The following is a 58,264-nucleotide window of genomic DNA, read 5'->3' as shown; positions in this document are numbered from 1 at the left end:
TTTCATTTCTTTCATCAGTGTCTTATAGTTTTCTGCATACAGGTCTTTTATCTCCTTAGGCAGGGTTTATTCCTAGGTATTTTATTCTTTTTGTTGCAGTGGTAAATAGGAGTGTTTCCCTAATTTCTCTTTCAGATTTTTCATCATGAGTGTATAGGAATGCAAGAGATTTCTCTGCATTAATTTTGTATCCTGCTACTTTACCAATTCATTGATTAGCTCTAGTAGTTTTCTGGTAGCATTTTTAGGATTCTCTATGTATAGTACCATGTCATCCGCAAACAGTGACAGTTTTACTTCTTCTTTTCCGATTTGGATTCCTTTTACTTCTTTTTCTTCTCTGATTGCTGTGGCTAAAACTTCCAAAACTATGTTGAATAATAGTGGTGAGAGTGGGCGACCTTGTCTTGTTCCTGATCTTAGTGGAAGTGGTTTCAGTTTTTCACCATTGAGAACAATGTTGGCTGTGGGTTTGCCATATATGGCCTTTATTATGTTGAGGTACGTTCCCTCTATGCCTACTTTCTGGACGGTTTTTATCATCAATGGGTGTTGAACTTTGTCAAAAGCTTTTCTGCATCTATTGAGATGATCATATTGTTTTTATCCTTCAATTTGTTAATACAGTGTTTCACATTGATTGATTTGCATATATTGAAGAATCCTTGCATTCCTGGGATAAACCCCACTTGATCATGGTGTGTGATCCTTTTAATCAACATATGAATTTTGAGGGGACATAAACATTCAGTCCATTGCAGGCAAGATCTATACATTAAATAAAATAGTTGATGCTAAAGGTAGAGGTGAAAGTTCACCTGATTCTTATGAACTGGTAGGTACACTTAGAAATAATCTAAGTGGAAAAATCTCTAAGCCTTTGAACAACCTCAATCTCTATTTTCAACCAGAAGATAAAAGTGTATTATTTCTTGACAATCTAAACTATAATGATTTTAGTGCAAAATTGTATTTGTCATTTCTATATTTTATAGCAATTACAGTAAATATAGCTATAAATTTCAATTGCAAATTTGAGCTGTGTTGAGGAGGTATCTATGTACCTATCATGTCCTCAGCGCCCTCCTGTGAGGAAAACAACTGTAGAGAATGTCTTCTATTAAAGCTGTTTTGTCATGTGACCTCTCTGTATGGGTCACAGCTGGTTGAACTAGAATGCCCAGAGAAAGAATTCACAGACGCCTACTCCTGAGTGGATGATAAAATAGCCAGGTCACAGGAATTGCTATTTGGTCTTGGACCTATTGTGGTTTTTGTTTGTTTGTTTGTTTTGTTTGTTGTTGTTGTTGTTGTTTGCAGTAAATGGGCCTCTCACTGTTGTGGCCTCTCCTGTTGTGGAGAACAGGCTCTGGATGCACAGGCTCAGCAGCCATGGCCCACGGGCCCAGCCGCTCCGCGGCATGTGGGATCTTCCCGGACCGGGGCATGAACCCGTGTCCCCTGCATCTGCAAGCAGACTCTCAACCACTGCACCACCAGGGAAGCCCGGTCCTATTGTTGAATCTTGAAAAATGTTCCAATTTTCCATAGACCTGATTTCATTGTGAAATTTGGAAAACAGTTTTCTATGCCTCCTCATTTCTCCATGCATACTTAAAGAAAATCCCTACTACTTGAAGGAGACAATTCACCAGAGCCTAACTAGCAATGTGTTCATCACTATTACCATAATTTTTAACCACTAATAGGAAGAACTTTTAAAATCTGCATTTAAAGCCGTGGTACACATGATCCAGCAATCCCACTCCTGGGCATATATCCAGAGAAAACTCTAATTCGAAAAGATACATGCACCCCAATATTCACTGCAGCACTGTTTACAATAGCCAGGACATGGAAGCAACCTAAATGCCCACTGACAGATGAAAGGATAAAGAAGATGTGGTATGTACATATACAATGTAATACTACTCAGCCATAAAAAAGAATGAAATACTACCATTTGCAGCAACATGGATGGACCTAGAGATTATCATACTAACTGAAGTAAGTCAGAAAGAGAAAGACAAATACCATATATCACTTATATGTGGAATCTAAAATATGACACAAATGAACTTATTTACAAAACAGAAACAGACCCACAGACATAGAGAACAGACTTGTGGTTGTCAAGGGAAATGGTGGTGGGAGAGGGATGGATTGGGAGTTTGGTATTAGCAGATACAAACTATTATATATAGAATGGGGGTAAACAACAAGGGCCTACTGTATGGCACAGGGACCTATATTCAATATCCTGTAATAGAACATAGTGGAAAAGAAAATAATAAATAAATAAAGCCATGGCAACAACAATAAAAAAATACTCCTAAAAATAGCTTAGCAATTTTATATGGTCTGTAAGTCTACCATAAATAATCAGTAAAAACTTTCCATACTATAGGAAAGTCCTGAGAACAACTAGGTTATCACTTCTCTCTCTGTGTGATCTGAAACAAACAGAATGGGTTTAAGTCTGGTTCTGCTCTTACTAAACAGGTACCTTGAACAAGTTACTTTGCCTGTCTGATCCCAAATGTTCTCACCTTTAAAATGGGCAAAAATTAGTTCTTATCTCATAGGATTATTATAGGGTGAAAGAGATAAGATCTGTAAAGCAGTGAAAACAACTCTTAGAACATAGTTAATACATTTTTTTTCTTTTCTTTTGAACTTCTTAGTCTCTAGGACTGGCTACTAAGCAACTACAACCACCACGAACAACAAATGTGTTCTCTGACATATCTCACTGGAGTCTTCATTCTGAAGCACATTAAAAAATGGTCCCCTTTCCCTGAATTCTCCAATTCTTCACCACCTCCCCTCCCCGCCACGTCTCCACATTCCTAAAGTGAGCTGCAGGACCAGTGTATGGAGAAGAGTGCGAATGTAAAAGGTACCGTCTGATAGAAAGGCTCTTCCTCCCTCCCCTGGATAGTGGCAGGGATTTATGTACTCAAAAGTTGAGGCAACAGGAAGTTAGATTAGGATATGCCCATTTCATCACAGGATCATTCAGTCAGTTTCTGAAATTTCCTGGTCTCTGCATGTACCCTATTTCTAGATCCACAACCATGGTTCCTTTCAAATGTGTACAAAATGTCATAGCAATAAATAAAAACCCAACTGCCCCTGGCTGCCATTTCTACCTAAGGGACATGGTTAGATATAGGAAATGAAACTCTGGCTGACAGGCGGTCAAAGGATCATTTATTTTCATTCTCTGCACATAAAAGAAAGAGCTTATGAACCTATGAAACATGCCAATATGTACATTAAAATAAAATCTTCCCCATTAGAAGTTTGACTTTCAAAGCAATGGAAAGGTCATGTATCAAAATTAAGCAGGTGCAAAGAATCTCAAGACATCAACAATTCAACTCTAGAAACCTGAAATGGTTCAATAAAATGAAATATCCATATTTCATTCACCAAGTGAAAAATATTTTTGACTCACCACAGACAATGGATGATTGACAAGCCAGCTAACAAGTGAAGCCTGAGACTTGAAGAAGCAAGTCAAATTACCTTGAGTTATAAGTGATATGGAATGAAAAACCACAAGTTAGTCTTAGGAAACAGATGCGGGGGTGGAATTTAGCCAGTTTCTTAATGTAGTAGAAACACCTTCTTGGTGGGGCATAAGTAAGGGGCAGAGTGAGGAAATCTGTACAGACTTCAGAGTTAGAAACCGGGTACATTTTCTTTGGCCTGGTAAAATGTGATAGGGTGATTTTTTAAAAATTACTAATCTCATATCAAAGGAATGAAAGATGATTCTTCACACACCTCTGCCCCCCTAAAAAGAAGTCCATTAGACCTTGCTGCTCGCTGCTAAGGAGCTAGTTAAACATTTTTTTGTTGTTAAAGACAAAAAACGTTGGTAAGACATGATTGAAAGTAGAACTACTTTGGAGAAAACTCCCACTAAGACCTCTATGTGGAAAGATCTGGTCCATGGATCTCATCAAATATTTATACAAGTCAAGTCAGTAATAATAAAGAAATAATAAAGAAATAAAGCAATAATAATATAAAATAAAAACACCTACAAAGCACTTACTATGTGCTAGATATGGTTCTAAGTGTCACACATACACTAATTCAGTTAATCCTTACAACACCTTTATGAGGTAGGTGTCTCTTATGTATTCGCAATGTAAAGGTGGGGAAACTGAAATACAGAAAGGCTAAACAACTTGACCAAGCCGTACAGCTAGTAAGTGGTGGAGCTTGGATTTAAACTTGGACAATCTGATTTTTGGAGTTGGGAGGTGAACCACAAATGTAGGAAAAGCAACAGTGAAAGAATGATGACACAGATGCTCAGTTGTATTGTTGGGAAACAGTAGGGAGTAGTGGAGACTAGCAATTGGAGAAGAATCCCATCTGTGAATCAAATTCAATCCTTAGAGCACTGGTTTGCAGCCTCAGGCCTTACGAAGACAAGGACTGCCTTGCCGAAACAGGACATGGTAGAAGCTGTAGCCTTGAGAATTGAGCAGGGTAGTAGTTCAAAGCCTCGTGGTAGCTTGATTCCCAAAGACTGAGGAGCTGGATAAAAGTGGGTTTTGTGGAGTGGCATTCACTGGCCTATTTATTCATGGCATCATGAAAAGGACAGGATCTAGGACATCGACAGCTACACGAATTCCTGTGGAAATGGAGACAAATAGAGCCTTGGCAAAAGTTCCTAGAACAGCACTTGGTTCTTGAGAAAGGATGCTACCTGCAGAGCCAGACACTTTCAAAAATATCTTACGATCAGACAAAAATCAATGCCCGTGGTGATGTCCAGAAACGGAGAGCCAGGGATTGCTCTTATTTTTCCTGGATTGTGTAAATCACAGGTTTGGACTAACCCAAGACATAGGGAAGGACTTGTGAAAAATGAGTGATATTAGACTTCATCCTTGGACAGTGAAAAATAGAAAAAAAAACTCCAGTAGGGCAAGACCTTGTCTGCCTGCTTTTCCAACAATATCCCCATAATTGAACACGTCTGGCATATAATGGCCGTTAAATGATTATTTGTTGAATAAATAAACCAGATTTAATTTCACCTAAAAAAAGGCTCTGTGATATTTCTTACATCTCAAGTTTTAGAGCAATTCTTCCTCTACTTATTGCCGATTTATAAATTATTTTTAAGCTGAAAGGGACTTCTGGAATTAACCCTATATTTTATGGATGAGGAAACTGAATGACCCAAGAACTCAGCCAGTTAGTAGGGGAGCTAAGACTAAAGACTCACCCAATCCTTCCTCACTCTCACAATATCACTATATACTTTCCTTCTCAGAAGATCTCATGGGATCAAAATAAAACTGCTGGTTGAGTCACAAAACTTCAGACAATTACTGTCCTTTTGCATTACATACTTTCCACTCACCCACACTATTGGGGTCATATAAAAGTAATTTCCACTTTCTATACATGTCCTTTGTGGCCTCACCTTCAACTTTCACACATGCCATTTACTTCTACCCAGAATGCTTTCCCACACTACTTCCTTTATAGGAAAAAGTCCCTCTTGGAGCTCAAACTTTTCTCACCATGGAGTCTTCCTTAACTACATAATTCTTTCATTGAAAGTTTACCCAATTACAACCGAGAGCCACCATCTGGCCAAAGGGCCCTCCCCACGTTCTAAGAGGCAATTAGGGTCACTCACTCAAAACTACGTTAAGTGAAACAACTTTTCTGTATAGATAATTCATTCAGTTGTTTTTTTGCTTGTAATTCAGTAAGCAGACATTTCAGAGCACAAGTCTCTTACCAATAAATTCTAGTGAATCCATGTTTTGTTTATTTTTAACTCACTTGGGTGGGGCTAATCATTTTTTTTTTCCTTGATTGAAGTTTTAGTGTTTTAGCCTTTTCTTACTCAGAGGTATGAGAACTCTTCCTCCCCAGTTGGTTTTAAAGGAAACTTCTGGAGACAAGAAGAAAGCCACAGAAGTGGAGGTGCTAAAATATAAAATCGCAGTTAGAAGTCACATCACCATCATGGTAGCGTAAGATGGCCCGCATTGTTTGGTCCCCACCTCAAAGGAGCAGTGTGACTCCAGCTGTGACACCATCTCCCAAGGTGGTACAGCTTGGAGCCAAGAAAGATATTCCTCAGCCTGTGATTTATCCTGTAAAGGAAAAGGAGGGCATGTGAGTAAGCACCCAACTTCCCCAGCTGTGTGGGAAGCTACCAAAGGAGGCCATCTCTCTCTTGCCCTGTCTAGAGTGCTAAATCCAGAGCTCCATTAGGGGGGCGGGGGGGGGCAGAAAGAGTCTGGGAGAGCAGCACAGAGGAATCTCAGAGACTTCAGCTGTCAGGTAGAGGGAAAATGGGAAGCTAGCGGCAAGTTTTGAGCGTAGAAATGACACGACTGCTAAGAAGAAACTCACAGTGGGCAAGAGAACAGAAGAGAGAACAGTTAGGAAGCTACTGCAATAATCCTCAAGCAATAGCTGTTTGTTGCCTGGTTTATAATGACAGCAGTGGTGACAATGAGAAATGGTCAGATTCTGGATATTCTCTGAAGGCAAGGCTAAGAGGCAATGCTAAATGATTACATACAGCATGTCAGAGAAAACAGCTTCAAGAATGACTCCAAGGCTTTGGGCTGGAGCGAGTGGTATGATGGAGATGTCACAAGTAGCCTGTGGAAGAAGTCCTGGGGCAAAAGTCAAGTGCTCGGCTTTGGACATATCACATTTAAAATGATTATCAGATCTTTAAGTTGAAACGTCAAATAGGCGGTTAGATACGCGTCTGGATTCAGGGGAAGTATCCAGGTTATAGCTACAAACTGTTTAGTCATCAGTGTACAGATTGTTTTTAAGTCCATCAGAGTTGTTAAGACCTTGAGCACAGAGAGAAAAGAAAGTTCAAGTGTAAGTTCTAGAGCACTACTACGCTAAGTTTGGTAAGATGAGGCAGAACCAGCAAAAGAAACGGAAAATGAAGGGTCACTGAGATGAGAGAAAAACCAGAAGTGTGCAGTGTCCTAGAGGTCGAGAGAAAAAAGGAGTAATCAATGGTACCAGTGCTGAAGATACATTAATAAGCTGAGTACTGAAAAGTGACCATTGGATTTAGAAACCTAGAAATCATTGGCAGAGGTTGGGTGGAATGACGGAGGCAAAAACCTATTGCAGTGGATTCAAGAGAGACTGGGAGGAGAGACACAAAATATAGAATGATATTTCAGAGGACTTTTCTCCAAAGGGAAGTGGAGGAATGGGGCAGTAATTTGAGAGTGAATGGGGTCAGGACAAAGTTTTTCGTAATCTAAAGAATTAACTGCATGAATATTGGTGAAAGGTGTTGCTTTGAATTTATATAGAAATTAAAATTTCCCTTGATAATTAGGAGTTAATTTTTATCTGATTCATCTTGAATAGCTATGTTTAAAATTGGCCTACACTTTCTTAACAAGAAGACAAAGTTGTGGAATCAGTTCAGTTTAGGGATGCAGAGTAGTGTTAACATAATTCTAATTGGATAAAGTCCTCAATTAAATATTTCCTTTAATATTTTAACTTGAATGTAAAGAAATTATTATTGTTTCCTTTGATCATTACAGATTATTCGATTTTTTTTAAACTTAGTGTAGAGTCTAGAGTAGATATAAACACCACAGAACATAAAACTGGGACAATAAGCAGAGGATAAAAGGTTAATACCTCTAACAATATGAACACATGTACTGAAAGTGCTATAGAATTTACTGAGACATATTAATCAGTAACTTCTATATTTTTCATGTTAACTTTTATGAGGAAATGATTCTTGGCTTATATCAAAAATGACTATGAATTAATTTTAATTATATTGAGTTATATATTAAGGTGTGAGAATAGAAACATTCAAAATTGCTGTGGTGTGCAGGCTGCTCTAGCATATGAATGGTATGCAACTGAATTTATGAATTATCTTAGTAGAATAAATGGAATTCTCAGTTCTGAATTTGACTGACTTCTGTGATGTGTTTCTTAAGAATGTACATGTCGGTATGGTATGTGGCAGACACCAATGGGCTGTTTGCCAAAATCATTCTTCCTTTAATTTTAGTGCCAGAATCCCCCAAATTTAGCTAAGCACACAGCAGTTCAAAATGTAGACATTTTCCCTCTCTTCGTGCAGCTAGGTGTGGCCATGTGACTGAGAGCTGGTCTGTGTGAAAGTGATAAGAGGCATCTTCTAGGAAGCGTTCTTGAAGAGAGGGTGCTTGCCTTGATTTATCCGTTTCTACTTTCTGACTGGACTGTAGCCCTACTGGACCATCCAGTAAACTTGAGAATGCTAACTATGCATAAGAAAGGTAGCAAGGAGATAGAAGCCCAGATTTTTCCCTAACCCTACAGAATGCCATTCAGTCCTATGCTGTCTCTTCCAAATTTCTCAAATGCAAGAGAGAAATATACTGTTCAAGTCACTATTAGTTGATGCTTCTCTCTTGACCATGTTACATGGGATAATATAGGCAGGCCCAGAAATTAATAGCTTTGAATGGTGTGAAGTAAAAATAGGGGACAGCAGTCCCAGGAATAATGACTGAGAAACTTTTTAGAAAGAGAAATGATGACTACACAGATTCATATGTGGGATAATTGTCTGAAAGAATCTCTTTCTCTCTGGTTTTATCTAAGATGTTTATTTATTAAAGCAATGACTAGAAAGGCATCTGTGCTGTCTTAAGGCCCGTTCATGACCACCCATCTCCAAATAAGAACAAATGCTCAAGCTTCCCTAGTGGCGCAGTGATTAAGAATCCACCTGCCAATGCAGGGGACACGGGTTCGAGCCCTGGTCCGGGAAAATCCCACATGCTGCAGAGCAACTAAGCCTGTGCGCCATAACTACTGAGCCTGTGCTCCTAGAGCCTGTGCTCTGCAACAAGAGAAGACATTGCAATGAGAAGCCTGTGCACCGCAAGGAAGAGTAGCCCCCTCTCGTCACAACTAGAGAAAGCCGGTGCGGAGCAACGAAGACCCAAGGCAGCCGATAAATAAATTAATTAATTAAATAAATCTATTATTTAAAAAAAAAGAACAAATGCTTTATGAATATCCTTGTACCCTGCATGCAAAACATAACTTTGTCCCTTACTAACGGAGTTCAAGCGCCCAAACAAAAGTGAAACCATGAATATTGGTTGAGCAAGAGGATAGATCGTTAGCTGTAGTGATAATTGTCTTGAAAGAAATTTATTCACAGTATATTAGAGAATACTATCAGGCTACTATAAGAAGAAGAAAGAATTTAATAACTCTTACTAAGAGAAATATCTTTGATAAAAGAGACAAAAGATAGGAAATATGATCCAAGAAGGAAACTGATGATAAGTTTCCACAAAGAAAAACTACTTGTCATATAATGCTTTTTGAACCACATAAATAAAAAGGGACGCCAAATCAAGATTTTTCTATAACTTCCAAAGCCAATATTTTTTTGTCTTTTCTTCTTTTATTGTTTTTATTCAAAAGTAAAGATGTTCCTCTTATGGTAGTGAGCACTGTGGGTGGAACAGTGTTAATTCTGGCAACTTTGTGTGAACTTGAGAACATGAAAGGAAATAGAATAATTGTCCACATTTGACTCTATTTCACTCCCACTTGAGTGGTGAAAGAGGCAAGGGGTGGGGAGGGGGGCATGGATGTGAGGGTATATAGCCAAATTTCTGCTTCTGCATTTCAGGCATAGATCACAAGAACCCGGTTTTACTTCCATCAGTTGGAAGCGTAAAATACAAGTATATACTAAGAGAGGTGACTACCACAGGCACAGACCTAATACAATTAAACATAATCTATAAGTATTATTGGATCCAGTAGAATGAGCAGCTATGCTACTGGAAGATGAGGCTGGTAGGAAGACCCTGTAACAGGAATATGCAAAGGCACTAAGGAAGATGCACAGACGGTAACTCTAATAACAACAAAACACAAACCCAGTTCAGTTTCTGACGAGATGAACTCAATCCCCATGCAAAAGGCTTAGCAAAGTAAGAGGTATAACAATTTCCAGGCTTTTATTCCCAGATTCCACTTACCTCAGTCTCTACATTCCTACACAAGATTAATACAATGCATGTAAAACCTAAAAGGTACATGAAGAAGCAATTAAAAAAAAAAATACTGTCAAGAGACAAAGTAATCAACAAAACCAAACTCAGATATGACTGAGATGTCTTAGACAGGGAATTAAAAACAACTATGCTTAAAATACAAACATGGGAAAGTTGGACTGCGTGCATGAACACATGGTAATTTCAGCAGAGATACAGAAACTATAAGAAAAAATTAAAAGGAAATGCTATAAGTAAAAAATACAGTAGCAGATGAGGATTCTGTCAACAGGTTCACTGGTAGATTTAACACAACTAAGGAAAGAAGAAGTGAACTCTAAAAGAGGTCAACAGAAATCAGCCGAAGTGAAACATAAAGAGAAAAGGTGAATTTGTTTTTAAAAACAGAATCACAAAGGAAATTAAAGAAGATTTTAAATTGAACGAAAATGAAAACACAGCCTATCAAATTTTGGGATGACTGGAAAGTAGTGCTTAAGGGAAATTCATAGCACTAAACACTCATATTAGAAAAGAAGGAAAATTTCAAATCATTGATCCAAGTTTCCAATCTAAGAAAACTAGAAAAAGGAGAGTTCAAATAATCACAAACCAAGCATAAGGAAGGAAATAATAAAAAGAGCAGAAATCAAAGGAATTGAGGACAACAACAAAAGTAATAAATGAAACCAAGTGCAGTCAGCAGGATTCAACAGCCAGCAGCTTCCCCGGCACCTCCCTTGGGTGGTTGTGTCATGAAGTACCTCCAGTGAGACACCTCCTCATGAACAGCTTTCCCTGGAATCCTAGATTCAGATTTCCAGCAAGTTCCACCTGTGCAGTACCCCAGTGAGTTCTCAGCCATATACTGACCCATAACTGTGTCTTCAACAAAGTGCACCTCAGCCCTACAGGTAGTGGCTGCTCCTTATATATGCTATTCTTATCGTTTTTAGAGCTTTACTTTATACTATCTAATCTCTCCTTACTCGAATCCCCTGTTAATAGTCGACAATTCTTTATATTTAACTTTCCCTGTTCAAATAACTAATTACTGTGTGGTTTCTCTCTCCTGACTGGACACAGACTGATAAAATCACAAGTCATTCTTCCTTCCACCTGGTGGCTTGACTCTCACACAAAAGGCTTTATACTACCCTCCCTCTAAGGATCTTCAGACTACTTCACTGCAATGCCTACACTCAACCCCACTCGAAAAAAGGAGGGGGGATCTATTTTTTTCTTGTCATACAGGAAATTATCAATATGGCACCTGCATATAACATGTGAGTCAGACACCCAAAGAAGCTTGCAATTTTCTTTTTGCCTCTTGAATGGAAAGCAGAATAGAAAGAGCACTTGTGCCTCCCACAAATTCTTCATTTAATCTATCCTTTGGGACCACCCAGGCTGGGGAAAAGAATTGTTCACTATATGAATAAAGCTTCCCGTTGATGGGAAAGCACAGCAGGAGAGTCAAATTCCTGATTTCTCATTTCGCATGACACCTAAGACTTCATTACAAGACTGCATCTCTTTCCAAGCTTTAAAAAAGTGAAATTCTGTGCATGGTCTTCCAAAATTTCATGTGATTTTTTTATATACCTACTATTTTAACACCATATAATTTTCTACTTGGAGATTATTCCTTCTATTTCCCTAGCTGGTAGAAGTTAGAAGACAAGACCAGAATCTACAATAATAATGAGAATAGGTAAGAGAGAGAGGAAAGATAATTTGCTTTTTGTACGTTGATTCATTTGAATTTGACATGTTCGAAAAATTCTGACTGGCTAATCAACAGATCTGGAAAAAAAAAGGCAAAATCACAAAACTACAGACTATGGATAAAAAGGAGAGTTAGAATTCATTTATTCAGATCATTCCCTAATATTTGAACACCTTGTAGAAGTCCCACTTACGTGACTGTCTCTCATCATGGAAAACTCAGTATCAACACTACAGTCCATTCTATATATGGACAACTGACTGTTAGAAAGTTCTGCTATTTATTTTAAACTGAAGTCTATTACCATTGTTCCTGGTTTTATTCCTTGGTTTTACAGAGAGTAAGTCTCAGTTCATTTTCATCCAGCAGTCTTTCAAATAGCTAAAGACATTTGTTATTTTCTCCCTTACCACACTGCCTATGTACCTTTGGTAATGACGAACTTTGGTTCGCTCCCAGAACTAGGCTCCTGAAACAACAAAGATAGAAATTCTAATCAATGATGAGACGAGACAGAGTTCTCCTCACCTTACTCCCACAAACAAAGAGAGACTGAAGGCTAAGGTCCAACCTCACTAGAGTCTGAGAGGAATGAAACCAAAGCACATTTCCAAAATTCCTCCTAAGCAGGAGCCGCCTCAGCCCAGAAATGCTTCCTTCTATCGAGAGCACCTCTTAGAGCCCCAGAACCTCTGAGATCCCTGTACTTCTGGAGACTGAGTCTCTGATCCCAGGATCTGGCTGAGTTTTTCACAAAGAACCTCACTGTGTACAGCTAACTTGGGATGTGAAGAAATATATTTTACTCTGACATTCTACATTTTCTCTAATGGTCTTCTCAATTCATTTTAAGTAGTCTGTTAGCTGATGTGTCCTCCTAAAAATGTATTTCTCTATTGGAATACCAAAGTAAGCATTGACAGTATACTGTTTGCAGAAGCTGGTTAGAATATACATGCAAGGTTAAGCATTGAGTTCAAAGACCCAGTATTTTTCATGCAATCAATAATGGGGGTGGACGTCACATGCTAACACTTGCATCATATTTTGCACCAGCAAAGCAGAGATGAAAGGGTTCCAGATACCACAAAAAAATGACTGAAAAATAACATCTATGGAATCTGGGTTCAGAGCTCATACCTGGGGCCTTCCACACTAATCTTGGTTCTAAGACATAGACCCCAATCACTTGCCCCCAAACCCAAAATATAGTCATATTTCTTCTTTCTTAAATGTCCAATGTTGATAGATATTACATTATATACACTATTTAAGGTAACATATACATGTCTCAAAGGAAGTTCAAAATAAGAGATATCCACCATTTATGTTTATTCTGTGAAATAGGATACCAGGAACTCTAATCACAGTTGTGAGCACCAAGTGTACAGATGACATCAAAACCTAAAGCTGGCCTAGATTATGGAAAAAAAACAGTTCCATGAATGAGTTCCTCCTTTACACTGGAAGGGAGGGGCAATATATTTCAATACACGACAGCAGGTGCTAAATGCCGAGATAGAAATAGCTACATACACAAGAAGGGAGAGATCTTTAGGAATCCAGCAGATGGGGAAGGCTTCCCAGAAAACATACCCCTTATCCTGAGGCCATGAAGGAAAAGTAAGATCTAGATAAAGGAAAGGGAGAGAACAAGGCATTTCAGATGGTGGAAACTGTATGATCAAAAATGCAGAGGCAGGAATGTGCAGAGTATCTCCATTAAACGGTTAATCCAATTGGACTGGAGAAAAGGATCAGTGAGAGATAAGTATGGAAGACAGACAGGTTAGAAGCCAGAGGGTAAAATGCCTAATTGATAAAGGAAACCTCAATTTTGTTAGGAACAGAGGAGTTTCCAAGAAGAAGAGTACTTTATCAATAGCATGATTTAGAATTGCTGGTGCAGAGTGATTTTAGTTGGTATTATTACTGTTTTTAAACTCTCTACAGATAATGCATCTCCTTTCTGCCTGCACCTGGGAGTTACCTGCTCCCATCTTCCCCGTGGTACCCCAGTGGTTTAGAATAAGTTATAGAAATTTCTTGTGAGAGATCATGCTCATATTTGATATGGGTCATTCCCTCCCCTACCCCGAGCCCTCTCTCTCTCTCTCTCTAAGTACTTACAATTTTCTAGGCATGGGTTAAACCTTTTACCTACATTATCTTTCTTAATCTCCAAACGACCATGTAGCTATTATTATTCCCACTTTACAAACTGAGGAAACAACACTTAAAGAAATTAAGTGTCTTGCCTGAGTTCACACTGCCACTGAGTCAAATTCAGGTGACTAGCACTGATGTATATGTCCTTAACCAGTTTCCTTATTTTAATTGCCATCCAATTAAAATCCAACTTTTTGAAAAAAAAGTTGTTTTTTTTTATTTGGTTGTGCCGGGTCTTAGTTGTGGCAGGCAGGCTCCTTATTTGTGGCATGCAAATTCTTGTTTGTGGCATGCATGTGGGACCTAGTTCCCTGACAGGGGATCAAACCCTGATCCCCTGAATTGGAAGCACAGAGTCTTAACCACTGCACCACCAGGAAAGTCCCCATAATTAGTAGTTTTGCAACTATTTGCAACATATTCATATCATGTTTTTAAACCATTATTTTTCATAAGAGTTTTTTCTTTCACATTCTCTGCTGCCACCATCTGGTCTCTTGAAAAATTTTCAAGCTTTTCTTCTCAAGTCATTTTCAGCCTTATAAGAGTTTTTCATTCCCTTGAAAAAGAACTGAAATGTGTGTGGACTGGATTTATTTAACTGAAAAATCCCTAAACTTATCAATAGACTCTACTTGTCTACAATGTGTTAGGGTCATAAATTAATTGGCTAATAAATTGTACTGGAAAAGAAATTGACAGCAAATCAGCCACTGCGCCAAATGCTGCTGAGGGGCTCTGTCAGTTCTGGATTCAGAGAACAAAGTGAGTTTGATGCATTTTTCCCTTGGTTGACTATGGGAGCCCTGAATTAACAAGGGAAGGTAGGCAAATACCAGAAAATCAATAAGGCTATGAAAAAAAGGTTCAGAGGGCAGGGAAGAAACCAGCAGAGATTTAGCACGTAAGTCATGGACCTCTAAAAGGTTGATAGCTGTAATCCTATGAAAGATCAAACAGGTTCACATTTCATAGAATGAGAAAAACAATAAAACGTTTGCCAAGTCCTTACCATTATCCTGTTTCTTCTGCCTATCTCTACCTTCTACAAACTACTGATTGTATTGAATTTGATTCTCCCTCATGTGGGAGGGAAGGGAGAGAAACAAAAGAGTGTATGATAAAAGGAGAGCTAGTCAATGTGGAAGATGGAGAGATAGGGAGTTTGCAGTCCTCTCTGATCTGGCCTCACAGACCTGTCCACGAGCAGTTCAGCTGGTTGATTTCTGAGTGCTTTCCCAATTCTCACACTTCGAGCCCTTCTTTGAGCATGTAACCTTAGTATCCTATTGAGATTTTGGGAATATTGAGGATGGAAGAGGAGGCAAATGATGTTCGGTGCCTTCTACTTTCCAGGCACCATGTAAGGTTCTTCAAACCCATTGCTTCATTTTGTTAATCCTCACAATAACCCTATGAAGTAGAGATCATTAACCTTATTTTACAGTTGAGGAAACTAAAGTTTATGAGCTCAGAGGTAAAATAAGCTGCCCCAAATCATGCAAGCTGGTGGCTAAAGGAACCAGGATTTAAATCAAGGATTTTTATAACTTTATTCACATGACCTTTCACATCTGCAAGCATACAGGACTAATTTCTGATACTGAAATTATTTATTTGTAAGTTTGATTAATATTGCAAATTACCTTGCATAGAAGATGTTCAGTTTACTCTCTGTGAGGATTAAGTGATATTTGATATACAGCCAAGGTGGCATTGGCAATCAGTGGAAAAAGGAAAATAATTATCCACATAGGACAAAAAAGAAAGAAGATGAATTTCTACCTCACATAATATACAAAAATATATTTACAGACAGATTAAGGATTTAAATTTGAAAGCAAAACTTCGGCACCTAAAATAATATAGTATTTCTGGTTTTGGTTAAATGAAAGATTTCCCAAATATGAAAACGTTTCCCCAAAAGAAATAAAATTAAAGTTGTTCAATTGGACTACACTAAAGTTAAGAAGGCTGCTTAACAAAATACACCATAGTGTTACAGAAAGCAAGAAAATATAAGAAATGTAACACATTATCAATTATAACAAATCAAGATTTACTTAAATGTATTAATGAATGAATGAAGTCTGAAAAGGAATGTATTCTCTTTTTTAACAAAATAGATAATTAACTTGCTGTGTTTCATTTCCCACCAATCACTGGGACTTTTGTTCCACTTGAAGCCACTTGTCAGTCAAAGGCAAAAAGGCATATAATAGTATTTAACACTCACCCAACACTTACCATGTGTCAGGCACCATTCTAATTAATCCACACAATGCCCCTATGAAGTAGGGACTATTACCGAACTGTTTAACAGATAAGGGATGTGAAGATAGGAGAGGGTAAATAACTTGCCCAAGATCACAGTTAGTAAATGTGGGGCAGAGAGTTAGACTCCATCTGGTTCCAGAGTCTGTACTCTTAACCAGTACGCTATAACACCTAACACCTCTTCAATACACACACACACACACCTTCACATACACGCACGTGTGAACACACAGTCTGACTTACTTCTTACACAAAAAAATGGACCTATAGAGCAAATAGATTTGGTGTTCAGATGTTTTGGGACACATCAAACTCTCATCATCCATTGTAACACCCCCTCTCTATTTACCTAACAAGAAGTCAGAGGAAACAGAGAAGCTCATAAAAGTTGTTTACAGATATCAGGGCTGGAATTCATAAAACCTCCCAGAAGAGTGAAGACTTGTCTTGGAATTTCCATAGCTATGGCTCTACTGTATTGGTTTGCTAAGGCTACCATAACAAAGTACCACAGACTGAATGGTTTATAAAACAGAAATGTATTTTCTCACAGTTCTGGAAGCTACAAGTCCAAGATCAAGGTGCCAGCAGGGCTGGTTTCTTCTGAGGCCTATCCCCTTGGCTTGTAGGTGGCAGTCTTCTCCCTGTGTCTTCATTTGGTCTTTTCTCTGTATGTTTGTGCCCTAATCTCCTCCTCTTATAAGAACACCAGTCACATTGGATTAGGGCTCACCCTGAAGACCTCATTTTAATTTAATTATCTTTTTAAAGACCTTATCTCTAAATATACTCACATTCTGAGGTACTAGGGGTTAGGACTTCACATATGAATTTGGAAGGGGTAGAGTGGGGAGAGACACAATTCAGCCCACAACAATTCCTAAAACTATAACAACATTCTAACAGTTCAAAAACTAATTATGTTCAGAGGTAGGTGCTTCTTAGTGATGCTAACATAAATTGTCTACTTCAAGTGAATATTGCTATTACATTAATCATGTTTAAAATTGCCCTTTTATCTGTTATCTCTATAACAAAGTAAAGGACAAACAATTTTAATACATGAACAAAATAAGATACAGAAATTCTTAAATAGTAATTATGAGAAATTAATTTTTATTGAGAAATTAAATATTAATTTTTAGAATGTTTACTCTGCTGCCTCACCAAAAACAAGTACAATGTCTGATTTTTCTAGAAATAAAGTTCTGCTTCCTTCTATAACAATTCTCAGCATAATTTAAAATCTGTAGTTTAAACTTTGCAGTAGAAAACGTACTTGGACTTAGTGACTTACAATTTAATATTAGTTAGTATTACAAGAAAATTTATTTCAATACAAACTGATTCTAAATATTTTTTTTTCTTCTGGTAAATGTGTGTTTGATTGCTTCCATAGCAAAAACAAGATTTTTCAAGGAAGTAACAGTATTATTATGTCTGGAATATCCTAGCAACAGAAGATCAAGTTTCAATGTATTTAAATACTTAGAATGAACTTCTGTTTTTCAAAACAAATAGGAAAGCCTCAGTAATCAATTTTTTAATTAATTAAATATTCATGCATATAATTGTCAATTTCACACATTTAGTACAAATGAAACTGTCTCAATATAAGAGAAATTGCTAGTAGGTAGTAATTATGTCTATTATACTTACATTTTAATTTTTCATGACTAACACTGAAAAGGATAATAAATAGATCCTCATGACTAACACTAAAAAGAATAATAAACAGATCCTCAGAAAGTAAATTTTACCCTAAGAATTGAAATAAAATAACAGAACTACTTTCTTATTCTAACGGTATACATAGGCCTGGCTGAGTTTTAAAGTTTGTTTGACTTCATTTCTTCACATGAAACCATAAAAATAATAAGCCCCTGAATAAACTACTAGGTGATTAGCTCACTTGGTCAATTCCAATGTCACCAGGAAAAGCAGGTGAGATATCACACTGATTTGCAGATCTTGAAAAATCCTTGCATCCCTGGGATAAATCCACTTGATTATCATCTATGATCCTTTTAATGATTGCTGGATTCAGTCTGCTAATATTTTGTTGAGGATTTCTACGTCTATGTCCATCAGTGATACTGGCCTGTAATTTGCTTTTTTTGTGGTATCTTTGTCTGGTTTTGGTTATCAGGGAGATGGTGGCCTCGTAGAATAAGTTTGGAAGTGTTTCTTCCTCTGCAATCTTTGGGAATAGTTTCAGAAAGATAGGTGTTAACTCTTCACTAAATGTTTGATAGAATTCCCCTGTGAAGCCATCAGGTCTTGGACTTTTGTTTGCTGAGAGTTTTTAAATCACAGATTCGATTTCAGTACTTGTAATTGGTCTGTTCATATTTTCTATCTCTTACTGGTTCAGGCTTGGGAGATTGTACCTTTCTAAGAAGTTGTCAGTTTCTTCTAGGTTGTCCATTTTGTTGGCATGTAGTTTCTTGTAGTAGTCTCTCATGGTCCTATGTATTTCTGTTTGTCCATTGTAACTTCTTTTTCATTTCTAATTTTACTGATTTGAGTGCTCTCCATTTTTTTCTTGATGAGTCTGGCTAAGGTTTATCAATTGTGTTTATCCTTTCAAAGTACTAGCTTTTAGTTTTGTTGACCTTTTCTAGTGTTTTTTAGTCTCTATATCATTTATTCTTCTCTGATCTTCATGATTTCTTTCCTTCTGCTAACTTTGGGTTTTGTTTGTTCTTCTTTCTCTAGCTGCTTTAGGTGTAATGTTTAGGCTGTTTGAGACTTTTCTTGTTTCCTGAGGTAAACTTCTATGGCTTAAACTTTCCTCTTAGAACAGTTTCACTGCATCCCACGGGTTTTGGATCATAGTGTTTTCATTTTGATTTGTCTCTAGTTATTTTTTGATTTCCTCTTTGACTTCTTCAGTGATCCATTGGCTGTTGAGAAGCGTATTGTTTAGTCTCCAGGTGTTTGTGTTTTTTTGCAGTTTTTTTTCTTGTAGTTGATTTCTAATCACATAGCATTGTGGTCAGAAAAGATACTTGATATGATTTCAATTTTCTTAAATTTACTGAGGCTTGCTTTGCAGCCCAGCATGTGATCTACCCTGGAGAATGTTCCATGTGCACTTGAAAAGAATGTGTATTCTGCTGCTTTCAGATGGAATGCTATATAAATATCAATTAAGTTCATCTTGTCTAATACATCATTTAGGGTCTGTGTTTCCTTATTTTCTCTCTGGATGATCTGCCCATTGATGTAAGTGGGGTCTTAAATTCTCCCACTATTATTGTGTTACTGTCAATTTCTCCTCTTTTGTCTGAAAACATTTGCCTTATATATTGAGGTGCTCATATATTGGGTGCATATATATTTACAATTGTTATCTTCTTGGATTGATCCCTTGGTCATTATGTAGTGCTGATGAAAGAAACTGAAAATGACACAAACAAATGGAAAGGTATACTGTGTTCTTGGACTGGAAGAAACAATATTGTCAAAATGACTATACTACCCAAGGCAATCTACAGATTCAATGCAATTCCTACCAAATTACCAATTGCATTTTTCACAGAACTAGAACAAAAAAATTTTTAATTTGTATGGAAACACAAAAGACCCTGAATAGTCAAAGCAATCTTAAGAAAGAAAAACGGAACTGGAGAAATCAGGCTCCCTGGTTTCAGACTATACTACAAAGCTACAGTAGTCAAAACAGTATGGTACTGGCACAAAAACAGAAATATAGATCAATGGAACAAGATAGAAAGGCCCAAAATAAACCCATGCACATATAGTCAATTACTCTACAACAAAGGAGGCAAGAATATACAATGGAGAAAAGATAGTCCCTTCAATAAATGGTACTGGGAAAACTGGACAGCTACATGTAAAAGAATGAAATCAGGACATTCTCTAATACCACACACAAAAATAAACTCAAAATGGATTAATTACCTAAATGTAAGACTGGATACTAAAAAACTAGAGGAAAACATAGGCAGAACACTCCTTGACATAAATCACAGCAATATCTTTTTTGATCCAATTCCTAGAGAAATGGAAATAAAAATAAACAAATGGGACCTAATGAAACTTAACACTTTTTGCACAGCAAAGGAAACCATAAACAAAACAAAAGACAACCTACAGAATGGGAGAAAATATTTGCAAATGATGCAACTGACAAGGGATTAATCTCCAAAATATGCAAACAGCTTATACAGCTCAATATCAAAAGAACAAACAACCCAATCAAAAAATGGGCAGAAGATCTAAAAAGACACTTCTCTAAAGAAGATATACAGATGGCTAACAGGCACATGAATTGATGCTCAACATCGCTAATTATTAGAGAAATGCAAATCAAAACCACAATGAGATATCACCTCACACAAGTCAGAAAGGCCAGCATCAAAAAATCTACAAAGTGAATGAGAGAGTGTGGAGAAAAAGGAACCCTCCTACACTGTTGGTGGACGTGTAAATTGGTACAGCCACTATGGAGAAGAGTATGGAAGTTTCTTAACAAAAATAAAAATAGAGCTACAAAATAATTCTGCAATTCCACTCCTGGGCATATATCCAGAGAAAAACATAATCCAAAAAGGTACATGTACCCCAGTGTTCATAGCAGCACTATTTACAATAGCCAAGATATGGAAGCAACCTAAGCGTCCACTGACAGATAATGGATAAAGAAGATGTGGTGCATATGTATACAATGGGATAGAACTCAGCCATAAGAAGAATGAAATAATGCCATTTGCAGCAACATGGATGGGCCTAGAGATTATCATACTAAGTGAAGTAAACCAGACAGAGAAACACAAATACCTTATGATATCACTTATATGTGGAATCTAAAAAAAGGATACAAATGAACTAATTTACAAAACAGAAATAGACTCACAGACACAGAAAACAAACTTATGGTTACCAAAGGGGAAAGGCTGGGGGAGGGATAAATTAGGAGTTTGGGATTAAAATATACACACTACTATTTATAAAATAGATAACTAACCAGGACCTACTGTATAGTACAGGGAACTGTACTCAATATCTTGTAATAACCCATAATGGAAGAGCATGTGAAAAAAGAAAAAAAAAAATATATATATATATATATGAATCACTACACTGTACACCTGAAACTAACACAACCTTGTAAATCAACTATATTTCAATAAAAAAAAATTTTTAATTAAAAAAAGGTGAATACTTTTGTGCAACTAATAAGTAGCATAGGAATCTTGGTTTTCTACAAAATTATGTCAGATTTAACTTTAAAAAAAGAAGTTAAAGCCAAAATTAAATGTCTATTTAAAAGAATACAAACACAAAATCATTTTCTAGATGCCTATTATGTGTGTGGTGGGCTCTGTGTCAGGCACTGCCTCCTAAGCCAATGTTTCCGAAAACAGAAGGTCTTCAATCATCAGTCTAAGAAAGACCTATGGAGAAAATCAGGAGAATCTACCCAGACAACATTTGAGTCCATATGATAAATAACTTGGTCTGCATCTCTAAGAGAAGTTAACTATTGGTGCTTAGAGTTAACAGTAGAATTAGGTAAAGATCTTTTGAATTCAAAATTCTTCCATAATGAACTAATTTTGACCTAATACAACATAGTAAAAAAGCTTTTTAATTCCTTTTTAAAGATCAATTAATAGAGAAATAAGTACAAGAAAAATTATAGTAAAGGGCAGATGAAACACATCATCTCTTAAAATACTAGAAACTGCCCATCATCTCCCATGTGTTCACTAACTTACATTACATTATTTTCGCCAAGCCTTAGTTATACAGCTTGGTGAACAAATTATTCAGATCTTTTGCCCCACCTCTTTGCTTCTAGTAACAATTCTTTGAGCAGGTCACAAATCACCATTATCAAAATGGAAAATAAAGTTTTAATACATGGAGTTATATCAGTTTGCAATTTATTAGCCATTCTGAAAAAAATGTTTGCTTTTACTGGAAACTGATCCTTGTATAATGGCTTTAAGGTTTGAGACTGATTATTGGTGGATGCTCATTATACGTGATACCACTAAAGTTAACGCAGATAGTTCATACTTTCCTCTATTTTTAAAGTACTATTTTTAAACATCTACAGATGTCTTTGAAGATTTTTGACCTCCACTCAAGTTTCCATATTGGATTACCCAAGATATTTATGTATTTAATCTTAAGGTATCCTGCATGATAATGCTTCTAAAATACTGAGTTTATTTCTATTGAAGTAAAATTCGTACATAACATTATATAAGTTTCAGGTGTCCACCATTATAATTTGGCATCTGTATACACGACAAAGTGATCACCACTAAAGGTCTAGGTACCATCACATCCCATACAATTGACCGTCTTCACCCGTTTCGACCATCACCCCCAAATCCCTTCTCCTCTGGTAACCACCGATCTGTTCTCTGTATCCGTGAGTTTTGTTTTGCTTTGTTTGTTCTTTTTTTTTTTTTTAGATTCCATATATGAGTGAAATCATATGGTATTTATTCCTAAATGAGTTTTTCAAAGTTCTGCAAAATGAATCATTATAGACAGTCTGTTTTTAAAGCAATTGTTCAATTTATACATTTCTGCAAAAGAGGCTAGCATTCCAACTCTCTTCAAAGTTAGCACCAGGTCCCCAGCTCTCACTTAGATGGCTGGAGACAGAAATATATAGTTTGGAACGTCAGCCAGTGATATTTTCTAATTTAGGGATTGACATAAACACACTGTCTTCTTATTTTTCTGGCCCTTGGAGATATTTCTCTTTAGTGACAGAAAGAGTGTTTTGAACCCTGCCAGACTTGATCCATTTCTCCTACTTTATGAGAAAAGCAAAATCAACAAAATTCTGCTTGTTTCTCCAGACTTTGTATGTTTTCGGGAACAGCAGTTGCTCCAACATTTCTCTTAGATCTGCACGACACAGAAACTGACTTCCCAACAAACTGGCCTCTTAATTTCATCTTGCTCTGACAGTAAAAGAACAAGGAGCTCAGTGATGCTGAAGCAACACTCTCAACCACCAAAAAGAAAACCTTGGTGCCCATTCTGTCACTCACTGAACCAGGTTCAAGACTAATGAATTTCTGCCACACAGTGAAGTGCTTGCTCCTATACAGGAGTAATTCCTTGTGTTTAAGTCATGGTAACCTTGCCAAGCAACAGAGGATCAACTTATGAAAGGATATTTATATCTCAGTTGTTTTTGTTTGTTTTTGTTTGGTTTTCAAGTGCTCTATGTAGAGAAAATGGAAGAGTTGGAAGTAACCATCCCATTTTTCTCCAGTAAATTGCCAATTTTCTAAGATGACAAGTCTTCCTTTACTTTCCTTTTATTACTCCTCTTGTAATCTGGCTTCTGGACCCAACCATTGGGGCCTGAGAGTCATCAGACACTTTCTGATTCCCTACTGTATCATTTACTATGAACACATACAATAATTTCCTACTTACTTCTCTGATCCTCAGTTTTCCACATCCGTAAATGCGATCATAATAATAGTACTATTCTTTTAGGTTTGAGGAGATTCAATTAAATAATGTTTGAAAAACATTTATCAAATTCATAGTACCTGAGTTTTTCAATAAATATTATTAGTAGTAGTAGTTCTAATTTCAATAGTCTTTGACGGACAAAATTAAAAATGAATCAGCACTAGAGATCTTAATCAGAAAGGGACAGTTGGATTTTAAGTTTCTTGCAACTTTGGGAGCCAGAAAAGACCACTGAGTCCAGGAGTCAGCAAGCTATACCCCGCAGGACAAATACAGGTACGACCTGTTCTTGCAAATAACCAGTTACTGGAACAAAACCTGTTAATTAATTGATGTATTATCTATGGCTGCTTTTGTGGTTCAACAGTAGCACTGAGTAACTGTGAAAGAGACTGCATGTCCTGCAAAATCTAAAATATTTCACAGGAAAAGTTTGCTGACCCCTAATCTATTCTCACCCCCTTCATTATCCTGATGAGAATATTAAATACAATCATACAATTGAATATTGCTAAGAAATTTCCTAATGTATCATCTTTGTTCGTTACAGGAAACTTCTGTGTATGCAGACTGTTTACTGATAGAAATAAAACCTGCTTCATTAACGTGTTTTGTTGTTTCTGTGACACAGTGATGGTTCCTGGGAGCCCTACAGAATGTGGGATTTTATTCTAGCACTTGCACTATGGAAAGGAAAGTATCAATAATTCCCACTAGGACCAGAAAAACCTGAGGTTAAAAAAAGGCAGCATAAACTCATGCCAAAAGCTGAATTTTATTTAATATAAAGAAAGGTGGTAGCTTCCAACTTCAGCATAAAGTAGGAGTGTCAAATTGCTGCAGAAACTGCTGTCTTCTGGAGACTGATGACCAGAATGACCCCAGAGAAATATTTTATTCTCATGAGATGGCTTGCTTAGATATTTCTGGGAAGAAGCAATGGGTCTTCAGAAAGAAACATGTTGTTTGTTTCCTGGTAACTGCTTGCCGAAGTTTGCAGGAGTCCGTGAGACCAGACATAAATCAGGAATCGGGTAGGGCCATGGCATTGAATCAGTGGCTATAGAGGGTATCAGCAGATTGTCCAGAAAGAGGGAGTTTCATGGGTGAAGCTTTGATTTGCTTCTATTATATTCATGTTGCGCTAAATACAGTATGAACATCACAAATAGAAACCACTCCTCGGGTTCCCAAGGGTAAAGCTTAGCTTCAACCTAAAGCTTTCAAAAGTGATATATATGGACATCTAGCAGTGGCATCAGGAAGACAGAGAAAAATAAAACATCATTTCTCTTTTAGGGAAACCAGCTCTATTTTCTTCTATGCCATAGGGAATGGCATTAATCCTAACTAAATAGCACATGATGTTTAAAGGATGGAGAAATAACCTATAGCTTTTGCTTCCAGGAGCCTTCACGTGTAATCCATACGGTGTTGTCCTATAATCACCTATTTCAGAATTACCAGCGTAGTTGCTAAAAATGCAGATTTCTGGTCCCTGCACCAGACAGTGTGGATCAGCACCTGTGTGTGTTCACACCCAAGCACAAGCATTTTCTATAAGCTTCTTGCATGATTCTACTGCAAACTATAGTATGGAGACCACGGGTCCACTGAAGAGGAACTAGCGCTAAATCTCGTAGTTTTGCCATTGTCTAGCCTTGTGACTTTGAGCAATTTACTTAAAATGAGTGTATTGTGATCTATTCTGCTAGCAAACAGATTCATTAATTTTGAGAATTAAGAGGGAAGAGCCCAAGGTGTCATGTCAGATGGAGGTATAATTACCTGGAAGAGACTAGTGCAGTGATCTACAACAGCTAAACTGCTTGAAGACAGGGATGTGCAGATGGTAATGTTGGATAACACGGCTTTTTTTTTAATGTACTCAGGGAAAAGCATTTTAATTTTATAAAATGTAAGCTAGCTTTTCATGTTATGTTGTCTCTTCCCTTTATCCCATAAATTTGGGTAATGTCTAATATGTATTTTCACGAGGAGGAAGAAAATCTCAAAAATAAGCAGTTTACCGAAGATTCATGTAGTTCTGCCCGTTCAATATATTCTGTACAATTAAAATGTCTAGGGGCAGAGCTTGAGCTACCCCAGATGAGAAACCGTCTAAACATTTGAATGTTGCTACAGACTAAACTAATGAATATTTTACACTCACCAGCTGCTTCATAATCCTTCTCCTGCCTAAAAGCCATGAGATTACAAAATGCAATTTCACCTTCTCTGGGGCTTTGTATCACTCTATATACAACAGCCAAATCTCTTTGGTATTTTACTGACAAAACAAAAGGCCGCAAAAGAAGCCGTAATTGAAGTCACTGCTACTAAATAAATCCCAAATCTGTTCTTTTGCTCTTTTCTGCTACAATATACAGTTCAAAACTGGGCCTGCACTTCTGTCCTCTTGATGCTGTAATAGCTTCTGGGATCAAGGAACTAAGTGGCCACTAAAATTGACGTAGGTATGCTGGGAAGCAACATCCCCTCCCACTAAGTTTAGAAAAAAATGATTCATTAAAAGATATACCAGAGCACATTTTTAATAATGATAACCATAGATAACATGTATTCATTATGTAACTGGCCTTTTAATACACCATCCCACTTAATCCTCACAACAAATCTATGACGTAGATATTCTCCCCATTTTATAGATGAGGAAAGTGAGAACGAGCTAAAGATTGCAATGAATATCACAGTACGTATACAAAATGTCATGTTAGGCAGTCAGCCAAGGTCTACCTGGCTCCAAATATCACAATTTTAACTGTTACAACAAGATAGACCTGATGGCGTTGATATATCTATCGCTGTTAGCAAACTAATTCTTGTTTGAATTGAATCAGATTTCTCTGTTAGTTGTTATTTTCATTTTTCTTTCAAATCTAGGAATTATCCCAATTTAAAGGACTGTATCTTTAAGGCACGTAGTAAGGTGCTCAGCAAATATTTGCTGGATGAATGAACACCTCAGTACTTAGAGGAATACTGCCAGGTATTTTAAACCCCAAATACTCTTCCTTATAATGAACAACCATCAGCATTATTCTCACACCAGTTGTTTAGCAGTTCTTCACAGGTAACTTGTCACTATTAGTAATTACAGAAACAGTTTATAAATCATTTACTTTTTGAAAGAGTGTGGAGTTACGGGGCAGTCCACCAGACCACTCTCACTTCTGACACCAACTGCAAGTCCAGGAGTCCCCAAGACCACACCTTGGTTCAGTAATTCACTAGAAAGACTCACAGAACTCACTAGAAGCTCTTATACTCATGATTATGCTTTAGGATACAGACTAGGTTAGGTTAAAAGATACAGTGAAAATCAGCTAAGAGCAGAGGCACATAGGGCAGAATCTATGAAAGATTCAAACAAAGAGCTTCAAGTTGTTCTCTCTAGATGAAGTCATGGACATGATTTTCCCAGCAACAGTATATGATGATATATATGGAATATTGACAACCAGGGAAACTCAGCCAAGTCGTGGTGTCCAGAGTTTTTATTTGAGCTCTATGGTTGATCGCCCACAGGGCTGCCCTCCATTTCCAGACACTCTGGAGGTCAAGCTGATACCATATGACTCAAAGCTTCTACCATAGATAACATTGTTAGACTGTTTGGCATGGCCCAAAGCCCCCAGTCACACAAAGAAACTCCTATCAGGCCCGGCATTGCAAGGGTTTAGAGATTACCTCCCAGAAGCTGAAGGTAAAGGGCAGACCTCTCTTAGGTAAGGTTTAATTCTTCACTACACAAAGGGTTTAAAGAAAATCCAAGGTTTTTCAAGAATACTATTTTTAGTTGCATTTTGATACATTTTCTGATGCAGGAGATGTAGAGGCCCGGTTATAGTTTTAGGGCCAATATGCAAATGTGAACGTCATCTTCCAGCTATGTTGTTACTTCATAAACATAGGATTTTGAAAGGAAATAGAGATGATTTGGAGGGCAGCCAAGGACTACAAGTGTAAGCATAGATTAACATCAAGCTATAATAGAGACCAATGTGCAATTATATCATGTGATCAAATTAGAGAATCTAAATATGGAGATAAATTTTAGAATTTCTTTAGTTTAGGATCCTGTCCAATAACTAGACTTTGAAATCAGCCCTCTTTTACATAGTTGTTCCCCCAAATCAGTCTTCCTCTTAATTCTACCATCTTTTCCTCCAGCCATGCCAGACTCCTTGCTGTTCTTTCTTTTGACCACCAAGGAAACATGTGGTTTGTCCATCTGGGACTACAAGTTTTGCTCCGTTCTGATCATTTCCAAATATGCTGAAGTGCCAAAGACTTATATATTGTTCCAATTATTTTAATTATTAGGTCTTTGGGTTGAAAGCAACAGTACTTTAATTCCAATTAATTGGGCAAAAATGTTGGACACAGACACACATACAGGGAGAATGCTTTGTGATTTCTGTTGCTTAATCCACCTAGTACGTGTTACTTTGTCACAGCAGTCCTAGCAAATTAATATATAGATTAAATATGTATTTCTGGTCATTTGAATGTCATGTTCTGTAGTTGCCTCATCTGTTTAGTCAAAGTGCAGTACAGTTTCACAAAAAGAATTTCCTCTTTTGTATATGCAACTTCAGGCTCTTACATTTCTTTGCTATTCATCAGCCTACACCTATTGGTTTCTATGTTCATATCACAGATTTTATCCTATGTGACAGATAAATACAATTACCAAGAGATTCTAATTAGTCATATGTCAGACATAAAGACCTTAATTTCAAATATTCTACTTTGCAGACCCATCTCTATAGATTCTTTTAATAGGTTCCAACTTTCTGTTAAAATAATCCATCTTTTTATTCATTTTGATCATCTTTTCCTTTATTTTAACATATTATGATTATTTTGAACTCCTAACATTATAGTCAATATTTATATCATCTCTAGGTCCTTATTTATTTTCTGTTTTATCTTTTATTAGTCTCTTTTTCTGCTTACTTGCATGTCTAATACTTTTTTATTATATGCTGGGCATTATAAATGATACATCATAGATGTTCTTGAGCACGTTATCTTCTTCTAAAGAGTGTTAAGTTTTTATCTGGTAGGCAATTAAATTAGTGGAGGATCTCCCTGATCCTGCCATAGCTTGATTTTAGTCTTTGTTAAGGTGGGTCTATCTCACTTTTGTCCTTTCTCCTAGATTCTAGCCCTCACTTCTAGCATACTTGTAGCTTTCTAACTTCTAGGATGTGATATTTCAACAACAATGACAACAAAAACTAAGGTATTCACCAGCTAGACCCAAATTTTAATGCCCCCTGAAACCGTGAAACCTCTGAAATTTCCTGATTATATTTTAGCCTCCCTGCATTTTTCTCTGTTACATCTCTTGAAATTACATTCTATGAATGCACAGCTTTCTGAGTCAGCCAAAAACCCAATGTAAGTTCTTATGTAGATTTTTGGAGCTCCTTCGCTGAAACTCTCTCCCATCTAATACCTTATCCCTCAAATCCCAATCATTATGGTAACTCCAAACACCAGTCTCTGTTTCCTCTGACAGCAAAATTTCTATTTTCTTCTTGGGCTATTCCCCATACAATGGCTTGGAAATTGCACCCAGGGAGAAATCAGGGTGAATGCAGGATGTAGCTTATGTGCTTCCCTTAGCTCAGAGATCTCAGCCTTGCATTGGTCGCTGCCCATTTCCTGCACATAATTGTTTTACATATTTTTCCATATGTATATACATTTTGGTGGAAGGGGAAGCCTGATACAAGCTAGTTATTCATAGCCAAATTTAAAAGTCATGTGTAAGGTTCTTCAATACAGAGTTAGGTCCTCATGATTCATTTCTTTGCTCTTCCCTATTTTTAACTCATTAGGAATACTTGTTTCCAGTTTTTTGTTTGGTTTTGGTTTGCTTTTGTCATTTTTTGTTGTTGATGTTAACTGGGTTTATTTACTATATTACAAAAAAGATTTTGGTAAATATTCTGCACAAAAATCTTTTTATGAATCACTAATTCCATAGATGAGATTTCTAGAGCTGAAATCATTGGATCAAAGGGTATGGACTTTTCTAAGTCTTTGCTAACATATTGTCAGATTCTGTTCCTAAAGTATTGTACTTGCCCACAATGTTGTAGTAAGGTTCAGCTAATGTAAAAGAAAACCAATTTTATGGTAGCCTTGTCATGATTACCTATTTTAATTATTACCAATATCATAGGCAACGAAAAAGAGCATCTCTTTACTGTTTCATGATTACTAGTGAAATTGGAAAATTTGTCATGTTTATTGATTTTAATTATTTCTGCCATGAATTCTCTCTTCTTGTTCCATTTTCAATATTTTCTTTATTGGTATTTAAGCACTATTTATACTTTGAGAAATTAATTTCTCAGTTGTCATAACTCATAAAATTTTCCAAATTTGTCATCTACATTTTAATATTGCTTATGATTTTTACATTGTGAGTTTCTAAGTTTTTTAAATCAAATTTACCAGCCAGTTTCTTCCATTGCTTTCCTTTTTTATACTTTGTGAACTAAGTAGGGGGAATATCTCTGGCATCTATACCAACAATTCATTCTTTTAATAAGAACAAGTCCCTGATATTCAAAGACTTAGCAATCTAGGATTGGCACTAACCCAGACACAGCTCTATTAATAGGCCACTCAGATACCTCCTGTGCTGTGGCATGTAGCCAATGGTGAGCACCCAGAAATTCTGGCACTTGGAAAAAAGAAGGTCTGTACTGGTACATCTGTAAGTCAGAGGGGGTCAGGCTCAGGGCTATTGACACCACGGAGAGGGTAGGAACAGGAACTAGAACAATACCAAAATCAGTTCTGTTAGAGAAGATTGGTTTGCAAATGTCTGAGATACAGAAGCTATAATTTAAAATGTGACTCTAAAAGGAGTTCAGTTTATATCCCAGTTCTAATGTTCTCTTGTTTCACTGTTCTCTGACTTTATTTGACTCTGTACTGAGTAAGGGCAAGCTTCTTGCTTACCATACATTTAAATTCTACACTTCTGTCTTTAGAAATACCCCTGAGTAAGCAAACTCGCATCTTCAGCAGCATGAATATTAATCATGGCTAATAAAATTAATAATAATTAGCATTGATTAGGCTCTTACTATGGTCCAAACTCTCTTCTAAGCCCTTTATATTCATGGAAACCTTCAAACCACTTTGAACTGTTTAGGAACTATAATTTTCTTCATTTTAGAGTTGAAGAAACTGAGGTACATAGAAGTTAACTTGCCCAAGGTCACACACAACCACTAAGAAGATGAACCAGGATTTGACAGCAAACAGCCTGGTCCCAGAGTTGGCACCCTTGTGATATTCAATTATATTCTGTATTTATTAATGTAAATCTTGAGAATAAGTATTAATTATAATTAACATATGTGGAAAGATGTATACATATGTATTTATACATACGGGAAGATGTATAAATATTATTCCCTTCAATACCTGTTCTTATTTATTATGGCAATGGAAGGGGGGAATTAAGAATTAATTTAAGAATTCTTGGATTATCTAAGCTTTTGGCTTTCCCAACTTCCAAAGCTTCTATCAGAAAACAAAAATAGAACAAAGGAAAAACACATACATGACAGTTTTTTTAGTTTGATGTTAGTTCCACTGGAGATTGATTTAAAAGGGAAACCAGACAATGTAATGATCGAAGTAAGATCAGGTTTATACACCACCTGCAATATTCCTACTATCATCAGTGCTTCCCCCCAGTTCCAGCTTAGAGCAGAGCAGTGGATGGTGCAGAGCTCGTATGGGTGAACTCCCAACAACTACACAATTTGAGCTCTCCCTGAGCGAGCCTTGCCAGCATAATTGATGGACTCTTGTCCCTACTGTCCCTTTCTCTTTTCACTTTGGTACCCCACTCAGACTCGGGGTTTCTCATGGCTGCAATTCCAGGACTGTTCATGGCCAAGTCACTGCTAGAGGCCTCACAGAGTGACTAGGAGAGGCTGCTCCACTGCTGTTCCGCTTTTGCCTCTCATCCTGTTCCCTTCACTCCACCCTCCACAGCACTGCTAGACTGATATTTTTAGTGTGTGAGTTCAGTCACGTCCCTCCCCTTAAAATCCTTCCGTAGATTCCCACCTCTTATGAGACAAAATCTAATCTCCCTAACATGGTGTACAAGACGCTTGATGATATAGCTCCACCTGCCTGTTTGCCCTCTCCTGCCCTCACCACCTTCAAGTTTGTATTCCAGGCTTAATGGCCTACTTGCAGATCTTCAAATATGCTTTACCCTCTCATGGGTCCATGTCTTTGTATATTCTGTTTCCTCCCCTGGAGCATCCTCCACCTACCCTCACCACATCAACATACACTTAAATGATTCACATATTTCGGTCTCATTTTAAATGCTGTCTTCTCTGTAAAGCCTCCCTGACGGCTTCAGGCCACCTTAAGCGGTTCATAGAAACTCATAGTGTTCCAACCTGCTTCCCTCAAGCACTCATCACATTGTATGGTAACTGTTCATTTGTGCATCTGTATCCCACTTACACCACATCCTATCAGAAGGAAACCCTACTTTTCGTCTATGCAAATGGCACTTGATAAATATCTAATGGATGAGTGGATGAGTGGATGAATACATGGCTCAATGAAAGAATCACTTTTACAACAGTGATAATTTTTTATACTGTTCCTTAAAATAAACAAAGGACCCCAATATATATTATCTTATTTAGACATGACAACAGATTTCTGAAATAGATGCCACTGACAATTTACACATGAAGAAACAGGTTCAGTAAAGAGACTTGCCAGATATCACATAGGTTAGTCACACCAAAACTCGGGGCCTTTCTAGTATGTCACAGCTCTTTCTCATAATACATTAGATGATTAAAATGAAGTCATTACTGGTCCATAGACTTATGGAGTTTCACAGCCAGGAGACTTCCCTAGTCAACACTTCTTAGTGGAAACATGAAAAACTGTGGCCCAGAGATATGAAATGGCCCAAATTATATCACTCATTAGTGGCAGACCCAGGGATGACTTCATGGCTCCTAATTCCCACTTTGTAGGTTCTTAAATCCAGGTTCTTCCACTCATTGTGAGACTATATGACTTTAACCTCTTTGTACCTCAGTTTCCTATGTTGTTAAATGGGCTAATAATGTACTTACCTCATAGAGTTGTTGTGAGGATTTAAATGAGATAATCCATGGGAAACTCTTAACAAGAGTGACTGACAACCATGAATGCTTTAAAAATGTTAGCTATTAGCCATCATCATTTCACTTGGCTGGGTTCTTCCTCTTTCATAAATCAATAGCATCAAAGAAGTGCCAATGTAGTGATAGCAGTCACACTCAAAAGAAAAAAGGTAAAAGACAAAAAGCAATCTAATGCATGTGCAGAAATGCAAATAGTAAGTTATAAGATGGAAGATATTATGAGTGAACGAGAGAAAAACCCTATCTTGAGGTCACAGGCAAACAAATTGTGTTAGGCTTTTCCTTCCATGAAAACTACCCACTTTCTGAGGGAAGCAAATTGATATAAATTGCATTGCATAGTTGAAAAATAATAAAGTAATAGGTAATAATTTTTCATTACTTATTTTCCCCTTCAAATAATTAATTTATGCCTCTCTCTTCTAACTGAAATAGATAAATGCACAAATATATACATAAAATATAACCAGCAGTGCGTACACTGTCTTATCTACTGAAGGACAATTAGATTATAATCATTGCCTCTCCTATTGAGTTCCAGCCAGCTGGTTTTCTCTGAATGATTGTCCACAGTTCTCATTCATCAGCCTCATCAGAATTGCATTTACTCATTGAGGTCTTGCCATCCTAGCTTTTAGCAGCAGTCAGATTAGGCAGGGCTATGCTATAGTAACATACAAAATTGCATTAGCTTGCAAGAGCAGAAGTCCATCTCACTCATGGCTCATGTCAAGGAAGATTGACTGCAGGTCTCCACCTCTTCTCATTCTGGAACTTAGCCTGAAAGAATAGCCTCCATCTAGAATATCACTGGCATCACAGCAGAGAAATACATTGTGGCAAAGAATGAACCCACTCTCAAAGCTTCTGCCTGGGTGTAATGCACATCACTTCCACTCACCTTCATTGGCTAATGGAAGTCACATGTCCAAACCAGTCTTCAGTAGGGTGAGGATACAGATATTGATCAATAGGAATATAATCTATGGCATATTCCTATTGCAACCGTATTGATTCTATTTTTTTCTACTGAGTTTCAATGGATTCTTATTTTTCAAGGTAAATGTAAATTGTCTTTATCATGCTTCCTGCTTATTGCTCTGTGACTCCTAATTAGTTTTGTAAAGTCTGGAATATAGTCTTACTGTCCCAGAGAGGACTCACATTATAAAAATGACTAAAGGATTTTTGTTTTGTTTTGTTTGCCACAGCTCGGTTATCAGATTACTACATGAATTCATTCTGACACAAATTCTCATGAGTTTATTTACTGTTTCTCCAACTATTAGAGCAGTAAATGTATCTTCAATCTTCTAAATCTTTTGCCCCATGGGGCCTGGCACTTACAGTAATTACACCATTTGTGTTTTCGTAAATACTTGCTAATAAAATGATTAAAATAAACAGAGAGCATCTCCTAGACTAAAACTAATAGACTTCAATCCTAGCTCTACAGTCAAACTGTTCTGCAATTTTTTAAAAAGCAGGTCTATGTCTTTGGGTTTAAAAAGTGATGATGTCAGTCTTAATGGAATTTGTGAGATTGGAGAAGAGAGTGCTCATTATTTAATGACTGTAATGGGCTCTGAAAGCATCCTGCAATCCATGTGCCCTATAATGCCAAGCCGCCAAAAAAAAGGGGAAGGAAAAAATTACTGTGGAAGTCATTCTTTCCATGAGTCAGGAAAAGAAACAACTTTTGTATAATTTACCTCACATACAGTTTCCAAAATTACATTAACAATTTGAGTATGTGGAGTATTTTTACTGAAATTACCTAGACCCACCTCAACGCAGTACCCTATCTCCATGATATGGACCAGAACCAGGACTTAAGTAAGGCAAGTTACTTTCTTCAGAGGGCTCCATAAAATTCACCATTTTGCCAGAATCCATCTATAGCAGTGTTTCTTAACCTTTTTTTCATTGTAATCCCCTTAAGAAATCTTTTCAGATATTTTTTGCTAATCACCCACACACTATTTTACTGCCACCGATTACTGTGTGTCTGATTATTTATTGTATGTATATCTGTGATTTACACATAAAAATGTAAGAACAGGGCTTCCCTGGTGGCTCAGTGGTTGAGAATCTGCCTGCCAATGCAGGGGACACGGGTTCGAGCCCTGGTCTGGGAAGATCCCACGTGCCGTGGAGCAACTAGGCCCGTGAGCCACAACTACTGAGACTGCACATCCGGAGCTTGTGCTCCGCAACAAGAGAGGCCGCGACAGTGAGAGGCCCGCGCACCGCGATGAAGAGTGGCCCCCACTCGCCGCAACTAGAGAAAGCCCTTGCACGGAAACGAAGACCCAACACAGAAAAAATTAATTAATTAATTTTTTAAAATGTAAGAATTTTTTTACCACCTTAGGAGTAATATTGCCCCATTGAAAATACTTGATCTTTAGGACCGATGCCTTTCCTCTCCTACCACCTCTATCCATCTTACACTTAAGCCATAATGTTCTGCTCTTCTTCCTCCACCATGCCCTTTTTCATTTTCTCATCTCTGGATTTTTGTTCATGCATGTTATGCCTTCTCTCTGGAATAATCTCTCCATTTCTGTTGAGTCCAACCATTTTTCAAGGAACAGATCATGCCCTACTTCCCCCAAATAGAATTTTCCCAGATACTAAGTCAGCCTCCTTCCCCCCACAATATTTACCTTTAATAGAAGACATTTTCTTTACTAGAATAAAGTATCTCAGTCTATTTTAAAGTTATTTAAGTTCATGATCCCCTCACTAGCTTGTAAGCTGTTAAGTGGCAAAGACTATTCATTATTGGCTCTCCCACAGTTCTTAGCACAAGACTTTGTACAGAGAGCACTCAATAAATATTTGTTGTATGGAGTTTATTAATTTATGGCTCTATTTATTCCTGCTAGCACCTCATAGGAAATATAGACTTCAGCTGCCAAAGAGCTCACATTGTCATTTAGATGAACATAAACACAGATGCACACACACACGTGCGACATAACTGGCATGGGAAAATGGGTTATTCCTTCAACCGTTCATCCTCTGCAAATCAAAAGTGGGGTTCCTCCTTGGAAAGTACCCTGATCAATAGCACCACTCTCATGGCACAGTCTCAAAATTACAGAGGAACTTTAACTCCTTCATCTCCCCATGTCTATCAATAAGTAGTTTCCCAAATTTGTTGATTCTTCATTTTTCATGAATCTTTGATTTTTGCTTTTCTCTAGGAGCCCACTGTCAGTGCCTTACTCCAAATCCATGACATCTCATCTGTAGTCAGCTCCTCCCTCCATAGTTTACACCTTTCCACATCACTAGTTATAATCACTCTTCAATCATTCTTACTATAGATTATCTTCCTGAAACATACACTGTGATCTTATTCTGCTGCACAGCAGCTTAAGAACCTGCAGACACTTCAGAATAAATCCAACCAACTCAATATGACTGCTATGAAGTGAACCGTGTCCCCCAAAATGCATATGTTAAAGCCTTAACCCACAATGTGATAGTACATGGATATGGGGCCCTTGGGAGGTCATTAGGTTTAGATGAGGTCAGAAGGTAGGGCCCTCATGATGAGATTAGTACCCTTATAAGAAGAGACATCAGAGAGCTTGCTCTCTCTCTCTTTCTCTGCCACATGGAAACACGGCAAGAAGGCACTGTCTATAAGCTAGGAAGAGATCTCTCACTAGAATCCAGCCAAGCTGGCACCCTGATCGTAGACTTCCAGCCTCCAGAACTGGGACAAAATTAATTTCTGTGGTTTAAGTCACCCCGCCTATGATATTTTGTTGTGGAAGCCTGAACAGACTCATGTAATAGACTTCAGGATTCTGCTTTAAATGGCCTTACCTGATCAGCCCCAGCTGCTAAGGCTCCTCCCAAGGAATATTCAGATCTACTCAGGCCTTCATTCTTTCACACACACAAACTAGGAAGACATTATCTCTACTTAAATCAGTTAAAATGTTTTTCAAAATAATTGGTTATAATAAGGATTGTTATTGTTTATACACTTTTTCTAAAGAATGTTCTTGCTAAAGTGATCTACAAGCCTCAACGACTGTGAAATGTGTAGTCTGCCCTAGTGCTAAGAGAATAATAATTGTATTCAAGTTCAAAATACCTTAACTTCTCATATCAAAAATAAATTAAAAGAGAGAAATTTGACCATTATATTCATGCATTTAACAAATATCATTGTTCACCTATCATAAGCCAAGTCCTAAGCTAGGTGCTACTAACACAATAGTCAAAATGGACAGTTTCTACCTTCCTGAAAACTGCAGTCTAGTCTGCTGGATGAGTCTAGATCTTTTCTATAAGCAAGTGTGAAAAATTACTTTCATTTGCTTGAGAACAAATGTGCATGTGCTTTCAGGTCTGAGCCATAGAGAAATAGTTAAGTGGCTTGTTCGTTACATCTCTCATTTCATTCCATCCCTGAGGCTTCCTGTCTCTCTCTCTTCCTCTGTCTCTCTTTCCTGCACTAACTTCTTATGTTAGTGAATGGAGGAATGGAAGGAAAGTTCTCCCCACACAGAAGTTTTCCTTATTCAACTACAAAAGAGCAGACTGCAGTGACAACTCTCCACTGCTTCAGCAGGAATATCCTGACAGCCAATGGGCTTTCTGGGAAACTAGAGCAGGGAGCTGTGACATGAGGCTAAAGAAGGTTTCCTTGTCTGAGGATTCACCCACTATGGACTTTTCAAAATAAACTGGCTAAGGAGAATAGCAGGGAACTAAGAAAGTAAGTTTGTCCTATATCTTGGAAGATAACTTTTCTCTTTCTAAAGTTAAAACCTGTGCCCCACAAAAGATTTTAATTTAGAGAAAGTAGTTTTAAATTCAAATCCATGGATTTTGGTTTTGGAGTTAACGTAAACCCAAACAAATACAATTGTGTTTTATTTCCCTTTGTGAGAATGCTATGGCATATTTTATGTGTCCTCCAATGTCACAGAGCAGCATTTTATTCATTTTGATGATGTAATCTTCTACTTAGCCAATTCTTACCCAAAAATTAAATGCTAAACTTGAGAGGTTTGCAGACAGTTGAGCACATTTCCAAACAGACCCTCAGTTCCTAAAACAGGTTTTTATTCTTAGTTAAAATAGGACCACGTCATTCACTACCTCACTGAATTTTAGGCGCTTAAGATCCACCCACATGAGCCCACTTCTCACATCACACGTCTTGCAGATCTTTGTGGAAGACCTTATCTTTCATCAGCAGACCTGAGGTCCCCACATGGGGGAGACCTCACTATGCAGCAGCCCTGCCATTTTAAAGTCATAAATTAAATAGAATGTACACGGATTTCACAGGTCTTACAGTCCCATGGAATTAAGGGTAACAAAACTGTTCTGAGAGAAGAAACACAAATGCTGAAAACTGGCTTTCCATTGAGCTATGCACCACAGCAAGCAGAGAACGAACAGAGAAAAGCAAAAAATCTTGCTTCTAGAGACCAAATTCTTAGACAATTTTAAGTCTTTGGCAGCTTCTTGTATCATTTTTCTCTTTTCCGAAATAGAACTAATAAAAGTTTCTCATTCCTAGATGGCCTGCTAAGAGCAAAGCCTTGGACTTTTTCAGAAGGAAGATCAAGCTACTTGAATATTTTCAATATATTAGAACTTAAAGGGTATATTTATTTTTTAAATAATAGTTATACATTATTTAATACCTTCTGAGTGTCATATCCTTTGTTAAATTGTGTTTCATCTTTCCTATAACCCTATGAGTGGATATTATTATCCTTATTTTACAGGTTAGAAAATTGGGGCATAGAGAGGATACACGGCTAGTAAATATTGAAGCCATGATTTTCACCAATACTTTGTATCACCACACAATATTGCATCTCCATAATTTTCTTTAGGTGCTTCATTAACCATCACCAGCTCCAGTTCCAGCCCCATAGCCAAACTCACTAGCTCTATGCCAGAACAGACAGAAGTTGTTCAATACATCAGGCAGAACCAAGTAGGTGAAGTTGCATAGCATATTGGTTAAGAATTAGACTGTCAGCTCCAGCTTGCTCCTATGGGAGCCCAGGCAATTTATTTGGCCTTCTTGTGTTTTATTTTCTGATATGTGAAATGGAAATGATAATAATGATATCTACTTGAAGCGTTAGTATTAGTATTAAGTGAGATAATCCCCATAAAACACTCAGTGTCTGTCACTTATATCAGTCTTTTTTGTGTTAACACACGAAAACTATCATTTTAAGCTTTGTATTCTCAGTGCCCACTTAATGCATGACTTATGGCAGGTTCTCAGTAATTGTTTGATAAATTAATAAAAATAAAGTAGGTCAGGGTTCATTGTCAAGAGAGCGTAAGCCTATCCCAAAACTAGGTTTTGTAGCAAATGTGAAGTCAGAGAGATAACCAAGGTCAGATACTTAGTAACTCAGAGGACAGTTACACATGTAAGCAAACATGAGCATTGGGACTAAGAACAAAATCAAGGTCAAAGTTGACAGAAGCTAAAGGAAGAGAAGCAGGGCATTGGAAAATGGATGCATGCACCAGAATATAAAAGGTGACTTGTCTGCCTTTCTTCTTCCCTTCCTTCTCTAAGCAAACATTTGCTGGGTTCTTTCTATGTATCCAGAACTGTTCTAGGCTCTGAGATTACAATTAATAAAATCATTAGAATTACTTAATTTGCGTATTTCCTTATCATGCTTATTTGAAAGCAAAGAAGGTTGTTAGAGGGAGATTTCTCTTGCCTTGATTTCTACTAAGGTACCAGTATCTAGTTCAGATGACAAACGGAGTGTGGGACAGGTTGCCGTACTCAGAATCTGTCCCCACCAAAGAGGTAAGAGAAGTAGTGTCCTAAGTCATGAATCCACTTTACTCACTTTAAAAATATAAAAAGAGGAAAGGGAGAGAGAGAATAAAAATGGAAAAAGATTTAAGAAGACATTTCTTCCTCCCACTTATTCAGGACAGAAGAGTGTTCTGGTATTTTCTCATGTCTCTCCAGCTAAGTGAATAGACTTTCATGGCAGCATTTGAAGAACTAGGTATTCCCTTGCATCTAATGGGCACAGAAAACTGAAGCTTGACTCAGGTGTGAGCTAGTCAGACTGACCTGTGTCAGGCTCCTCAATGGGTTGATCCTGTTGTGATTGACCTACTCTCCCAAATATTTGATGGGACAAAGGTTGCATAAATGTTTATGGTGGGTGAGATGCAAGTCCCTTGGTAGAAAGAGCTGGCCTGGCATCAAAGTAGGTCCTGTGAGGTAAAGCCACCTGGAATAGCAAAGGAATCCCAGGAACAAGAAGGTAGAAGACCTTGATTCCTGGGGACTGTGGAAGGGAGTCAAAATGACGGTGCACTACAGAGATGGATCTGACAGGTCAAAAACGCTGAAAGTGAAAGGTCTTCAGGGATGAGAGAAAGACCACAAAATGCTCACCTGGGAGACAATCACCTTAGAAGTGTACCCAACCCAGAAGGGCCAATTTATAACCTTTTCTATTCCCTTACTCCTGACCTTTCAAACCTCAACAGGGACAGGAACAAGCTCAAAAACAGGGACGAAAAGATTGCTATGGAGGAGGAAAGCACAAAGCATAGAAAGACAGACGCCAACCATGCCAATCCCACCATGTCTACCAACAAGAAGAAGGCCTGAGTTGGAAAAAGGGAAAACATCTGATGCTGAATCAAGTTCAGTTTGTATTAACGTCTTAGACTTGGCAACTCTGATTCATTCACTGTGACTAGGCTTGTTTCTTAAGAGACGTGGTAGGATACACTAAAACCTATATGTGAGCTAAAAAGTTATGGAACCTACCCAAGTTCTGATTCAGCAGCAGGAGATAATTATTCTCACCGAATATCTGAAATAAGGCTGAAGGAGACAATAATAAAGTTGTGTTTTCATTATATGTCATGAGTCATGCTTTTCCACAAAGGCCTGAATCTCACAACGAATCTATCTCAATCTCTTCCTGTCTTCTCTCTCTTTCTCTGACTCTCTCTCTCTTTCCTTCTCTCCCTCTTTCCTTCTTTCTCTCTCTCCCTACTGTATGTGTGGCTGTCCATCCTTCTCTTTTTCTTTCTCAAGAATCTTTGGATTTATCATTTAAAGAAACTGAAAAGAATTGATATTGTAACGTACGAAGATAGATAAGTGACATTCTCAACACAATCCAATTTGGACCCTTTATTAGTCAGCGTATTATTGCAGACAGCAATAGCACTCTGCATAAAGCACACGTAAAGCACTTAGTCCAAACAGAGCCTTTCACACAGTAAGCGCTGAGTGAATAAAAGCTGTTATTACTTGAAACACCACTTCTTGAGCATTGCTGAGGGACAAGCCTTCTTGGGAATCACTCCCTTTTTTCAAATGTTGTTCTGCTTACTACTTACAAAGAAACATATTGTATCATGAATTCTCTTTCAATTCATACCTTTATTTGCAGATACCAGGCCTCTTTTCAATCATTAGAAACAATAAATCACACTTGCACATTCCAAACTCTAAAGAAGGTTAAATATTTACAAAGTTCTGCATGCCAAATAAAGAACAATGTATTGAGACAGGCCCTGTGAGAATGATCCCTTTATACATTTTTGCAAGACTCTATCAGAAATTTGGCCTGGACATTATAGCAATAATTCTTCTGAACTTTAATGTTATCACTGCTTTTAACTTCCTCAGATCCATGCAAGAATAAAATGCAGCAAGACCAATCTGAGCTGTTAGTTAAACTAGTATCTTTCTAGAGGCTAAACTTTTGATAGTGCCAACTGCAATCACCTGGAAGACACAGAAAGGTGAAGCAGATTTTTTTTTCCATTTTCCTTCTGCCTTTCCTTGCTCCAAAATCAAATGGTAAAAACTGGTCAACATTTCAGGCATCCAATATTACCAGAAAATTCTAAATTTTCTGGATTTTTATGAAATCATGCATCTACAAAATCAAACATCCAAATAATAATTAACAATATTATAAGTCTTTGTGCCTACGGAGCACTTCCACTGTTCATCACTCTTGTAATGTTCCTCCTCTCATGAGCTAGGCTTATTCCTAGTTTGTAGATTAGGAAGCTAAAGCACAAGGCCAACTAACTAGTAAGTGCTGGGTTATAACTCAACTATTAGATTTCTGAACTCAAACTCCTTGTTTATTTCAGTATCTCATGCTTTCTCAGCCTCTTCAAAGAAATTATTTTCTTATTCTTATTGAAAGTTGGTCATCTATAAGGAAGAAGAGTTATCCAACAGTTAGGACACATGAGGAGGACAGAGGAAACCTGATTCTTCTCTTATAGTTACAGATGACTAGGAGATGCAGCAAATACTCTCTGGGCTTTCAGATTTCCTCCTAGGAAATAAACATTCTCATCACCTTCTAGGGAAAATAGTGAGAGCGAGAAGGGAACAGATGAGGGTGGGGAAGTGTATCACATGGTAACTGATCTTGAAAAGAAGTAGAGCTGACTTGAGCCTTTCCAAGTGTATAGTTTAACATAGACCTTGGCAGATGGCGTGAGAAAATTCAGAGAGGCTACGGAGAAATGATTAGGAAGATCTCAGCAGAACCCTCCAACGCATCTCTTGTAGCTGCAAATCCAGGATTAGGCAGGGCTGGGCTGCTTCACACAGTGAATCTGTTAGTCAACAACTCTGGTTGAATTCCCACTGTGGACTGGGTAGGTACGGATGCACGTGGGTTTATCTGGGAGAATAAAGGATCTAAAGAAACAGAAAGTGCCCATGAAGTGCTTTGAGCTCTGTAAAGATAAACACTCCTACTCTGAGGTCCATCAGCAGTGACTGTGGTACTAGAAGGGAGACGTTAATTGCATGTTATAAGTAAGCTTGTTTTGCTTACACCTACAAGAATAGTGACTGATAAACCTGACTCACCAGATAGACACAGTTCGTAATCTCACTCTCATTAGTATTCAAAGGAAAAGTTTTTAATAGCATTGTTGGCTCTCTTTCTACTCCATACCTTAAAGATTGGTCACCTTCGTTAGCTGCATTGTGAGCTGTGTTCTTCCTTTTATTCAAAGGCCTGCAATGAAGAGAGCTCTGCTTCCAGATATGATCTTGCCTCCTTCCCCTATTAGCTACTACCTCACCTTCCTTTTACCTAACAGCTACTTCCCGTTGACACTCACAGCATTAAACACATATGACCAAATTTTTTGAAGTTTAAGAAATAGAAAAAAATTTGAATTTACAAGTATAGTAATCATGAGTGATGTTTCTCAAATATTTCTTTAATTTACAAAAGATTAACAGTCTTGTAAATATTTTTCAAAGCACATTTTAAATGTATTTAATATATTTTTAAATATATTCCCAAGTACTTTTCCAAATACATAAAATGAGGCTTACTTATATTATTTTTGTTTAGCGAACCACTGAGTGGCAAAAAAAAAAAAAAGAATCAGAATTAAGCCTCAATATTATACTATCATATTCTTCTATTGTGTTGGTCTCAGTGATGCTATGAAATGGATAATGCTAGATCAGCCAATGGATTTCATGCAAGTTGTAGCTAAGTCATAATTTGGGCTTCACTACAAAGTACATTTCAGGCCCTAATTACTTTTTGGCATGGGACAATTTTATATTTGTGGCCTACAAAAAGCCATACAACTCTTGTCATTCTTCAAAATTACAAGTAAACCCTTTGTGAAAAATACTCTGGAGGAAAGCTTTGAACAGTTATTTCCTAACTCTTTTCAAGGCAAATGTGTCCACTCCTGTGACCTACATTAATTTACCCAAAACAAGGTAAACTTACTATCAAACTATTAATTCCACTAATTGTGAAGACTGAATACATAAAATTCGATAAAACACAACTTTTTCTTCTCTCACAAATTTTTTGAAATGCTCCTAAATCCCAAGGCAGACTCTTCCTTTAAATCTTTATTCTGATAAATGTCAATAAGATTAAGATAGAGGGCTTGTAAAGATTATTTAGCTCCTACACATCTATCAAAGCAATGTAATTATGTGGTCAAAGGACCCAGATCCAGAATGGATTTTTGAAGTTTCATCACTAAGTTTCTGAAAAGTAAGCTCCTGAGGAGGTGGGATGGGGAAATGGTATGACCAAGGCTCAGAAAGACAAGATTTTATTTTTAGTTTATCAAATATTTTCTATAAATACAAACTCATCATGAAAAGAAAGAAACCCAGAGAAGTAAGGCCTGCATTCAGGGCCACTTTTTTTCTGGAAACTTCTGCCTCTTTTAGGAAAAAAACTGACATGCTGAGCAGACAATTTAAAAGCCTCACAGGCTAAAGGAATGAACTTTCTCTGGTTAAATATCCTATATTTTGTGTTATGACTCCAAAGGTCTGAGCCCTAGGGGTAAGGATAAACCAAAAATAGTTCAACCTTTGCAGAGACTGAAGCACAGCTTCATATCATATAATTTCTATAATTAGAATGAGATGATCTGGGATTGCTAGTGTTCCTAGGCTCTTGCCAAAAGAAAACATACAATTAATAAGCTCTGGGGTAACACTATCATATGCTTCAAATTAACAGTTTTTCATCATCTACTTTTTAGCACAATCAAAAGTAACCAGAAAATGTAATTAAAAACCAAAAGTAATAAGAGAAAATAGATTTAGAGCTGCAGGAGATCCAAATGATGAAGGTGTTATATACAGACTTTAAGTCTTATTAATACGTTTAAAAAGACAAAATACAACATTAAGAATTTTGACAAAGAAACAGAATCTATAAAATAAAACCAAACAAAAATTCAGGACATGAAAAGTATAATAAGTGATATTAAAAATTCATTTCATGAGTCTAAAACTATATTATATACAGCTGATGACAAAATTAGTGAACAAGAAGCAATATTGGAATAAAATCATCAACATGAAGCATGGAGAGATGAAATACAGAAAATACAGAAGAGAGAGTAAAAGATATAGGAGATACAGTGAGAAAGTCTAACTACTTGTAACTGAAGTCCCTGAAAAAGAACAGAAAATGAATGGGGCAGAAAGTCGCTGAGCAAGTCTCTTTCAAAGCAGTTAAAATCAGCTAGGTTTAGCAGAATCTTCTGCAATAATCTATGCTAAAAGAAAAGAAAATGATAGAATTCTCAGTCATAGCCCAAGAATGTTATAACTAGCCTAACTGCAATTTGCCCAAATTCAAAAGCAAACTATGAAAGTTACTTTCCTTAGTAAACTATTAACTAAAAGAAATAAGTAGAGAAGTGTATGACTTCTATAACTATATTAATGTCTTACTTTTTAGTGATAAAACTGGTTTTAATATATTTTATATTTTTTGCTTTAGAACTTGTTAATAAGATCCTTATTAGCCTACAAAAATCCAAAGGAAAAAGTATCCTACAATTGCTTTACGTAAGCTTTCAAAAATAACAAGTTTCAAGGAACAAGACAGAGCAAATATTTGGTATGCTCCTTAGTTAAATATTCTTATCAAACTAAATGTGACCAAGAGGTAGCTGAACTCTGGGGAATTTTTGCCCAGTGATGTGGCACTGAGTAATCAATTAGAAATAAAGTCAGTCCCTAGGGAAATTTTTACTTGTAAAATATGCTCAAATATCACAAAGATTCTTTCTCAAAAGTTGATGAAAACTCTTTGCAATTCCCAGGCTTTACAGAAAGATGTCTCCTGTGGAAGTCAGTTAACCTAAGGTTTACTTGGATTCTATTTGATATCACATAAAATGACTGGACTGGTACCTAGCAGCACGTGCTTTTGAAATTGAGGGAAATATGATCAAAAATTGCTTAACTCATTTAACAATACATGTCTCCAGGATACTGCTTAGTGTCAAAGTTACCTGAAAGGATTCAGTTACCTCTAAAATGTGAGTTGTTTACTACCCACTCACTAGTCAGATGAGGTCAATATTGGTAAAGCTTTTCCAATATTGTCTTAGTGATATTCATTCCCAGATTAACTGAGAGGAAGAAAAATTGTTTTGATACACAGTGCTTCTGGATAATTGTGCTTTATTTTATCAAACTTGATGAATTATGCTCAAAAAAACAATACACAAATAAAATTTCTTTACAATTCCAACATATTGTAAAAGGTCACAGGATTCCACAACAGTACTGGGTTGACCTGATGACAATAACAAGGGGTCTTTTATATCATGTGATAAAGCCATTGTTGTACAGAGAATGAAATTTAATGCTGAAATAATTATACAGGCAACTCCATGATAACAGTGATTTAGAAAATTATTCTCTTTGGGAAGCTGAAATATTTCTTGAAGTCCTGTCAGATCAAAGGGGAAAGAAAGTAGAATTCTGAACAGAGAAAAAGCAAATAGCAAACCTAGCCAGAGAGCATAGTTCACGTCAGGACGAGCAGACAAGAGTCCACAGCACTAGAACTAGAGTCCAAAACAGGGTTCGCAAGTCAGAACAAAAGTCAAGCTAAGAAAGGTAAGTAGCACCATTCAGATTCTTTCCACCCATAAGCATGAAACTATTAGATGAACAAGGACATCAGGCAATCTGTATCCTTTATGAATGGAGAACTGACAGATAGCCATGGCCTTTGGATGATGTCAGTGTGGGTCATTAGGTCACCCTGCTCCCATCAATCAAGGGGCCATATCTGGCACTTGGACACTGGCAGGACAATGTTTTCAAGGTTAGTTGAATTATATTAGGTGTTGTACAATTTCTCCTTTAATGCAAAGCCTTTTTCGTTGACAAGGTAATCTAGTCAAAATAAAAAGTAGACAAAGCATGCAATTAGAAGCAGTGTTTGCTGGATTTGACTAAATTAACAGGTTCACCACAGCATGTACTTAATGTACATTTCTTGAATACAGGCTGAAGAATATAGAACCCACTCACATTCAGGTAATCACAACACAGGGACATTGGAGGACATCAAATTCTAGCTCTCACCCGTGGAAGGGATAACTTTTAACACCTTCCTTGGTTAATGGGCATGCACACTCAACCCAACACTGCCAGGGAAGGGAACAGATAAATTCTTAATCATGCCAATTCTACTTATTTTTTTTCCTTTTTTAAAAAACTTGGATAAGTAATACATTCACAGGGATCAGACTGTTATAAAATGATACTAGTAAAAAGCCCCCTCCAATCCATCTGTCCATTTCTGCAACCACACCACCACTGTACCCCACCTTGCAACAAAGAACAATCATAATAAATTTCCTATTTGTTCCTCCAGAGATTTCGTGCATATAAATGTGAATGCAAATTGAGTTCCACTATATATCCACTAGTTTTTCTAGTACCACTTTTAAAGAGTTCCATTTGGCTTCCTTCTGTTAAGCAGAAAAGTTATAGCAATCATGGTCAAAGACATTAAATTGTATTATATCTGAACATGTATGAGTATTTGCACACTACCCTAAATGCTTTACAGATATTATGCCACATTATTTTTATAGAAATCCTATAGTGTGGGTATTATTATCATTATAAAGATAATAAGCACTTGATACATCAAAATCAGAAAATTGCAATATCCTCTGATCTCCTCTCTTCATCTCCCCTAATGCTCACATCTTCATTCATATCTTCTTTTTCCTCCTAAATTCTGCCATGATCCAATACTCGGCCTCACAGTTCCTTAACCTAGCATAGACTTTAACATCGACTTTGGAGACAGACAGACAGATCTAGATTTGAATCAACTTTCACTCTTCACTAGTTATGTGAACGTTGAATTCTTTTCTTACCTCTCCGAAAGTAAGAAATTGGGTATGGGCTGGGGTGAGTGTGAAGGAACATGAAATGGAAGACACTCTATAGATTTTTGCAACCAAAGTGTTACAATTCTCAACCATAAGTGGGCCTTCAACTTTCTTTTACTTAGTCCCTTTTTTATATATTCTATGGTAGTTAACCCAAACCATTGTCCTTTTTTTCCTTCTTACCTCCTGTCTATCACCCTCATTATCAGCATATTAACTTTAAATAAAACCATACAGGGGACTTCCCTGGCAGTCCAGTGGTTAAGATTCCACACTTCCACTGCAGGGGGCGCAGGTTCCATCCCTGGTCGGGGAGCTAAGATCCTGCATGCCACACAGCGCGGCCAAAAACAAACAAACAAACAAAACCATATAGGCAAGTGTGACATAAGAGGAAATATATATTTGACCAGGAACTTTTGTTTCTGGTTCCTGACACAGAGCTCCTAAAACCCTTGTAATTCCCTGAGTGATACAAATGCTAGGAGCATCTTTTTTCCTGATACTTGGGTTTTTACTCCAGTTCCTGACACAGAGCTCCTAAAATCCTTTGGAATTTCCTAGGTGATAGAAGAATGATAACCATTCTTTTAGAGTAGGTCTGTTAATGATAAATCCTTAGTTTTCCTTTAACTGAGAATGTCTTGATTTCCCCTTCATTTCTTTTGTTCTAATGAGGCAACTCTTAGTGGGCTCCTGGATAGTTTCAGGGTGGGGGCTGGTAACCAAGAAGATCAAGCCATGAGTAGAAGCTTGGAAATTTCAGCCCCACCCCCCATTTTTCAAAGAGGGGAGAGGGTCTGGAGATTGAGTTGATAATTGATCATGCCCACACGATAAAGCCTCTGTAAAAATCCCGAAACTACAGGGTTCATAGAGCTTCCAGGTTGGTGAACACATCCATGTGCTGGGACGGTGGTACACCCCAACTTCAAGGGGGCAGAAGCTCCTATGCTCAGGATCTTTCTGGGCCTTGCCTTTTGTGCCTCTTCATCTGTATATAATAAACTGTTAAACATAAGTAAATGTTTCCCTGAGTTTTGCAAGCCATATCAGCAAATTTTCAAATCTGAGGGAAGGTTTTGGGAAACCCCAACTTTGTAGCTAAGTTGGACATAGGTGTGGCTCCCCTGGGGACCCATTACTTGCAACTGGTTTCTGAAGGGAGGACAGTCTTGTGGGACCGAGCCCTTAGCCTGTGGAGTCTGACACTAACTCCAACCAGTTATTGTCAGATTGAAATAAATTATAGGACACCTAGTAGGTGTCTGGAAAGTTGAGAAAGTGGTTGATGTGAGGGGAAAAAAAAAAAATCACACATTTGGTGTGAGAAGTGTCCAATGAAATTTCAACAAACTTAAGAGAACTGATATCATACAGAGTGTATTCTCCAACCACATCAAATTAGAAATCAGTAAGAGAAACATAACAGGAAAATATCAAAACTTGGAATCTAAACAACACAATAATCCACAGATGAAAGAAGAAGTCTAAAGGGAAATAAAGAAATATGCTAAACTGAATGAAAATGAAAATATATCAAAATTTGTGGGATACAACTAAAGCAGTGCTGAGGGAGAACTTTATAGCATGAAATGTATACATTAGAAAAGAAAAAAATGTTTCACATCAATAATCTAATCTCCCACTTCAAGAACCTTGAATAAGAGCAAACTGAACTGAAAGAAAGTAGAAGGAAAGAAATAATAAAGATAAGAACAGAAATCATTGAAATTAAGAACAGGAAAACAATAGAGAAAATCAATGAAACAAAGAGCTATTTTTTTCAGAGATCAATAAAATTGACAAATCTCTAGCAAAACTAAAGTAAAAAGAGAAAAGATATAAATTACAAATACCAGTAATGAAACATACGACATCACTACAGACCCTGCAGACACCAAAAGGAAAATGAAGAAATACTATGAATAAGTCTACATACATAAATTTGACAAAGTAGATGAAGTGGACCAATTCCTGAACCTAGCACAACTGAACTAATCTGAATTAGATAATTTCAATATCCCTCTAACTAATAAAGAAGTTGAATTCACAATTTGAAAACTCCCCAAAGAAATCTCATGGTCCAGGTGGTTTCAATGGAGAATTTTAACAAACTTAAAAAAACAATTAACACCAATTCTGTACAATCTCTTTCAAAAAACAGAAAAGGAGGAAACTAGTATTTGGTGAAGATAATATTGCCTGACAAAGACATTACAAAAAAAAGAAAACTATAGACCAATATTCCTTATTAACATAGACATAAATCCTTAACAATATATTATTCAGTAGAATTCAATAATATATAGAAAGAATTATATGCTGTGACCAACTGAGGTTTATTCTAGGAATGCAAGGCTCATTTGATACTTAAAAATCAGTCCATCTAACCCACCATGTTAATAGGCTAAAGAAGAAAAATCATTTGATCTTATCAATTGACGCAGAAAAGGCATTTAGAAAAATCAGTGTCTTTTCATGATAAAACTCTCAGAAAACTAGGAATAGAGGGGAACCTCCTCAATTTGATAAAGGACATCTGTTTTAAAAAAAACCTACAGTTAATGATGAAAGACTAATGTACAGACCCCCACCATCACCACTACAACCACCACCTAGATCAGGAACAAAACAATAATGTCACTCTCACTACTATTCAACATAGTTCTGGAATTTCTAGCTAATACACTAAGGAATGAAAAAAAGGCATAGACGTTGGAAAGGAAAAAAATAAAACTGCTCATATTCTCAGATGACATGATTGTCTATGTATAAAATTTTAAAGAATCTCCAAAAGAACTTCTAGTACCTCCTAGTACTAATAAATGAGTTCAGCCAGTCACAGACATAAAATAAACACAGAAAAATCAATTATATTTCTATATGAACACATAGACACTGAAATTAAAAATGAAATACTCAGATGTGAATTTAACAAACACAAGTACAGGACTTTCATGCTGAAAATTACAAAACAGTTATGAAAGAAATCAAAGAAGATCTAATAAATTGAAAGACATACTGTATTCATAGATTGAAAGACAACATAAAATAGTGTCCAGTTCTCCCCAAACTGATATGCAAGGTTTAAGAGGATTCTTATCAAACTTCCTCAAAATTACTTGTAGATATAGACAAGACTGTTCTCAAATTTATATGGAAAGGCAAAGAAACTGCAATAGTTAAAACAATTTTTAAAAAATAAAGTGGGAAGACTCATACCTGAATTCAAGACTTATAATACAGCTACTGTATAGTAATCAAGACTGTGTGATATTGTTGGAGGGATAAGCACATAGATCAATGGAACAGAATAGAAAACCCAAAAATAGATACCCACAAATATGCCCAAATGATTGTTGACAAGGGCACAAAAACAATTCAATGGAGGAAAGAGTGTCTTTTCAACAACTCATGCTGAAGCAATTGGACAGCCATAGGCAAATAAATAAATAAAGATAGGAGAAGAAGGAGAGGGAAAGAGGAGAGGGGGAGGAGGAGAGGAGAAGAAAGAAACTTGACCTAAACCTTACCTAGTACAAAAATTAATGCAAAAAATTGTAAAAATTGGACTTAAGTGGAAAACATAAAACTATAAAACTTTTATAAGAGTATATATGAGAAAATCTTCAGAACCTAAGACTAGGCAGAGTTCTTAGAACTGATACCAAAAAAAAAATTGATAAACTGGACTTTATTAAAACTAAAACTTTTGTTATGCTAAATACCTTGTTAATGACAAGCTACAGACTAGGAGAAAATATTTGCAAACTGCATAACCAACAAAGAGCCAGTATCTAATAACTAGAATATATAAATAATTCTCAAAACAAAACAGAAAAAAAAATCTAGTTAATAAATAAGCAAAAGACATGAAGAAACACTTCACCAAAGAGGATATACAGATGGCAAATGAGCACACAAAAAGATGTTTGACATTATTAGCCATTAGAGAAATGCAAATTAGAACCACAGTGACATATATCTACACACCTGTGAGAATAACTAAAATAAAAAATTGTGATAATCCCAGATTCCAGTCAGGATACAGAGAAACTGGATCACTCACACTTTGCTACTGGAAATGTAAAATAGTACAACCACTCTAGGAAACACTTTACCAGTTTCTTCAAAAACTAAATGCAACTATCATATGATCATAGAGAAATTGCACTCTTAGGCATTTAACTCAGAGAAATTGAAGACTCACATTCACATTAAACCTGTGCATGAATGTTTGTAGCAGTTTTGTTCATAATAGCCCCAAACCGGAAATAACACATGGCACTTTGTGCACTGAAATTATACACTCGGGGCATTTTAGTTATTTGTTCCATGTCCTCTCCAACTAGAAATTGACATGTTTGAGAGGTCTTATCTACCTGTGAGATATAGTATAGAGTATGAAAGGATGACAACTCTGGAACCAGACCATGTGGGTCAGATCCTAATGTGGTAGCTGACTGGACTTGCCAAATTATTTGATTTCTCTGTGTCTGTATTTCCTCACCTGTTCCTGGCACATAGTAAGCTCTCACCACATACACTTGGCTTTTGGTACTTGGTCCAGAGCCTGGGAACGAGTAAGTGCTTTAATAAACATTTTTTGAATGAATGAATAAGACAGTGAATGAATGAATGATCACGGTCTTAAAATATTTTCCCCACAACTGTTTAAACTGTTGCCATTTCACTATTACTATAAATCTAATCAAGGCCCTTATCGTGTCTTCTTATACTAATATAATAAACTCTGACATAATAAATGAGATCATGTTTAAGATACTTAGCCCAATACCTGACACAAAATCAATACTCAATAATTATAGCCATAATTAGGTTACTAAAGAATTGTGGATTTCTTCACAATTTTACTACAGGGAATCATTCTCTACTTGTTCTAAGAATAAAGTAAATCTCTTAGCATAACATTTAAGGCCTTACAATCTGATTTTAACCTAGTTTCATGTACCAACAAAGTGCTCAATAAATAATAGCTATAATTATATTTACTATCTTTCTCACTAGATCCTTTACCACATTCTAGAGTCAAATCCCACCAAATTTCTATTTCCTGAAGAAGCCATGGCTCTATCTAAAATGTATTTTCTCTCTTCCTTATCTGACAAATATTTTCTCTTTAGTAAAGCTTCCATGCCATCATCTACCTCCACCCAAACCCCACCCATCCATCTATCCATACCCCATCCAACGTCTAAACCTTTCTTCAAGCATTCATTTCTTATCTTTTTACACCCGGGGGCCAGCACAGTGCCTGGCACACGGTAATGCTTATTAACGTTTGTTAGATTGGATGGAGGAAGAGAGGGAAAAGTGCTAAAGCCACCAGTTTTCCAAACTCCTGAAACCTGCACTGGTTTCTTTGGAACGGAAGCATGATAACTGAGTGCCATGTGCAATATTTGGTAAAGTGCTTCAGTTTCTAAGAAGGAGGGTGTTTAGTTTTAAGATGTCATAAAAAGTTGCCACATGAATCTCCTAGGAAACCCTGAGGGTGTGTCTCTTAAGAAGTGTATCTAAGCTGAGTGTGAAAGAAGGCCGCGCGGTTCTGACCCCTTCTCTCCCTCATTCTCTGCCCCCCACCCCATCCAGGAGCAGTCCTCCAGACACCGTAGCCCATGCTGTCAAAGCTCTCAAGCACATACATCTGGTTCCACATTCCCACTGTGTCCTTTCCACCTCTTTTAGCAACCTTCCCATCAAAAATTCCAATTCCTAGGGTCCTAGTCTCAGCTATTTTAAATGATACTAATACCTTGACGACTAACAACTCACAGTTTTTCCTCAGCATATATCCCTGTAACATCACTTGAGCACTTGAATATTTTGAGGTAATTCCTGGTTTGACTTCACAAATCCCAGCCAGGAATTTTACCTCATCCTTCAAATTACTGCCACCAAATAGACAGGGCCAGTGATGAGAATATAAGCTTTACAGAACACTGAGCCTAACTTTGTATAAACCTGACTTCATTTCAAAAATTAAAGACATCTACCTAAAGAGGAATAAATTTATATTCATTATATAATTGAATCAAAGAATTCTGAGAGCAAAAATACCACTTTTGAGGTATATGAATCTACCAAATACTTTTATTTACTTAATTTTCTGTGTAGTAAAACTTTCTGACAAGATCTTGGCAAATGTTTCTAAATAGATTTTTCCAACAGATTTTTTTCCACACCTTTAATGAGCTAGTTCTTTTTGTAAATTAACAATTAGTCTCTGACCAAAATTGGTCTACAAAGAATTAGAGTGCTCTTTCCCCAGCTGGTTTTTACCTTTAATCACTGTTTCACACTGACTCCTTATTTTACTAAATCTTCATCTCTCCACTACTCAGGTAATAGAAATATAATTGAATTTTAAAATCTATGCCTTTGTTTTCTCTTTCCTTATATTCTACATCATATCTGATCATATAAACACATTTTCTAATTGCAACCTCAGCTAATTCCACAGATCCCCCCACCTCTTAACATAGAACTTCCAGCCCCAGGCAAACTCCATGTTCCCAAACTCCCACCCACCCAAGGCTGCTGATACACAGGTAACTGGGGCTTCTGAAATGATCTATGGAGGCTTGTAAAACAATGCTTCTCTCCTACTTGGGTTGATCTCTAAGGTTAGGAATCTTCAGAGGTGCTCCTCAAACTTCGCTGTTTATTTATTTCAGTGAAATAAATTTTTCTATTTTTACTTATTCTCTTTCCCTGTCAAAAGCCAAGCAATACACTTTTATGTTCAGAATCATTTTTCCTCTTCAATGTCTAATGCTTTATGGCTCAGCCAAGCATAGTGTCTGCTCTTTTTGCTTTTAGAATGAAGTTTCCACCTAGACCTGTTCAGCCCGTACAAACAGTTCTGTGAACTGCCCCAGTATCACATCAGACATTAGCCACAGTGCCTGAGCCCTGGAAGGCGCAAAGCCCAGGTTCAAGTGATTCCCCACTAGGGGAATTAAAACTAAGTGAAGGAGTAGGACAAAAATGCGTTGTATTAGACCCTCTTATAGATTCTTTCTCTTTAAAAGAGAACATCTGGGGCTTCCCTGGTGGCGCAGTGGTTGAGAGTCCGCCTGCCGATGCAGAGGTCACGGGTTCGTGCCCCGGTTTGGGAGGATCCCATATGCCACTCCGCCTGCGCGTCTGGAGCCTGTGCTCCGCAGCGGGAGAGGCCACAACGGTGAGAGGCCCGCGTACCGCAAAAAAAAAAAAAAAAAAAAAAAGAGAACATCTGAAAATGGTAACACCTTAACCTAAAGAAACAAACGCCTTAGAGCAAAACTTCCAACAAGGAGACAACAGGTGAGGAGATATTTTTAGAGATTTCTATCAAATCATACTCTAAACAGGATCGCAGAGGCAGCCTCCCCCCATCCCCAAAACAAAAAAAAAAATCCAGGCCTTTCTTGCTCACACACAGGATGGCTCTTGATGCGCACTACCAACCTACCAGACAGCCTCAAGCCCAGGGTCCTAAGTAGCCCAGACTGTATCCTTTCCCATCTCTAAAAAACTCAGATATGTACACTCAGACATGGCCAGCTGCCACCAAAGAGAGAAGCTTCACACAGGTTTATTGTGGGAATTTTCAGATCCAAAAACAACCTGACATTTAAGTTCTGCCACTAATTAAAACCCACTGTTTTTCAGGGGGTTACCTCAAGTTTCTTTCATTTCCATCCAAGCTTTCTTTTTGAAATAAGTCATTTCCCACCTGACTGTTTTTGCTTTCTATCTGTCCAGATTTGTGAAAATATTTCCTCTAGATTTATTTTATGTTTAAAGCCAGCTAAGGCTGCTCTCTATCCTACTGTGGGAAGGCTTCTTCTCAAAGTGTATAGACAGTGGTTGGTCATGCAGCTGTTACACTGAGCATTTGCTCAATGTGGGGAAGGGAGAAATGGGGGTATTGACAGTTATAGAGCATTATACTGGGTTCTTTACACAGACGGGAAAGCCTCACAACTTTCTTTGAGGATAAGTAGTACTGCCTTCATATCACAGATGGAGAAATCGAGGCACCAAGAGGCAAAGTAATATGCTTAAGGTCATACAGCTCTTACTGCACAGAGACTGGGTTTAAGCCCAGGTCTGTCAAACTCCAGATCTTATTTCTTTTTCCCTATACCAAAAGCCTTCCATGAATCAGAAAGAGAGTTCCACAGATGGTTCTCTCCACACCAGGCAGGGCCCTGCCTTTAAGTTTAGCATTTCATTTCCCAACACACCTTTTAATGAACGTTCTGGTGTTCACCATGATACAGGAATATTTCTGCCTTGTCTTTGTTTCCAAATAGATGTCGCCATTATTTTGTCTCATTTGTGTATTTTTTGTATCTCAGAGGTGCACAGTTCTAGAATTAGTGCATACTTTCTTACAAAGTCCTAGGCTGTAAATGTACTCTGTCTTTCCTATAGACTACTCATTTGGATGGGATTACTTGGGAACATTTAGCCAAATTACAGTTATTACTGAGATGAAATTAAGTTGAAAGATTTAAATCTGCAATCTCAAAAACTCTTGCTTCTTGTTTATAGGGTTAATTAAAACATTCTTCAGTTAGTTGAGAAATTTCTTGATATAAGATGATTTTAGCACCATTGATTGGAAAAATAGTGAGCTGTAAAATCTATAACAGTTTGATAAGCTGCAGTGAAATAAGACAACTAATGTTAATATAAATTGGTAAATACCAATCAGACATACCAGGTGAAGGTTACACAGAGTCAAATATTTGTATAGAACATGCCTAGAACTCCAAGTATTTAACTTTCCCTTAAAAAACTCTCCTGAATTTTGATTTGTGTGGGCAGCTTAACTGAAGAATTCTACAAAGAAATACTTAACAAGTGAGGTCAGCTTAGTTAAATATCTGTGAAAAGAATGAAATGTGTATACAAGAATATAAATCGTTGAGTCAACACCACCAAAAGAAAACACAGCAGCTATGTGTAAATGAAACTAGATGATTTCGAAATCCTAAAGAAATTTGCAACATTATTACCTGGTTACAATAGCCGACATGAGCATCCTGCATATAAAGGGCAAAGTGGCCAAGGTCTTGATGGCATGCCACCTGCTTTGGGTTGATCCTCATTTATAGGATTGAGCTCTATAAGCAAATAAAATGATTTAAATTCTACTTTTAAATATTTTCTCTCTTTTCCTTACATTCAGAGCAGATTTGTGGTATATCAGCACACCCATTCTCAGTAAAAACAGGCTCCAGGAGAGAGGGGGAAGATGGCGGAAGACTAAGACGCAGAGATCACCTTCCTCCCCACAGATACACCAGAAATACATCTACACGTGGAACAACTCCTACAGAACACCTGCTGAACGCTGGCAGAAGACCTCAGACCTCCCAAAAGGCAAGAAACTCCCCACGTACCTGGGTAGGGCAAAAGAAAAAAGAAAAAACTGAGACAAAAGAATAGGGACGGGACCTGCACCAGTGGGAGAGAGCTGTGAAGGAGGAAAGGTTTCCACACACTAGAAGCCCCTTCGCTGGCGGAAACTGGGGGTGGCGGAGGGGGGGAGCTTTGGGGCCGCGGAGGAGAGCGCAGCAACAGCGGTGCGGAAGGCAAAGCAGAGAGATTCCCGCACAGAGGATCGCTGCCGACCGGCACTCACCAGTATGACAGGCTTGTCTGCTTAACCGCCGGGGTGGGCCGGGGCTGGGAGCTGAGGCTCAGGCTTCAGTCGGAGCGCAGGGAGAGGACTGGGCTTTGAGGCGTGAACACAGCCTGAAGGGGGTTAGTGCACCACGGCTAGCCGGGAGGGAGCCCGGGGAAAAGTCTGGACCTGCCGAAGAGGCAAGAGACTTTTTCTTCCCTCTTTGTTTCCTGGTGCGGGAGGAGAGGGGATTAAGAGCGCTGCTTAAAGGAGCTCCAGAGACGGGCGTGAGCCGCGGCTAAAAGCACGGACCGCAGAGACGGGAATAAGACGCTAAGGCTGTTGCTGCCGCCACCAAGAAGCCTATATGCGAGCACAGGTCACTCTCCACACCTCCCCACCTGGGAGCCTGTGCAGCCCGCCACTGCCAGGGTCCCGGGATCCAGGGACAACTTCCCCAGGAGAACACACGGCACGCCTCAGGCTGGTGCAACGTCACGCCGGACTCTGCGGCCCGCAGGCTCGCCCGGCACTCCGTGCCCCTCCCTCCCCCCCGGCCTGAGTGAGCCAGAGCCCCCGAGTCAGCTGCTCCTTTAACCCTGTCCTGTCTGAGCAAAGAACAGACGCCCACAGGCGACCTATCTGCAGAGGCGGGGACAAATCCAAAACTGAACCCTGGGAGCTGTTCGAACAAAAGAGAAAAGGAAATCTCTCCCAGCAGCCTCAGAAGCAGCGGATTAAATCTCCACAATCAACTTCATGTACCCTGCATCTGTGGAATACATGAATAGACAACTAATCATCCCAAATTGAGGAGGTGGACTTTAAGAGCAAGATTTATTATTTTTTCCCCTTTTCCTCTTTTTGTGAGTGTGTATGTGTATGCTTCTGTGTGACACTTTGTCTGTATAGCTTTGCT

The 58,264-nt window shown here is 37.6% G+C and overlaps 1 long non-coding RNA gene across 1 annotated transcript; it reads right to left on the bottom strand.

Annotated features, from left to right (window-relative positions):
* Positions 1–489: 489 nt before the first annotated feature.
* LOC117202456 (uncharacterized) lies at positions 490–57,834 on the bottom strand. The gene is made up of 4 exons (XR_004484802.2): positions 57,364–57,834; positions 56,735–56,842; positions 6,051–6,143; positions 490–4,657 (listed from the first exon to the last, which is right to left on the bottom strand). It is a non-coding gene; the product is annotated as an uncharacterized LOC117202456 (long non-coding RNA).
* Positions 57,835–58,264: the final 430 nt, after the last annotated feature.

This window comes from Orcinus orca, chromosome 1 (genome assembly GCF_937001465.1).
Source record: "Orcinus orca chromosome 1, mOrcOrc1.1, whole genome shotgun sequence".
NCBI lineage: Eukaryota > Metazoa > Chordata > Mammalia > Artiodactyla > Delphinidae > Orcinus > Orcinus orca.
The sequence above is the reverse complement of the archived record's forward strand: the minus strand, read 5'-3'. Positions and strand labels throughout refer to the sequence as shown.